This window comes from Gadus macrocephalus, chromosome 20 (assembly GCF_031168955.1).
Source record: "Gadus macrocephalus chromosome 20, ASM3116895v1".
Taxonomy (NCBI): domain Eukaryota; kingdom Metazoa; phylum Chordata; class Actinopteri; order Gadiformes; family Gadidae; genus Gadus; species Gadus macrocephalus.
Window position 1 is genome coordinate 22,744,456 of NC_082401.1, and position 63,013 is coordinate 22,807,468.

Sequence of the window (63,013 nt, forward strand, 5' to 3'; positions counted from 1 at the left end):
AATGAGTCCAGGGGCCCTATTTTAATGGTCAGAAACGCAAGAATGAAACGCGAAACGCAAGTAGCTTTGTGGGCGGATCTCTGCCGCTGTTGCTATTATACCAGTGGATAAATGACTTTTGCGCCCGACGCAAAACTAAAATGAGTTGGTCGGAAACCTGTTGGTGTGTTTTGGGCGTAACGAGAAACAAACCAATGAGATTTCCATCTCCAGTCCCCTTTAAGAGCCATGAGCGCATTTGAACTTGATGAGTTTATATTTTGACAGCTTTGTTTGCAGTCCCCGCTGAGACAGATGCATGACCACATGAATTTCAAACTTCAAATGGCTCAGTGCATGGCCAAAAAATAGGCCTAATTTACAAATGGAATAGCGTTTTCTTCTACAACATCTGAAACACAGAATCGTGTTTAGTTTGCGTGAGTTTAAACAGATGGGTGCACACACGCGCGCCATGGATCACCCGAATTCATTCATCATTTTAAACACTCACTCTCGGTAAAACTATGTTTTCTCACCCATCTTATACTCATCAATCCTAAAAGTTATGGGCTTGTACACGATGTCTGTGTCAAGAAACTATGTATTTGCTGTACGGTGTTTGCAGATGCAATGTTTTAAAAGTACAACTTCTTACCGCTGTAACAGCTGTTCTTTCCCAAATAATTTAACCGACGTTATTATTTTCCCTAAAACAAGATTTTGTTTTGGAAGGCTGGAATAAAGCCTACTTTGCTTGAGTTTACTACTGTTATTATTATTATTTTAACGCATGGCATAGCCTAATACAGTGGTCATTCATTCGTTTGTTTCCACAATCCAGATGCTATTTCTATGCAGTTTCACTTATATGAACAATCTTTGACACCATGATACGGCTCAATTAGGATAATTGTTTGCATGTTTTTGCTGTGCATAGCCTACGTGTGTGTAAGCTTATGTTGCAGTTCCGACCTGCCATGGCACGTCAAAATAGCAACACCAACTGCGCTATCCGCTAGGGCACTTAGACCAAGTATTTGCCGGTCAGTGGCGCATTTACTTTTTGGATGCTGCAGGGAAAAAAAATCCGCTTTACGCCGGGTGCAAACTAGCAAGGATAAATGCGTTGGTGTAGAAAGTCCATTGCGCTGGGTGCAAGATTGATTTACAAGGTAAAGAGGGGTTTAAAGAATGCTCTAGTCTAGAGAAGTGTCTTCCACCTGTGGTACACAACAAGGGCACTCCAGATTTTCTGCAAACGGCTTTGATCGGAAATTAACGGTACACCCAAAGTCCCAGGATACGAACCACCGCTCTAGAGGTGTTTAAAGCTTGTTATACGTTTTTGATTGATGTCTGCTGCATTTGCTAGATGGGTTGCTGTACGACATCTACGTGGTGTACCACTCTCAAGAGAAGAGTGAGGGGATCCTGAACCGCTTCCTCTCCCAGGCCCTGCCCCACGTCCTGGAGCAGAAGTGTGGCTACAGGGTCTTCACCCATGGCCCTAACGCCACACCCAGAGCAGGTCTCAAGATTAATATCCGCATCACATTATCTGCACACACATGTAACATGTTGATAAGGAACTCACATTGCACTACAGAAGGAACACAACGTAAACTTATAATGATATATATGAAATATATATATATATATAATGTATAAACTAATACCATATGAAGTGGGCACCTTTCTTATCCGTAAGGTGCAAATGGAAAATAAACCCCTTGATGAAAACATAACTACATAACTAGGACAGTATTGATGACACATATGTATATATTTGTGTGTTATATAGTAAGCAATGTTGTCTAATTGTCTTTGATTTGTTGTTTATTATACCATTTGTCCTTGCGTCCTTGCTATTCCTATTTGGTTTAAAGTATAAGGGTGCATTATAACCTGTTTACTGCTAGTACTGTTGCTACTTCTACCAGCTACTACTGTTGCTACTACTTTTAAATAACTTCAGGTGGAGGAGGTAGTTCTGCTACTAGTACTACTACTGGTACTAACTAGTTCCCCATCCTCCAGACCGGTTGGAGGTGGTGAAGGAGTACGTGAGGCTGTCCAGGAGGCTGATGGTGGTGCTCCCTCCGGGGTTAGAGATCCATGAGACCCTGGGCTCTTCCCCCAGCAGCCCTGTAGGGGATGATGTTGAGTGGCAGGTAGGTCCTTGCACACCCTATTACCTATACCACAACCAAATTATCAATACATCCAATAGAGGTAGCAGCAAAGGTGCCCAATGTGGTGCCCGATTCGGCCGCATATTTTGTCTAAACGAAAAAGCCAACTTTGATTCAAAACTCTGGCCTGTGTGTGTGTGTTGTCAGGTAGGGCTCCACGAGGCCTTGGCCCAGGATACGAGAGTGATCCTGGTCCAGCTGGGTGAGGTGGGACCCCAGGGCTACACCCATCTCTCCCCCACCCTGCAGAACTTTATCCACACTCGTTCCCCCCTCTGCTGGTTGGAGGACTCACCAGGCGCCGCAGACTGGAACTCGCGTTTCTGGAAGAGGGTGCGCTACGAGATGCCCATCGTGTCCACCAAACCCTCTTCTCTTTCTGTTTTGTGAGAGGTTCTTGGGTAATGAAGTTTACCATGATGTTAATAATGTTGAGTATCAGTATCACTATTAATTATTCAAACCGAAAACTGGAGAACGCAGACACAGGAGATTTAATGAAGAAAGCCCTGATTTATTAATAAACGGGGAGGCAGGAAGATGGGTAGGGTTCTTCAATGGAGGGCATTCATAACATAGGTCAGTAAGAACCTCAAAAAGTTTCAAGAAAAACCATGGAGACGTATTTAAATTCCAAACGATGCGCAACCATTTGCTCACTTTGTTTACAGAGGTCTAGAGTCACAAGTGAGCAAATGATTTAAAAAAAAATTATAGGCCAACGTATTTAACGAGGAACCAGTGATTAAATTGAGGAACTGAAAATCCCTGCTCACTGGTTGGAAATGTTACATACGATTGGTGTTATACAACTGTTTAAGCGACCTTGAGTGTGATAAAGGTGCTGTATAAAATAAACATATTTTTATTATTAACTTGCTGTCCCTTTTTTCCGACAATGAATGGTGCTGAATATGTGGATATGGTGCTCTGTGAAATGGTTCAATATTTGTAGTCAGGGTGTCACGGTTAGCGGGTGGCAGGCAGGTAGGACCCAATCGCAGACAGTTTGGGCAAAAGGATAATTTATTAACTCAAAAGGCAAGGAACACGGGTGACACGGGTGACGCGGGTAACACAGGGAACACCGGGAACACAGGAACACACAGGACACAACTCACCACGAACTACAATGATCCGACCAGGAACAAAGGAAAGACAAGGGCTTAAATACCAAACACACACAGGGCACGCAACGAGTAACAGCTGGAACACATTAGGGGAGGGAGCAGTAATCACACAGGAGGGAAACCCACGAAAACAGGACAAGGAAACAGACAGACCATGACAGTACCCCCCCCTCAAGGCTCGACTACCAGGCGACCCACGACATGCAAAAAAAAGAAAGTCGAAAGTAGGGTGGGTAGAGGGGAGCCAGGAGGAGGGAACAAAAAAAAATGGACTGGGGAAAGCGGCGGTGGGCTGGAGACTGCTGGGCTCGGGCGCGGGCTCGGGCGCGGGCTCGGCGTTAATTGGGAACTCGGGACTGGACTCCGGGGCTGGGACCCGGTCTGCTTCAGGGGACACAGGGAACTTGGGGAACTCCGGGGCTGGGACCCGGACTGCTTCAGGGGACACAGGGAACTTGGGGAACTCCGGGGCTGGGACCCGGACTGCTTCAGGGGAAACAGGGAAACCTGGGAATTCCGGGGACTGCTTCAGGGGAAATGGGAGACTCAGGGAACTCCAGGGCTTGGACCCGGACTGCTTCAGGGGCTACGGGGAACTTGGGGAACTCCGGGGCTGGGACCCGGACTGCTTCAGGGGACACAGGGAACTCTGGGAATTCCAGGGCTGGGACCCGGACTGCTTCAGGGGAAAAGGGGGACTTGGGTATGAAGGTATTATTGTAGCAAAACTCTTTAGCACCTGTTACTGCAGAATTTGAATGCGTACACTAAAGTCACAGTAAATTTGAAGTCGTATATATTTATTTTGCATGTGTACTCTAAAGTCACAAATGTGTAACAGTACATTTGTAGTCGTAAATATTTTTTAGACCATTGTAATCACAAAATAGGGTCTACGAGCACGCAAATCTGTGTTACAGGTGCACAAATCCTTTTGCTACAATTATTGCAGCGCAGTTGGTGCAAAAACACATTCGCACACCCGTGTTTCATAATCTGAGAACATGCCCAAAAGGTGTGCATTCGTAAACCCAAATTTGAACTAATGCATCAGAAGATGGACACATCTGTGACGAATTTCCTCACAAATAAAATGATAAAGAACGCTATGTTAATTCAGCATTTTAATGAGCGAGCACAAATCCATTTTAGAACTGCTCGAATCTGCTCCTGCAAGTCTCAGCTTTGCAGGTAGTTTTGCAACACGTCCAGGTGGTACACGTGCAGCAAAAGTATTCGTATCCGTAGATGCCAGAGCGTCGGTGGGCGGGACAAAATAGTTCCGCCCATAATTTCCAAATCCAATGAAAATCGCCGGCAGGGATGCATTTCTCAAACTACACTGGGACCCACCGCGTGCCAGCCATGGAGCTATAAAGATCGCAGCATACTCTTTGCGCGGGATACGTTTCTTTCTGGAGAAGTGAAGAGGGCGTCCTACTGAACGGAGGTGGGTATCCTACATTATGTTAAATGAAGTGACTTAGTTTAAGTGAATTCCCCCCAAAGTATTTCATTAACATGCCGCAAATGTCCTTCAATGTATTTTAATGGTCGCCATAACATAAGTTCAGAAAAGTTAATGTAATACTTTGGGGGCAATTCACTTGAACTAAGTCATTTCATTTAAACATAATGTAGGATACCTGCGAGAGTATGCTGCGATCTTTATAGCTCCATGGCTGGCACGCGGTGGGTCCCAGTGTAAATTGAGAAATACATCCCTGCCGGCGATTTTCATTGGATTAGGAAATTATGGGCTGAACTATTTTGTCCCGCCCACGGACGCTCTGGCATCTACGGATCCGAATACTTTTGCTACACATTTACCCACCTAGACGTGTTGCAAAACTACCTGCAAAAAAACCCACAGCTGAGACTTGCAGGAGCAGATCGAGCAGTTGTAAAATGAATTTGTGCTCGCTCATTAAAATGCTGAATTAACATAGCGTTCTTTATCATTTTATTTGTGAGAAAATTTTTCACAGATGTGCAACTTCTGTGCAACCTTTTGGGCATGTTCTCAGATTATGAAACACGGGTGTGCGAATGTGTTTTGCACCAACTGCAATCCAATAATTGTAGCAAAAGGATTTGTGCACCTGTAACACAGATGTGCGTACTCGTAGACCCTATTTTGTGTTTACAATGGTATAAAAAATATTTACGACTACAAATGTACTGTTACACATTTGTGACTTTAGAGTACACATGCAAAATAAATATATACGACTTCAAATTTACTGTGACTTTAGTGTACGCATTCAAATTCTGCAGTTATAGGTGCTAAAGACTTTTGCTACAATAATACCTTCATACTTGGGGGACAAGCAAAGGCCTGCAGCGGCGAAGATGAGGTAGAGGGCGTGCCCCTTCTGGAAGTTCTGGAATGCTTGGAAGGCGGAACCCCTCGGTAAGGCAAGGCAGAGGGCAGGCCCCTTCTGGAAGGTTTAGAAGGCGGCACCCCTCTGGAAGGCAAGGTAGAGGGCAGGCCCCTTCTGGAAGATCTTGAAGAGGGGCACCCTCGGGAAGGAGTAGGGTTCAGGAACCGGACAGGGCTCGGGGACCGGAGTCAGCTCAGGGGCTGGAGAGAAATGTTGAACCGGATGGCACTCCACACTCACCACCCCCATCTGATAGTCCGTAAGGCACCGTCCAACCCGGGCCTTGAAGCGACAGGGCTGCACGTACGCCCCAACACAGCCTCCAGAGCGTCCGCTGGGTCCAATGATGGTCGGATCATTCTGTCACGGTTAGCGGGTGGCAGGCAGGCAGGTAGGACCCAATCGCAGTCAGTTCGGGTAAAAAGATAATTTATTAACTCAAAAGGCAAGGAACACGGGTGATGCGGGTAACACAGGGAACACAGGTAAGGCGTCGATTACGGGGGACATGTCCCCCCCACTATTTGAAATACGAATTTTGTCCCCACCAGTTTTAAAAATGTGCAAACCAATTGCGACTGAAAAAATCCCCACATACTCAACCGAAATCGTCGAGTCTAAAATCATGCGATAGGCGCGCTCGAAGACATCATTTATTAGATAGGCCTACCTAATAAACCGTTGGAACACACAAGACCGGTGTTGTGTCGAGATCGGTTTCCCCGTCGAGATGTGTTTCCCCTAGTCCCCGCCCCCGTCCGAAATTACCCGAAGAGCGAAGGAAGCGCGCGTACACAAAAAGCTCGCCCACGAGCTGCTGTGCTCGTACCACAGAGGCACTTTGGAGAGAGCTAAGGTTCAAAACTGACTTTCTTTAGCGAGTTTTATCTGAAGATGTTGTATTGTAGATTTCTATCAATAAAAAATATTATTTTTGTGAGAGACTTTTCATTTTGAATGTTATGGACTTTTGGAAGGAAGTGTGCTCATTCATAATACTGTCAGATACTGTTCCCCCTCTGTTCCATAGGAAAGGAGGCTCACACATCTTTGAAATTCATACTGCTGACTTATTTCCCCACAACAGATAAGTGCTGTGATTTTCAGGCTGATATCACTAAATTTGACCATTTAGAACAGGGGGAACGCATCCTGACAGCTTGGAATATTACTGTCAGATACCGTTCCCCCTCTGTTCCATAGGAAAGGAGGCTCACACATCTTTGAAATTTATACTGCTGACTTATTTCCCCACAACAGATAAGTGCTGTGATTTTCAGGCTGATATCACTCAATTTTCCCCCTGTTCTAAATGGTCAAATTTAGAAAAAAAAAATTGCATATCAGACCACACTCAAGCTTATGGTTATTGTCCCCACCACTTCTAAAAACAAACTGACGCCCTTGCAGGTAACACACAGGACACTACTCACCACGAACTACAATGATCCGACCAGGAACAAAGGAAAGACAAGGGTTTAAATACCAAACACACACAGGGCACGCAACGAGTAACAGCTGAAACAAGACAGATACCAAAGTAAAACAGGAAACACACCAAAACAAGACAAGGAAACAGACAGACCATGACAGAGGGCCTACTATTGATTCATTAGTATATATATTTTGAACTACTATTGGCTGTGTGTCGGTTACAGCAGATGGTTTTATATTGGCCTATGTTGGTTTTATTAATGAGATCTGACCCTCACCTTGGCAGGAGGGGCTTGGAAGTTGGTCCAAGGTGGATGCACAAAATTACAGAGGCTTCAGGATGGAGCTGGTGTTGGCCTGAGATGAATTCTCAGCTGCCAGCAGGTTTAGCAATGCCAACTAGTACTACCACTATATTACTACCATAGTACTATTTTCCTACTTAAGATCGTGGAAGACATTCTTTCTTGTCAAAAACAAAGTACATCATTTTTGGGTCATTGGCACCTGCTGTTCTAGTACCAGACGCTGATTTTCTTAACTCTCACTGCCCCTTAGTGGTCATATATATTTAATGCAAGCAATAGAAACAGAAATACATGTGAGAGGCTGCTCACTGCTGAGTGGAGCTTGGCCTATTCCAGCTCCACCTCTCGGTCCAGCCGCATCCCGGTGAACTTCCAGGCCCTCACCCAACTTGCTCCTACAATTTGGTAGAACTGGTTGATCAGTACTGGAAACCTGCTTGGTTCTACTACCTATATAGTCATAATATAACCCTAACCATAACCGTAGCTCCCTAAACCTTACCATAACCGTAACCTTAACCATATAGCCATAACCATAACTATAACATCTAAACCCAACCATAAACCCTCAACCTTATCATACCATAACTCGGTTGATTGACTAGCATAAAACCCAATCAGTTGGACTAGGTCGAGAGGGGTGGAGCTCGACATGGTCAGGCTGGCTCTACAATGAGCAACGCTAGAGACATGTAGCCTACCTAGCATGACATTTTAAATGAAGCCTCGTTTTCCATTAAATATTCTTTATAAATGTTCACGAATTTATTTATGGTTAGTATTCTGACTTAGGGGAGAGGGTGAATATGGCTAGAAAGAAATAATCCTAAACTAAATCCCCCAAAAAAAAATTTTATAAAGGACATCAAGGCAAATAAGACCTTATACCATGAGCATTTTCGATTTGAGAAATCCTGTAAACACTGTTGGGTGAGGCCAGGTGAAGGGAAACTCCACAAGAAACACAAGGCAATGCAAACCAAGAGATAATGGGAGTGGGGGAAAACATTTTCAACACTCCATTGGAGCCGCCACAAATAGGATACAATACGAGCGATATTGAGATAGGCAGAGAGAGGGAGAGCGAGAGAGAAAAAGAGAGGGGCAGAGAGAGAGAGAGAGACTACTTTGGATAGTCCTCCAGCCTCCAGTAAAAGGTTGAAATGGCTGAGCTGACAGAACAGGCTGTGGGAAACAGACATGAGTGATTTGAGTTGAAGGTCGGGAAATGTTTGTTCTTCCTGAGGAAGAAGTGAATTGCCTTTAGATGGTGGCTGAACGTCAACTTTTTTGGCTGACATTTAATGAAAGGCATCTTCAGGACAACACAAAAGGACAAAAAAACACACTCACAGCCTCAGACACAAAGACACCCCCCCCCCCCCTGAACACACACACACACACACACACACACACACACACACAAACACAAAGACACACACACACACACAACCATTGGAAAACTACAACACTCCCAGCAGAGAACAATTTAATTTGATACAACTTGGATGAGGAATCCCATTGAGCACGTGTATTAGGGTTAGGGAATCGGGGAAAGAGAGTATCTTCATGGAACAATGTTGTTCATCTGGTTGTCAAGCCAAACATAACAGAACATTGTTTCCCGCTCCTTAAGGGAAGAAAGAGTACTTTGGTTGCATCTTCTGGCCAGCCATCAACTCCCATCCAATGCCATGCTTCTCAAACCCCAAGAGTAAGGCAACCCATTAGCAGTCAAATTGTTGGGACTTCTGAAATCTCTCCTTCCTACTACTTATCTAAGATTGAAAAGGTTGAGGTTTTGACTGACTTTAAAAAAGCACAACTCAACTATGTGGTGGTTGCATGGTTGCTTTGTTCAGCTACATTGGGTTAACTTAAATAAATGCAGTCCTTCTATTATAACTCTAAAACGTATACCACAGCCTGATTGTTACTTGATCCGGATTGGTCAATAACGTCCAAGGGTGAGAAATTATGAAAATTGGATTAATTGAAAGAACGTGACTATATCTTTGCTTGACAACACAAAAAAGCATAGGCTCAATAATATGAATAAAGTCAGTAGCATCTTTGCAAGAACTACAAAACCGTACATTGGAAACTTTAATTATTTCATTCATGTTCTACAAAATACACTTTCAACCTTCAACACGTGAAGCATAGCATTGAGGCAATATGACCAACTATAAATAAATCAGGCTGGCCTTATAGGCAAATATAATCTTAAGCCTCCATATTATTCAATATATAATATGTATGAAACTTAATACAGCTCTCATAAAGGGAATACATCATTACATGTCTTACTTTGACACAACCTAATAGAGTGATTTTTTGTCCATTATAACACCGACATTACTGGAATACCAGTGGGACAATTGCAGCATTTTAGTTCTTCAGGTCAAAACAGCAGTCAATATGATAGCTGCTTAAAAAATAGATATATATTTAAATACACTTATTATTCACAAAACGCTGGAAGTAACATTGATCATGATGTTTTGTCAGAAATGAACAGGGTGTTTACATATGGCCACTGAATAACATATGGGTTTGTTTCCGCTGTTAATATATAATTAGCTTTTATGTTTATGTGCAATTTGGTTAATTTGAAAAGAGATTGTCTTTGGAGTTTGGGTTAAGTGCTGATGAATGAAATCTCCATGTGGTATATTTAGATTAACCATGACAACAAAGGTTTTACCTGATGTTCAGTTTGAATTTTCCCCATGGCCTTGCCCTTCACAATTAGTATAGATATTGTGATAAGATGGAGTGTACATTATTTTTTGATATGTTCATTATTCATTAATCCCTATTGCAGAGTAGATGCTTGAGATGATTCAAAGGGACATGCAGCTAATGTAGAAGCACATAACTACATGGTGTTCTGACGATGGTTGCTTGCTGTCAGACCATGGAACGGCCGTATTGCATTTCTTGGGCACAAAAGGTAGATAGACAGCTTTTAGGACGCTAGGCCCAGCAGGAATCCACCGACGAAACCGCTGGTGACAACAATGTTTTTCTTCACAAAATCTGTGGACTGTGGACAGAAAAAAAGACGTGTTGACAACTTAATACTGTTTATAGGTGTCTCAGAATACAAGTAATCACAATCCAAGGTGAATCTCAATGATGCAGAAGCTGGGGTGGTATGCCAAAAAAGTTTACATTTTTGATGCACAATTATTCAATTAGCATGACCAAATCTGGCTGTAGGGCAGATACAAAAAAATACCTTCTCCATAAATGTGTTAAGTTCTGGCACAGCTTTGTCTGTATTCTTCTTTAACTGTCTTTTGGCTTTGTCGACATCCTTCTCTACTCGCTTCCAGTCTACTTGAATGTATCCCGTATTATTGGCAATCTGTAGAAGGCAGACATAAATGTGATTGGGAATAATAACAGTGAGGAAATAAATATTTGTAAAGTACGTGTTTAAGTCTTGTGGCTGAATACCTGCAACAAAAGAAGACCTCCTCCTACGGCCGTAGCAGCAACCTTTCCAACCTTCTGACAGAGATATCCTGCACACCTAATACAACAAAATAATGTATTATGCAGGTTAATATTCATCGAGCTGCACCCAGTGTGTGGTAACAATTGATCAAATCATGGAAAAACGATGCTTTTACATGTGTGCATTTACCATCCACTAGCTCCACCTAAGGCAATCTGAGTGGCAACTGAATATTTCGCGGCGATAGGGCCGCTGTTTTTTCCGAACACACGGTTCCACCATCGTTGACGCTTGGCATACTCTGTCAGATCTACGACCTTGTCGTAAATTTCTTCTTCAAGATCTAAAAATAAAAAGTAGTCATACAAAAGGGGTTATAAGCAGCACCACACTAATTTGGGGCCCATTTGTGTAGTCAATAGCAGATATCATCAGCACATTATCATACAATTGTCCCGTTATCCGAAGAAATTGATTGAGATACAATGCACAGGTGTACAGCTGTTCCATGTCAGTATGTGAGTGTCAAATATTTGGGTCTCTTGTTGAATCATACTAGTCTCCTCATGTATCATGTCCATGTTCCATAACCATATTCAGAAGGGAAGAATTGGGGAGAGCAAAGAAACTGTAGGCCAGTCCCGAATGACTTTGCCCGGAACATTTAGTTGTTTTCCAATAATCAACAAGAGTATTAGTGTAGTATATGTGTGTAGGCTATATTATCTATCCAAGTCTCTCTGCTGTATTCTGGATTATAGATACTATGATAATTTAGTAGTAATAAGTCTGCCTCACATGCATCAAATAGGAAGTAGCATTTTTTTTGACTGCGCCAGACTCTGCTGAGATCTGTTGGGCATGCTTCCAGTTCCTTCCCATTCGGAAACAGCCACATATAGTAAACAATATATATGTAGTAATAATATAATAATATGAGGAATAATAATAATATCTGTGTTTTTCACAGCATCGAATGTGTTGGGCCGGTCAAGGCAAAATAACAGGGCCTATTTAATTGTGTATTCCAGCCTGTTTGTTCCACACAGCTTCAGAGTTCTCTGCGGTTGTATTTTATATGAGCCCTAAACTTCCCTTTGAACGGCCCGATCAGATTAATATGGTTTTGGATGACATCAGTAAAGAATAATGACGAAACATCATAGCTATTGTGTAATCTTTTTCTGTGTGGGAGCAATAGTGGACTACCTCTTGGCTACTCCGAGGCCTAACTAGTTGACAATAACTAGGACGAAATTGTAACTACTGCCCGGGAAGCGATGGTCAAATGCACGAGGACCGCGATAGGAGAGCCCAAGTGATTCAAATATCACAAATGTTTCAACAAATCAGTAATCTACTTTTCCTAAGGTTAGTGAACTGTTACCGCAAACGCCCTGTGCGATATAGAATAAGTTATTATTAGGTTCATATACTTGCCCTTCTCGCGGCTCGCCATTTTGGTATTCAGTGATCCTTGGTGATGTGACAGCGCAGTGTCCTCTGTTGCCCCCTCTGGTACCGGAGGACTGCACAACGCAAGGCGTCATTTGCATGTATTTTGCCAGTCAAATACCAAAAGGGCTACATGATCATGCCTTCAGCATTTATAAGGGAGCATTCAAACATTATTTGTCCATGTATTTAAAGTGGGTTTGTATTATAAAGTGAGAGATATTGACCAGCAGATATATATAGATATGAGAGAGAGAGAGAGAGAGAGAGAGAGAGAGAGAGAGAGAGAGAGAGAGAGAGAGAGAGAGAGAGAGAGAGAGAGAGAGAGAGACGTATTAGATGGCTATTATACATCTGCGGTTAGAAAGTGTTTCGATCGTCGACAACACGTAATATTGTTAACACTTTAAAGTTAATATTGAATTGGGACGCTGAAATTGCAAATATAGCAGCAATGACAGGTCCTCCTAGCCGCCCGTAAAACTCTAAATGGCACTGGACAGTTATCTCGACCAATGGGTAACTTTGAAGCACACTTACGTAATCATAATACAGCACAAGAAACCAATCGACGGGTGTGAGGCGAGTCTTCCTCGGTACTGCTCTGAGTGTGTACGTACGCGTGCTTGTAAGTGTGCGTGAGTCACTCGAGACAAGCCTGTCACGTGACAACACATGAACGTCGACCATTGGGTGTGGGAGAAGGAGGGCGTGCCGAAGGTGGCGGCGTGCGTTTGCCTGTGTGACACAATTACAACAACTTTGAGCTGGTGGTTGGGGAAGTTTGCGATTTTTTATCAAATAGCATCATTTAGTAAAACCCAGATTGCATCAACTTCATGCATATTCTAAGATTGGAATACACGGCCTATTTTGGTGTACGATGAGGTGTGTGGAATATAACTTTAAAGGGTCGTTTCCTTGAGGATTTTGCAACAATTACGCTACGCCCCATTTGCTTCTGGATAAGGTTTCGCACCTTCGTTATTGCATTTTGGCCGAGTTGGTCGGCGGATTGTCCGTTTCCTTTCCATGAAATCGTGCGGAGTGTCGCTCAGCGCCGCTGCCTCTGCTGCTGCTCGGAGTCTCGGCGCTGCTGGTGATGAGGAAAAGAAAATGGCGTCTGGAAAAGCGAATGAAATCGAGGAGGACTTTCCAAAGCTAACAACGCAAGAGAGAGAAAGCTTGGCCGCAATTGACAGGCAAGTAAAACATAACGTGAAAAGACCCAATAGGTTATTTTTCACCCTTTCGTTTTTTCTCGAGCACTTGGGAAAACAACACCAATAGCGCTAAGTAATACGGAACCGCCTCTGTTGTCTGTTCTCTACTTGCAGTTCACTGTTTGGATTTCAGGGGCTTCATGAAGATGGCGCCAGAACGAAGGCCTTGTTGTTAAAGGTATGCACAGAATAGGATAAGAGTCTCTCTCCGTTATCTCCATCGAATTGTGCATATCCTACCTGGAACAAGTGGCACAGATCTCAACCCAATGCTAGCTAGTGGGTTGGACCCGACATGCACCAACACTTATAACACAACTTTAATGCTGAATCAGACTGATCTCTGTTGCCGTGAAACTGTTTGGTTTCATGGCCTATACTATGAATTAATACGTTTGGTTTGGTCAAGAAAACTCCAGGTAATACTGGGCGATGTGAACAATGCATATTCGCCACAGAATTATTATGGACTGGTGTACATTTCAATAAGCCGTACTACTAGACGGTATTGGTATCATGTAAAGCACATTAAATCAGCAGATGTATGGATCTGCCAGTTCAACCAATAAGTACAGTAATAATAGTCTTAAAACATTGTACCAACGTGTGTGTCCGCTACTATGAAGTACACTTCTATATTGCGTGTAGTGACAGACGCTTTCATACAAATATCACGAGGAGAAGCTCTGCTTGTTGCAGCTGCTACAAAGTCGTTTATTTGAACGGTTCACGATCTGTTCAAAAGTAAACGAACTGCATGTTCTTGAACCGGTCACCGTACAGGATTGAGACGATAAACTGAGTCGATTTGTCTTCTTCCATTTTGAAAGGAGAGAAATTATATTGCCGTAGAAGTGTTTGTATTTGGCCAAGCCATCTGTCCCATCCACTCCTGCAACAATACGATGGCCAGAGTTTAAGCTGTGCGTCAGCCCACCATGTAGCATGTGGCAACTGGCTAAAAAGCGCGTCCCTCGACCCGTAACTTGGCGATATATTTTCATCACCTGAACGCGAAACATGTCGACGATGCAATTAAACGCTTTTAGTTTGGGTTACAAAATAATGGCTGCTTGGCTCGGCCCAAGATGGCGGGGTGGGAGGAAAATACTCTGCAAACGTTAGCTAGCTAGCATCATCATCAGCTAAGCTAATAAGCCTGCGCACAGTTCGACATTTCTATTTAGGCGACTCGTTTTGGTGTTGCGACAAGCTGCGCCAAATGAGACGTGTACATGTGATAGTAGCCTAGTAGTTCTTGCAAAAATAAGCACACACTTCAAGAAGTCAATGCAATCTTATTTACCATTAGGCTACCCATGTATAGAAATCTGTATTTCATCAACATGTGGCTTTACGTTTTCTTCGTGTTATATTTCATTGTAGGAACGTATTTACAGAGCAATGCTAAACGATTACAATTATTAGTATTGTATATTATATAGGTGGTTTGTCCCTATGTGTGTACTAGTGTTTTTCTTTGCGAGTGATGTGTGACATATTGCGTTCAGACCCTCGAGGACGTTTAGTGGTTGGAGCCGTCTCTGTATTGACAAGTAGATAAACGTTATATGGTTTATATTCAGTAAAGCAGCTTGTCCGTATTCGTGTAACATCTAAAGTTGTGCGGCAATACGTTCCATTTTAAGGGAGACTGGTTCAATTTTGTATTACGTGTGATCGACCACAAGGCAAATGTTACACATAGCCTAGGTGCCAAACACTACTTCATAGTCGGTAGCTGTTGCACAGTTGCTTGATGTGTGCACGTTTCGCTGAATTACATTCTCATGATCTAAAATGTCTCTTAAACGTTGGACTCTGCCATTACCTAGATCTGGCAGTTTCCATACCGTGGGGAGGTACTTACTTTTAGAGGGCTCATTTTGCATGTTTTGACATCTACAATGCCTGAATAGTTGGCAACATTATGTCTATAAACTGAAATGGCTACAAACAATAACCTTGTTATTGGCCTATTACATTCTACTGACTTTTTTTTCTTGTAACTCTGTACTGGGTTTAATGAGGTTAAATGACTAAATACCAATGATCTTCTTACCAGACACTCTTATCAACAAAACCTCACCAACCTCAACATGATTGTAAGGCGCCTTTGTAGGTTCTATATTTGGTAATATAACGACATGTTGCATCTCTTTGCGGCCAACTTAAGGTGATAAAGTAACAATAGTTTATACAACGCTATAGATTCTATTAGGGTCTTATTTGTTGCATACATCTCTCAAACATTGTGGAACGTCTAACATAATAAATTAAGTTGATACTTCAGTTGCTAGGAGCATGCACCCTACCCTTCTTCTGACTGGCTTCTGTTGGCTCTGCAGTTCTATCTAGTCTATAATGTACTCTTGATAAAACATGCTCCACACACACATGCCCAAGTCTATACGAAAAGTATTCCTTGCAATATGTGTGAACTGTTGGATGGTCACTCCTATGATTTGTAGTATTCCAATGATTTCCATTTTTTTCTTCTCTTCATGGTTGATTTTAAGGCTGTAAGCTGCTATGATGCTATCATCCTGAAAGCCGAGGGGAAAGTGGACCCTGAAATGTTCTGTCAGCTAGGCCATTTCAACCTTTTACTGGAGGACTATCCAAAAGGTGATTATTTTCTCTCGCTCTTTATCAAAATGCAGTGTATATTCCTATGACTAACCTCTATTTGACAAATCAATGTTTATTATTACGGGTAGGCCTACACAACCTTTTTATTTGGTGTTTTTCACGTTATTTTTTTCCAGCATTATCTGCATACCAGAGGTACTACAGTTTACAGACCGACTACTGGAAGGTAAGCCTGTGTTCTACTGGCCTTTGAAGTAGAGGGAATTCATTGATTTTCATCATGCATAACTATTTGTTGGTAACTGTAATGTCTGGGCTGTTAATACTTGTGGCTCGGTTTGGCTAAATATTGGACTGGTCTCTGTGAATTGAGGCTCTCTGTATTTCAGTTTGAAAGGTTTTTGTAATAAGTTTGGGTAACGTAACATTCACATTTGAACCGATATTGGGATTTTGAATTCGGTAATGGTACCTTTTTATTTGTTTATGTACTTTACTGTTTCAGTTGTAAAAAATAAGCCAAAACCTCTACATTTCAACCTTGTTATTGGCATACAAAATGACCCCCCCCCCCTCACACCCCTCTCCTCTCCCATACCTAACCCTACAAGCCCCGTCCATCACCATAACGGGAAAAACGCTGTAGTGCGTGTGACTCTGAAGCACAAAATCGAGTAGGCTTAGCAGCGAGTGCCTCTGGAAGGGTAACTGTCTCCTGCGCTAGGGTGAAGGGTGTGACCACTGGGGCTCAGACGGTCACACAAGGGCAGGTTCAGAGGGGAACTGACCTGTCGAGGAAAGACCCTGGCTATGCTAGAATTTCCGTTCATGAATTCAAACTCTCCCTTGGAGCCAGAATTTGTAAAATGTAGGTAATGTTTGTAATTCAATGTTTTGCCATTTCAATGTGGACTTTTTTTATTTTGGGGTGTTTGACCCCATGTTCTGATATATAACCTGTTAACTTGGGTTTGTAGTTGGACTGGATGTATATTTATTTTATATTGAGCTTGGATATAGATGTGTGAAAAGGATGGATTGCCCTTCAACAATTTTTTACATTTAACAGGAGGGACCAGATATGATTGCAGTCCTTCATCCATGGTGGTTTGCCCTCTCTCTTTGTGGGGTCGGGTTTGTTTGGCTGAGTTTTTGACACGATGCTGCAGTTTGACTGTGAAACTTCCTGACAGGGCTTCACTGGGATTCAGGGCTGCAGAGGGGCTGTGTATTAGCCATCACCCATGCGTGCTGAGTAACCATGACAAGAGTGGATACATTGATTTCGGTAGATCTCTAGCAAGGAGATATTGCCAAAGGGGGAAAAGAAACGTTGCCAGGAGAAGGAGTCCTCTGATCCGTGATTAAGCAAAACGGTCAAATTGCCTTCCACTCGTATTAAGACATGTGCATCTTCTTCGTCTGCACACTCTTTTCTATACGTCCACTGCCATTTAAAGTATCTCACACCTGTGATCTTAAGTGCATAACAATTTGCCAAGTATTTTGTGTGTATTTATCTATGCAGCGGGTATGTACATACAGGACTTCAAAACCAGAATGTTTGAACTTGAACTGGATGTTGATTTTGAGTTGATGGGGAATGGATAGGGGGTCTAAACAACAATTCCGCTACTCCTGTTTAAAGTTTATTTATATTAGGGATGCACCGATTGTGAAATTCTGGGCCGATACAGATACGATATTCAAAATAACAATTTGGCCGATAGCCGATGCCGATGTTTATTTGTTATTTATTCCCCCTTTTGTGCCAGGGAAACTAACCCTAACCCCCCACGCACACACGCAGATACGCACCTCGTATACACGCACACACTTTTGTGTGAAATCAATCTGTTTATTTCAACTGCGCCATCAACATTCGACATCAAAATTATTTCAATGTAGGCTTAGGCAGATAGGCCTACATGCGCCGAAAACAGATCGCTATTTATTTTACTGAACATAGCCTCCTGCATGACGGTGAACTAGACACGTCTTTAGCATATGGAAACTGGCCAAAAAAATAACTTTTTACAGTTTATTTGTTACCAGAATTCGTAGTGTTGATCAGCTGAGAAATAGTCCGCCAAAGACGTTGACGTCATTTAGCAACCGAGGACGCTTGCGGAGTGATGCCACAGCAAAAAAAAAGCTGCCCGGGTGCATGTGGTTTGTTTACAAATAAAAGTGAAAGAAAATGTTGGTCGTGTGGGAGTATTTCACTGTCTCGGAGAAAGATCAGCGATTTGCAGTTTGTAAGACATGTTCCAGTGACATTTCAAGAGAAGGAAGCATTAAACATGTAAACATCGGCCACTGCCATCTGTGAATGTCATCTTATTTTCCGATGGCATTCAACAACGTGAATATCGGCCGTTACAGATGTTTGTCCGATACATCGGTGTATCCCTAATTTATTTGTATTAATTTATATAGTGGTTTGTTATCGCATGTATGGCATTCAAAGCTCTCAACATGAGGGAGTGTGGAGCTGATAAATCATCCCCTACCATTGGAGATGTGAGGAATGAAACTTGTGGGATTTTAAAGGCTGTGCTCTTGCACAGCAGTCACTAAGGGGTGGGAAAAATAATAGATTCTGCGATGCATCGCGATTCTCTCTAGAACGATTCCGTCTCGATGCAGATAAATTAATAAGCAGAATAAAAAAATATATATATATTTTTTACTTGTTCGCCTGCTGCAACATTCTGTTCGCCAGAGAGGGATCATTTTAGTAATTTTAAAATTATTTAATTTATCTTCAGTGTGTATTGTCCAATCTGATTTGTCTTGAAACGATTGCGATTCAGCCTTCGCATGCATGCAAACTCGCAGCCAGACACAAGAACTCCTAATTCAAGAGCAGCTTTTTCTTTAATGACATGGAAAAGAAAGATTAGAAAGAAAAGAAGACTGAAACTTATTTTTTTACATACATATTGTGTTGTAATGCAAGCTGCATTGATTATTGCATTGTTCATAGAAAGTCACTTGTGACGAAAGCTTTTTCTCTAATAAAATATTAGATAAGTTAATTCATCTGTTGATGTCTTTAATGATCATCAATAAAAGTAGGAAGTGATTAGCAAACTGAGTAGCAAACTCGGATATATATATTTTTGAAATTCACGCATGGAAATGTACATACTTTTTTTTTTTTGCTGCATCGATAATCGTTTTGGAATCGAATCGTGAGGTGCCAAGAGATTGCCACCCCTAGCAGTCACCATCCAGGGGCAGAGAGGTTTTTGTATAGGCCAGAGTGTTAAGCCACCCTATTGGCCCTCAAACACCTCTACCAGCACCATCTGGTCTAACCTCTATAGATTTAAGGCCTAGAGACTGTAAAAGTGGTCAGTAATTGAATATTTCCCACATAGTTTAGTTATGCTTGCATAACATGAGGCAGACTATTTCATAATTCTCATTTTCAACAATATTTCGATATCATTAGCAACAGACTGAGCTTGGCTTATTATACAAAGAAGTTGCATTCAATTGTAGCTTAGGCTACTACGAGATAGAAGATAACAGCCCTTTAACGCAAATCGGATCAAGCATCAATTTCAACAAAGTTTGCTGCATTGCAAAAATAAAGCATTTCAGAATCATAATGTTGAAAATATATTAACCTTTTATTTTTATTTTTTTGAAAAGTTTTGGGTGGGCCTGTCAGACCCACCCATAACGCCGTGCCTGCTCCCAAGATTTGTGTTTTTCTGAGAAAGCCAAGCACTGCCCACACCAAATATTGGGTGATTGTGCTGTGACTCCTTGCTTAATGATTCTCTGTACTTTCTACGCTTTAGATCTAGAAGTCTTTATTATAAGTTTGCCATTAAGCTTGGACAGTATCTCATTTTTCACAGTCACTTCCCCAGCGTATTCTTGAAGTATTATGGAAATTCTTTTTTATAATACAAGTAACCGTAAAGGCTGAGCTGCTGACATTTTAGCACGCATGGCACTGTCTAGCTTACAATGCTGTTGGTCTCATATGCATTGAGACTGCCGTTAACCATAGAATAATGAAGTTATAGGAAATGAGTGCCAATCTTCCATAGATTATTGCTGGAGGACCGTAGGACATTTCCTGCTGCCCGGATACGGACACATCAGTGGGCTGAATGGAGACAATGTGCAGGGAGGAGTTGCAGATTATGGCTGCAACACATACCAAAAAACTCAGTCATAGGATGAGTTGAAAGCTAGAATTTTATTAGCACCTTCTAGCAAAGTACGTTACCACACATGCCCTAGGTGACTGCCACGCTCCACCTGGGCGACTTTTCTCGGCTCCTCCAAACATAAAAGACGCAGGTGGTGTTGAATCCGTTTTTTGTCAAAATTGTGTTGATGAACAAGGCAAGGGTGCTCTGCTGCCATGCAGGAGGTCTCCCGAATGTGTTGAGATGGCTGGTTTAACCTGTGCACACTGATTGCTCAATGTGCAACAAGTGCAGCCTCACCCAGCCCCAGAGTCCAATCAGACTTCACCAGGTGAGGCTGCCTAAACCACCTAAACCATCATCAACACTCACTCCCACACACCTGAAGCTGAACGAAATTCTATCTGTGAGTGCGATTCCATTAGTTAATATCAAGAGAATATCTGATGAGTCAATCGAGTATTTGTGCAAAGTTCAATGTAGAAAAGACGTACTTTCTTATTAGTTTCTATGAAGTTAGTTAGCTAAAGTTTCTGAAAAGGTAGCTAGCGTTAGTATTAGTAAGGGCTTGGAAGCCTATACAGGTCTGGGTGATCAAACCATTGTAATCATCACTTCTGGTGTCACAAAATCAGTGTCCAGTATAATTAGCAAAAACCTTTTATTTATTTATTTATTTTTAGCGTGTGTGCGCCTGCAAAAAACAAACGATTGCAGTATATTTTTATGTTTCCATGAAATAAGGCTGGGAGATATGGCAAAAAATATAGATCTCTATGCAACTTAATGTTGGCCGTTTCTATGTTTCATTACGGTAATTGTCGGCTTCATTGTAAGCTGAAGGTTAGCTTGTTGGTCACTACTAAAGAAACCAGAATTGGCAATAGTATAGTAATAGTAGCAATTGTTTTTTTAAAAGCTTATGTCGTAGAAGCACCATATGTTGAGTTTTATTTTAAAAGATGACAACGCTGTCTCATATACCTGCATGTAGCGTTGTAATGGCCACAGGTAGTGGAGATATGCAAGTGGACTTGTTTAGGTCCCATTCTGTGTCACATGGCAGGGGAGGGGGCACAATCCTGACCTTGCGGCTTTGGGGGAGACTTGTCAAAGTGGAAAATAATAAAACCTTGAATTTGCATGCCGCATGACATTATATGCCAATTGATGAAAGTCAATGCACCGTGATCAACCGAATCAGGAACTAGTCAATCAGTCTCTCTCTTTCTTTCGCTTATCATTTGTTTCTGCGAATCCTGTTGCTGGAAGTTGAGATCTGGACGTGCCTAATTGGCTACAAACAGCGAACACAAACTCAGCAGTACTAGTGAAAAATAAAACTGAAGGTAGCAATCCAACAAGTGATTATGACTTTACTAATGAGCGTTAGTAGCATCCACACCGGCAGAACCCCCCTTCTAGTAATAACTTGTTGCTAATGTGTTTCAAAAACATGCATAGCAACACTTGTTATTAAAGTTATTGTGGTGCCAATCACACAGGTCTTCTCTAATAGGTTAAATATTGTTTCTGTTCTTCGCCGGTTGAGCACATGCACGCTATCCTTGCGGTAAACCGCCTCTGACCTGAGCTGCATCCTTTTGATGCTCATCACGTTTTTTAGACCTTAAAAAAAACTTTGTTGCTGGGTGCGGAGCATCACTGCTCGTCAACTGAGGAGAAGAGCGATCTGAGCGATCTATCCATTAAATCAGTGTTGGTTCATGTTTATGAGACAACCTGCCAACGTCTGTTCAATATTGGCGTTGCTGACTCTTCGGAGTCAAAGTCACCCTTTAAGTTGTTCAACCCTTGCAATCCTAGTTCAATGCATTCAATGTGTCAATTTTTTTTACTTTGTGCACAACCACTGTCATGAATTTAACTGTTCTGCTCATAACACATTTTTATACGTTTTTCTCTTGCAGAATGCAGCCTTTTTATATGGCCTTGGAATGGTTTACTTCCATTACAATGCATTTCAATGGTGAGTACATTTATCTGAAACATTATGTTTTATCACTTTATTTGTGCCCATTAGACTGAATGGGTATTGCTTGGACTTGACACTTTTATTTCTATTTTATTTCCTGGTCTTTTTCTTTAATTGCGTCTCCTGAAGTACACGTCACGTCATGCATTACGTTCTTCCTGAGATGCCTATTATGATTTGGATTCCTGAAGCTGTGATAAAGTTTGAGTATGAAAATAACATTTCCTTCCTAGATGGATAACTGAAGAGAAGATCAATGTCATTGCTCATTGCGCATCCTTGACGGCATCGATTTGCTAACATAGTCGTCCAAAAGTCAAGCACATTGGCAAATCACTGCTAAAACCCCCCCAGAAAAAACACTCAAACGCACACCCTCCAACTGAGACACTCGCACAACCCTGCAGATAGCACTGGGTTCAGTCATGTCCTCGTTTGAACTCTTCCTCTGGTATGAGGGGGTTGTTGTGTTGAAGTCATTCAGGGTGTGTTGTTCTGTGAGTTTATCAAAAATCCTGGCAATATTGCCTGGTTTTTGACTGCAATACGCAGGCCGTAGATGGAGATCCTGCCTGGCGGTGTGCATATCACGGCAGCGATAACTCTTGTCTCTGGCAAGAAAAAACTCTGTCTCTAGGCCTTTTTATGAAGTTCTTGATCCCAGCCTATTATGGTTAAGCAGTCTAGATGTGTCCTGCTGTGGTCCCTGGGGAAAACGGGAGTTTGGACTATCCCAAACCGTGTTTTAAATGCGTTTTGCCATGCTGTCTTGTTGTGGTGCAAGATTTCTGCAGCTTTTGTTGCCGTTGACCGCTCTAGGTGCCCTGTCTCCCTGTCTAGGACAGAGCAGTGCCCCTCAGCTGAGGCCCAGGCAGGATGGAGAAGGTAGGCCCCGCCCCTACCTACCTTGGCTTAGTTTCTCTAGAGGAATACGCTTTGGGAATGAGTGCTCCTATTGTGGCTGGAAACCACTGCAATATGCAGCGAGACTCGCCTGCCTACGGCATAGCAATGTATCCATTCTTTTCAAATATACATTGCAATCATTGCCTTTTCCCAAAAAGGAAAAACTTCAAAGATCAACAAATATAAAGTTGTCATAGCATTGACTTTGCAAGTTACAAAATTACATTTTGATTTGCAAATGGAAATATGCTGCACAAATAATTTTTGATTTCACATTGAGCGACTTTGGCTTCCTCCACCCACTTCCCTTCTCTATGTCGCCTCCCCCCCCCCCCCCAACCACCCAAACAACCAAACAACCAAAGCTTCCAACCCTCTGCCTCCTCCTTTTGTCCCCTTAACCCTGCCCTTCATGGCTGTTGCTGCGCTAAGCTCGCATGTCCTCCTCTGTCTGGACTGGAAAGTTTTGTGCTCAGAGAAGGGGCGGTGGGGAAAGCGCAGAGGCGGGCCGGGAAGCAGGTCATCTTGGATTCTCTAGGGCAACTTACGTCACCCAGAGCGATGCGGGCGGCAGGGAGGAATGCTGAGCTGTCAGACGTTGACTGTTCACGGGGGGGTGCAGCTCAGCTGCTCTGGCTTTAGTTCTGGGCCAGAAAACTCCTTGCACAGCACTGGCTGTCCAGAGATGTTGCCAATCACGAATCTCTCTGCGTCGTGAGGTACCTTTCTGCGTGATTGCATGGCCCCGAAAGACAACAACGGAGCAAGCATTTTACATTTGTGCATCTCGGACTGCAGTATGAGCATGGTTAGGCCTTGATCCCATTAAGACATTTGGCTCTTTTCAGGGGTGGGTCATCATGTATCCACTCTCAAAAGCAAGTTGCCTAGAAAGCGGAGCCGGGTAGTCCTTCTGGTCCGGTCTTTCGGTAAACACTTGTTCTGTCTGGATGTTTCCCCAAGGACAAGAAAATTGCGTCTGGAACGTGCATTATGCTTGCTGTCGTAGTCCATCTTATCAACAGCAGAGGCACTGGAGTCCCAATGCAGCTACTCTACATTCTGCTGGACAGGAAGAGAATGAAACTGGGTAGAAAATCCAATAGAAAGGGGTTGGAGGGAGGGACCCGATGAGCAGCGAGCAGGGAAGCCGGGGGCACTGCAGACCGGCTGAGGGGGAATTCTGACACTGTTTGGCCGTGGCCACAGAGGGCCCTTTTCTTTGCTTCCTCTGGGTGTTTTGCTGATGCACTCACTGGAAATAACCGTTCCTGGTACTGTACCACACCAAAGTAATCAAATAATAATAATAATAAGGTCTTATTAGAATTTGTGCCTTGTTCAAGTTAGCTCTTTGGCTCTGCTAGTTTTTGGTGTCCAATGACAACCAAAAACTAGTTGTTGTAAATTGTATTTGCTATGTACTTTCCCTGCACACAAATCAACTGGGTATCCAAACTTGCAAGTTGCAAATTAAGCTATTGTGGGAGGCAATACCTTTTAGGAGACGATGTGAGTGATGCCTTACATTTTCATTGTCCTCAATTTGCATTTGCAGGATAGATGAGGTCTTTGCATTCTATATAATTGTAATGGGTTTTTCTCACTGCCCCCCCTCTCCCTTGCCTCCTCTCAATCCCAACGTGTATTAACTTCCAATACCTGTTGCAAGCTAGAGAGAATCATCCAATACAGGCTTAAACATGTGTTTGTGGTAGACTTTTATTTTAAAGTCTTACATTTTTAAAATAGATTGCCATTGTAAGCTCCTTAAACCACAAGTCAAGGCAATTGTACAATTGCCACAAGCCTTAATGCATTAACATTTTTAAATGAACAGCCTTAATTTATCTCCAGCTTTCAGGTTTGAAACTATCACTGTTTCGGTTGTTGCCCACATGAGCATTGGACGCGTTTCAGTGGTTACAAGAGTTTCATATTTGTCCAACACACGCTCAAATGTGCTGATTGTTCCACATCATGGCGTTTGTTCACAGCAAGCAGTGTTGGTGGCAAACGTGTAAATGTATTTCATGGTTTTCTGTGGTTAGATTGAATTGCCCCAGGCCACTAGATGAATAATGACTTTATTTTCATGTGCTCTTAAACATGGTTTGTGTTGGTAACCGCAGCTCCAATTCATTTGTGTCCACTATCTTGTGACCACGGCCGCTGTAATTCAACCAGAAAACTGAAAATACTCTGGGATTATACAGAGAAGGTCTGCAGAAGTGATCACTGGCCAATAATAATGCTTGTACATTCAAGATAATTGACTGTACAAGCATTCACCTGGGAAGATTTATTATTATCACATGACTTTCTGTATTTATATCTACTTATATCTATTTATATCTACTATTGCTCTTTCTCCACTCAATGCTTCTTCTCACTATTAACTTCTGCTTTCCTTGTTTGATTCTACCATGTTTGAAATGGTTGGTCAGTCATTGTCTTTTTAACTGTAATTCAGAATTCTCTCTCGTCTGTCTCTCCATTGCAGGGCAATCAAGTCCTTCCAAGAGGTCCTGTACATAGACCCTGGTTTCTCCAGGTCCAAGGAAATCCATCTAAGACTGGGCCTCATGTTCAAAGTCAACACAGACTATGAGTCGAGCCTGAAGGTATGTCTTGTATTATACAGGTATTCTGTACATTGAATTCCGTACTCCCAGGTTCTAGGTGAGCTTGGCCAACAGTCCTACGCTCCATATATAAACAGTCCTTGATTGGTATATGTATATGGAGGTCTTAATTTCCATTCAGAACGTGCAAGTTTACTTGCCTCACCTCAAGGAGCTGTTGTCAAGCTAGGTTGGGTCTCTATTCTCCTCCCTCCTATTGTCTCACAAGATAAGGACTTCCCACATGGCCGAATGATATCACCTGCATGTTCTACCCTGGCCTGAATCCTGAAAAGACGTGACTCCAGGCGTCTCCATGCGAAACAAAGGTTGCTGGATCACCTGTGTCTGGTCTTCATTGCAGGCCTAAGCCAGCTCTGTTGTCCACCTGTAAGCCATACATGAGCGGGTGGTAACGGAGAGCCCTCAGACTGAAGCCTATGGATCCATTGTAGTCTGAGTCCTGGTTGCTGTTTAAGAAGAGACTGCTACCTGATCCTGGGCTTTGGTTCCCAAGACATGATTCACTGGCCATTGTTGCAGTGTCTAGGCTAAAGCAAGGTGTGCTGCATGTCCGCAGTTTGACATACACCTCCTGTTCAGTTGTTGGTCCCGCCAAGCCCTGCACACACGCTATCACCCTAGTAATCTTCAGAAAATTTGAATATAATGAGGGGCGTATTAGGTTTAAACAGCAGAGAATGTCAAGTAGGGGGAGGTGGTGAGAATTGTTGGAGGAAGGAGAAGGAACTTTGCTTAGCTTTTCAACTGATTTCTAGGGCTTGCCCGAGTACCATTTTTCAGGCTTCGAATACTCGTTGGTTTTTCCGAGCGAATATTCGAATACTCGTTCCAGAAAAACACACCATCAAAAAAAACATTAATAATCCCTATACTACCTGGAACCGATTTTGACAGTATCTGCATATTTGTTGAAGATTTAATAGCTTTTGAACGTTAATTAGTAGGCCTAAGTAGGTTGGAGTTCCTTAGTTTTTCCCCGTGGAAGCGAACGGCTGTTGTTCCGTTCCAAATCAGCTGTCCTCTGCCATCTCAGCCCTTACGGGAGCTTTTCAATTCATCCTGGAACGTGCATCTTTTCAGGGAATTTGTACAATAAATCCATAAGAAATACAGAATATTGATTGTCTTATGTGTCCATATTATATCCATTATATTGACCGGGTATTCCCAAGACGCTCGCGCTCTGCAGCAAGCCAGTCACAGTTGATTGGCGCGGCGCTGTACAGCGAACGTAAACAAACAACTAAGCTAAGGTTAGCATTTCGCTAAGCATTACTTTTCCTCCTGAGATCCCGCTAATGTTGTTATAAAGTAAAGGGAAACAAGATATCTATTCTTGCTCCACCTCTCTCGCTTCTCTGCTTGGTGACGCTTATAGTTTTCCTCCCTCGCTCTGGTAACGTCATGTACGTGAAAAAAAACAACGAAGCTCAGAATACTGATTTAAGCTTTGAATACTAATTTTCCGAACGAGTATTAGAATAATTCGGGCCAGCCCTACTAATTTCTCCGCACAGGATGTACCTGTTGAGAAGAGGGACATTACGGGATGGCATTTTAAAAGAAGTACAATACAGACAATACATTTAAATATTTATAGTTTTCTTTTATCACAGACACGTATATTGGTAGATGTTATTTTCTTTACCATGACATGTTTCGACGTATATACTTCCGTCTTCATCAGAAGGTCACACGAGTGTATTAGCGTGACACGTTCTTATCAGCTGATGTTAACGGAGATCCGTTTTCTGGCTGGTGAACCACACCTCCTGCTGTCAGTCTGCCACCCCCCAGGACGGCACTCCAGGTATGGGAGAGCATATATGCTCCCTGATCTCTGTTCATTTTCTTCGGGCTCTGCTTTCTTATTTCAATCGCCTCCGTTATCCAACGGTGGTATCGGTTGTTTTCCTGCTTAATGACTCTGGCATTGTCCCAATCCATGATGTGGTTCTCTCTTTTGCAGTGGTCCGTGATAAAAGAAAACTATAAATATTTATCTCAAGTGTAGACACAATGAATGCATTATAACTAGACAATACATTTGCGTGGGGATAACATTTGAATGTAACTCTTATTGTATAGTAATTATAGGGATTTGCAATGTGTGACACCATATATACATGAATACACGCATAATCCCCTGTGTGTGTGTGTGTGTGTGTGTGTGTGTGTGTGTGTGTGTGTGTGTGTGTGTGTGTGTGTGTGTGTGTGTGTGTGTGTGTGTGTGTGTGTGTGTGTGTGTGTGTGTGTGTGTGTGGCGTGCACCGGCTCTCCCGAGCTGCAGTCTTAAGAACAGCTTTCATCTCTCAAATGAGGGGAGATGGAGGGAGTTCAGGCGTAGCAAGAGAGAGAGAGCACAAGAGAGTTGGAGGAAGTGAGGGAGGGAAAGGGAGAGAGGGAGAGAAGCTGCTGTGCGCCTGCCTGTTCCTGCTTTGAGGTATTGTGTGTCATCTCTCGGCACTCTCCACTGCAGCCGTCTGCTGAATAGTAATCAGTGACACCAAGAGAGGAGGGGGAGAGGGCGCTAGCACGAGGGAGGCGAGACAGACGGAGAGGAGGTGGAATGCTAAGCTGCCAATCCTGCTGCATTATCCGGCCGCTGGTACAGAGAGTGGGAAGGGGAACGAAGGAAAGGAAGGGTAGCAGAAGAGACAGGAAAGAGAAAGCTAATGGAAGATGCAGTTCTGTAGTAGCAGTGTGATTGCCATCTCACGAGGTAAGGTGTGTGTGTGTGTGTGTGTGTGTGTTAAATGTGCGTATCCTTGACTCTGTTTTTTGCTTGTGGAGGTATCTGTGGTGGTATATCTGATCTATAGTGGCTTCTGGCAGTTCTTTGAAGACTCACCCAGGTGTGTGCCTGTGCACATGCAAGCATACCGACCTGTGGTAGACTGATGGGCACAGTTGAAGAGCCCACTGGTGCACTCTTGATCTTAATCTGTCAGACGGGGACTACGAATGCTGTCCCTTCTGGGAGGCTGGCAGCTCCTCTTTAGTTTTGTGTGTGCGTGTCCTTTTGTGTTGAAAAGAAATTAGAAGTCTCTTCTACCCGGCCTAGATTGCAGGCATTTATATTGGCCTAATGAGTTCAGCAAATGAGCTCAAGAATGTAACGGCAAAAAAAACGTATCAACCAATGCTGTGTGTGTGTGTTTTAATGACCTAGATACATGGAATAGGCAGCACCAATTGTGAGACGCTGTTGGACTTCATTACAACGCTGTGCACTCTGGACCTGCTATGTTCCATGTCACCTTGACGCATGACTTCCCCTTGGTATAATACCGGGTTCAGGCACCAGGTCGCAATCACAGTCAATCCACTGCTACGGTGGCACAGGTGCAGCCGTGGTAGGCAAGAAGCATCTCTAGTGGCAACAGCGTGTCTTTGATCTCAAAGCACCAGTCCCTACTCCCTACACTGCTTTAGTATGCAAAGAACCAGCGGGTTTCCTGCCTGGAGAATACATTCGCCCTTGGTAAACAGTTCAGGTACAGATATCACTAACTAACTTTGGCAGACATTGTCTGGTATATCAGAGCTATAGAGGCAATGCAGGAGGAAATGTACTTCCCCTGCAAATCGGGCTACTCTTCCCACTGCGAATAATGGCTTGGTTGCTCATCATCGCTTAGGAACCTAGCTAAATCATGGGCAGACATCTGCCAACCCCAGCAACCCTGTTGTCATGCCTGCCGACGAGAGAGAGCCTCTATTCATGTCCTCCACATCGAGGCATCATACGAAGGGGGGGGAAGACGAGCATGAGCAGTGCATCAACGCCCGTCTAAACCCATCTCCCCCGTTGTCCTCGTGTTACAGTCAACGAGGTCATCAACACGGGGGTATAGTACGGCGCACAACGCCGGGGGAGAACAGTGAATGTATTCCTCTGGCATGCTCAGAAAGCATTGCTGCTGATCGCACTGTTATCAGAGTTGTAACTTCACGTGTGTTTAATAATTTAGTCCTGGATTCAATAATGCTCTCGTCTCTGTTTTTGGGCCATGTATGCTGCACTGTATACATTCAAATGTTGCCCCGCTGACCGAAAGCTACTTCTTGTCTCTCCCTGTCTCTGCAGCATTTTCAGCTGGCTTTGATCGACTCCAACCTCTGCACTTTGTCCAAAGCTGAAAGTAAGTGGTTTATACTACAATTACAACTGGCCCCCGGGGAAGGAGCCCTTGCACCCTATGGCTCCTGTATTTTTAGACTTCTTCAGCAGCATGTCACTGGCAGCCTTACAGTCAGGGCGATGTAGCCAAATGTATTTCCGCTGCGGTTTCTCCTACTCTGCTGCCATTTCCCCGCTGCCTCTGCCCAAGTCTGGGGTTGCCTAGGAGACAACACAAGGGGAGAGGGAGAGCGGGATGTGCTTGTATGCAAGTCGCACATACAGACTGCTCACAGCACACACACACACATGCACGCACACAGGGAAAGCGAACCTCCTCCCCCTCCCATCTGTGGCCATGCTCCAGCCACTTGTGTAGTTAAATAGGAAGTGGTGTTTGTGTGTCTAAACAAATTGAATGAAATCCTAATTATGTTTCATATTTGGTTTTTTTCACAGTCCAATTCCACATTGCTCATCTGTATGAAATTCAGGTAAGTGTGCGTGTGTGTGTAATCTGCTTACAATTTAGTGCAGTAATATACCATTACATTGCTGCTCGTGCTGCAGCATCCTGCTTTAGTAAAGTACCAAGGGAAGTCTGCTACATTACATGCTGCATCAGGCGAAGCCTTCCCTTGTAGTGATTCCTGAACTTGTGCAAGTAGACATCAAAATGATGTCACCCTGTAAATCTTGTTTTGCTGCTAGAACTAGTTCATAGCAGGGTTTTCTTTGAGCAACCATAAGGCTTGGTATGGCCCTTTTAATGCATTCCTCTCTTTGATTGGCTTTAAGGTTGCTTCGTCACCCCAGTCTGTTCTGCTTCTTGCTTCTCTTGTGCGGCCGTGCTGCTAATATGTTACATCCAGGCACCCATAGCCTCGCCCAGGCTCCCATTGGTTGTACAAAATAGGGGAGGCAATATAAGCAGTTGGGAATCATTTGTCGTTTTTGTTTAATGGGACAGCGATTACTACGCTAGTTTGTCATGCCTTGTCATTGCCATGCACACACGTGCACACACACACTGCGGATGTTGACCCAGCAGCAGTAAATAATCAGTCACTACTAAGACAGATGGGTCTGTGACTTAACTGCCATTTCTTCTTCTATTTTGATAGACTTTAACAGGTCAGACGATCCGTTCATCTTAATAGTGTAATCTTTTTAAAATCCATTATCTTGTTTCACTCACTAGAAGTTGTGTTTCCCTCTTAAGTTTGTCCTTAATTGTTACGTTAATAACGAAGCAATTCATTTCTTGCACAAACATTGAGTCTAGCCTCCTTCCTTCCTCCTGGTTGCCAAGGCCAAACCCATCTCGTATCTATTAGGTTCCAACCAGGAAGGAACTGCAAAGTGCCCCTATCTGTCTTTTATTGCCTCAAGTGTCACTGTTTACCCTGAGGTGTCTCTTTAGTGCTGACAGGAAGTCCCCCACCAGACTGCCTCTCTTTTGTAGGTGTGTGTGTGTGTGTATGTATGTGTGTGTTTGTGTGGGTGTGTGTGTGTGTGGTTGTCCGTCTGTGTGTGCATGGGTTTCTGTCTGAGTATGAGTTTTTTTTTTTTTTTTTGTGTGGGGTGGTCACAGGTTGCCTTTTGAGAAGGCTGTTAGAACTGATAACAGGGAAACACGCAGACACACAGACGCACACACCAGACACAAGGGCAATGAGGTCGCTGGGTAAAAACAAACAGTGGGGTTCTCAGGTTTCTCAAATGCATGTGCCAATACAACCTTGCATATAAACTAAAGCCACACACCATTGCACTCAAACTGAACATACACACTTAAGGTGGCCAGACATGTTGAGTCTGGCCTGTCCATTTTCACACTGACCCTCCCCCATGTGTGTGTGTCTGTGTTTGGGTCTTGCCATTGCCCTGGTGTGAGTCTCTTTGTGTCTGTCTGGAGGCAGTGAGAGATAGAGAGAGACCATAAAACGAGCCCTGAGCTTGTCTGGTTGATACAACCTTTGTCGTCTCTCCTCCCTCACCTTGTTCTGCCCTGCAGAAGAAATACAGAACAGCAAAGGAAGCCTATGAAAGTCTACTGCAGACTGAACGTCTCCCTGCACAGGTGAAGGCCACTACACTGCAACAACTTGGTGAGTTTTCCCCCTTTCGTTTTCCTCTCCAACACACACACGACACGGAGCACCGTGTCATTCATATCAAACATTACTAATATTAGTTTTGTCTGTATTTACTTGCCAAGCTGTTGAATACCGACTGTCTTCGGTTTGATTTTGTTTTTGGCCGGTCGTGACCGGCAGCTGTGTTTGATTACCGTGTTGCCTACAGCTTTATTTATCTGTGTTGGTATTATTTTTAGCAGCGGAGTCATTTGAGAACGTAATACTGAGGTAAAACAGAGTTGCATCATGCCGTGTGCTGTGGGAATAGGATACCATGCCGCTAATTGGAGGATATTCCCCGATCAACTCAGATTCCCACAGTTGGCCGATCACTTTTACTCGTAAGATATGTGGCCCATGTGGTTTGATTTTATTCAGGCCATTCATTTTTCATGATATTATTCTCCCTCCTACATGAAGTGAGTTTATTTTAATGCAGTTTTCTTAATTTTATTATATTATGTTATACTGAAATCAAACGGTTTTTATTGATTGAAATTAGTCATTTCAGACACAAATGCTGCAGAGAAATATCCAATTTCAAAATACCAAAATTCTTCTAATTATATGGGCGCCCATGGCTTTTTTTTTTTTTTTTTTTTTAAATTATGTTTTTTAGTATACTTGAACTGTTCTGGATGTTTTTGTGTTCATGGTTGTTGTAAATTCAGTGACATCGTGGATGGATGAGGTATTAAGCCAAGCAATTGGCGCGTAATCCTCCTCACAGTATTTCAAACTCTTTCTTATGTAGATAGAAAGAGTTGATAGAAGGAGTGTAGTTTCAGTTGGTTCTCTGTGGCGGTGTCCCTGAAGGTCTGATAGCCCCTCCCCGTAGAGCTGTAGGGCGGTAGGGCTGTCCTGTACCGTGGGTCACTGTGTTTACTGCCTGGCTCGTAAAGGCAACCAAAGGGTCTCATCATCTTTAACTACTTGCCTTGGGCCATTGAATCCCTCCGGCATGCAACTCGCAGAACGGATCCTCAGCTACGCTTCTGCTCGTTAGGCCATCCCTTCTTCCTCTGGCGTGGCCTTCTTTTCCCTTTGTGCGTGTGTGGCTTGTGTAGGGACACCTGTTGGAGCTGGAAGGCAAAATAAATATGAGCTACTGATTCCTTGGCATGTAGCATGTCCTCGGTATGCAAACAGTTTTGCAGTAACCATAACATTTATTTCCCTCGCCCCTTTGTCCTAGCTAATTTGAGAGGGACAATAATTATTTGTCCAGACACGGGAATGCAATTTTCCTTTCCATCCCCACTGTAGTCGATTCCAGAACCCCCTTCCAGAACCCCCCTCCCCCAACAACCACAAACACCCACCTATCATAAAACAATTCCCATTCTGTTTTGCTTGGGTTGTCATGGGATTCGCCACAGGTGTTGAGGAGAAGTAATGGGAGGGTTCATGTGCAATTTGTATTCGTCTGTACCTCCCAAGAGCTTGCTTGCTTGCAGCAGAAATCGTGTGTGTGTGTGTTTGTGTGTGTGTGTCCCATTTGTTTCGGTTTATGATGGGCATTTACATATCAGACGGGAGAAGCGAATCCCGGCCTTTAGTGTGGGGGTAGTCCAGCTGACTCAGGGCAGAGCACCCTCTACCATGGAGGAACAGTAACCTTTTGCACACCACTTTGAAGTCCCAGTTTCTCCACTCCTAATTGGGGGCAACACGGCCTAGCATTCCTGCAACCAAGCCACTGTGTATAACCCCGAGCACGTCAGCGCGTGCCTCAGAGCTCACCCCGACACCCTGTGTCCTCTGTCCATGTAGGCTGGATGCATCACACCGTGGAGCAGCTCGGGGACAAAAGCAACAAGGACAGCTACGCCATCCAATGTCTGCAGAAGTCTTTAGAGGCCGACCCCAACTCGGGCCAGTCCTGGTACTTCCTCGGCAGGTGAGATGATCGACGACACTCCGACGTCTGCCCCTTTCGCACCGCAGCGCCATTGTCTCTCTTCGGAGGGCTGTGTTTGCATGCACCCAACAGTTGAGGTGTTTGGATGCAGTGGCGGAGTCTGCGCTGCGTTTGGGTTCGTGCTTCGCTGTACGAAGACTGTTGACTGTTTATCACAGTGAATCCGCTCATCGCCCTGGGCACTGTAAGGCTTGTTCCCAAGGGGGCTGGACCATGTTGCAAAGGCTCAACATGCGTCAATGGCTTCAAAGGCCGTCTGGTCACTCGCTTATTGCCCGGCTAGGACACATCCTGGACAGTAAACCCTCTCTATGTCCAAATGGCCACCGGGTTGTCTGCGGTGTAAGCTATGATGCTGCTGGTTTGAGTCGTTGTGCCGTTGAAAAGCTAGTTGAATATTATTGTGTATTTTTGGGGACTTTTGATCTCGTCCATATTTTGTGTTAATCATTATGTGCTCTCATGTTCCTTCCTCTCTGTCCCAGGTGCTACTCTAGTATTGGGAAGGTCCAGGATGCCTTCATCTCCTACCGCCAGTCCATTGACAAGTCAGAGGCCAGCGCGGATACCTGGTGCTCCATAGGGTAAGCGGTGAATAGTGGCAATGTGCCTTTACAGCAGCCCATATGCATGACTCTGGGCTGTACCACGGATCACGGGTGTGCTGCCTCACAACGTGGGCATAACAGGAGTTATTATATAAAGAAATACATATGACGGAGAAACTTGCCCTGTGACTTTTGAAAAATGTCAATGGCATCCTGTCGGACAATGTAGAACAGCCCTGAAACACAAAATGCATGTATATGGGCTACGAGTTAAATGACTTGGTGCTGGTGCACTTCTCAGTCTGTCCTAGCGCTTGCAGCAGATGATGGCTCCCCCTCTTCACGGTGAAGGAGAAGCGCTCCACTCTAATCCGCCCCTGTAACGCTCTCTCCCAGGGTGCTCTACCAGCAGCAGAACCAGCCCATGGACGCGCTGCAGGCCTACATCTGTGCTGTGCAACTGGACCACAGCCACGCGGCCGCCTGGATGGACCTGGGCACGCTGTACGAGTCTTGCGGCCAGTCGCACGACGCCATCAAGTGCTACATCAACGCCACGCGCAGCAAGGCCTGCCTCAACACCGCCGCGCTCACGCAGCGCATTAAGCTGCTGCAGGTAGGGTCCCCCCGGTACACCCCCCTCCCCCGCGAGGCGTCCACGGTTGTGTTGGCCGCTGTTTAATGTCGTCAACCTTGTCGGTGTGCACGGTTTTGTGCTGTTGGTATTGGCAAGCGATGACGGCCATTGGCTTATTATTCTCAATTGTTTATCATGCAAAATTATTTTATTTTTTTTGTGTGTTTTCTTTTCTTGTCCACGGTGATATGAATAGTGATTCATATTGGTGTGTTTTGAACACTCCGTTTTATTTTCACCTGTAACTCGTAAGGCATAACCTCATGCCATTGACCATGTTTGACCGGACTCCTTTTTGGTTTTGAGTTTTTTTGAATGTGCCATCTCTTCAACAGGGTTAACATTTCCATGCACTTTATGCAGTAACCACTATACACTCCAGCGTCTATAGCTGCTCAGCGGTACCTCTCTCACTCCACTCTCCTAGGCTCAGTTGTGTAACCTACAGCCAGGTAGTCTGCAGAGTAAGAGTAAAATGCTTCCTAGTATTGAGGAGGCGTGGAGCCTGCCCATCCCCGCTGAGCTCACGTCCCGCCAGGGGGCCTTGAACACTGCACAGACGCAGCAGGTGAGACCCAGAGCACAGGCTCTCGCGAGCAAGGCAGCACAGCCGTCTTCTCCACCACCACCTCCACTATTACAGCTGACGCCCTGCTCCAACACTTTACCCCAAATTTCATTCATTGGATAACGAGAGGAAGTGTTTTGTCATTTGGCACTCAGTGTATCCAACACGTGATTCGCCCTCCAAAAGATTCTCGTTTCTAATTAAGTTGGAACAGGGCCCACACTGTAATGGTATTATTAGTAGGGTGGTGGTTGACCTTAGTAATAGCTCGCTCTGCTACTTCTTATCAAGATTAAAATTAATCATCCAACCCCTCACCACACCATCATTTCCCGCATTCTTAAGTTTGATGAAGAATCACAGTTCTTTTAGTGCTGCTATTCCATTTTTATTTCTTCCCTTTGGCTGGGTTAAAGGAACAGTTCGCCCAAAAATGTGAATCAGCCATTATCCAGACTTCAGTATTGCAATAGTTATCGTGGGACTGATAGTGTTAACTAGCCCTTCTTGGTAGCAATCACAAGGCAATGCTATTGCGTGGAGCCGTTTACATCAGTACTAAAATACACGTAAAGGAGTTAAATATTGTAGGATAGCAATCGTTCTGCTGCCTGAGCTGTTGCCATCATTTTATTTGTATTTTGAACTGGGGCGAATGGGACTAAAATGCCCTTGCTTTTTGTTGCAAAATAAGGAAATAGACAGGGGTTCAGTCGACCTTGACAGAGCAGACAATGGCAGGACTTTCTTCTCTGGGTGAACTGTTCCTTTGGGGTGCTTGTCTTCTACTTCCTCTTACCCTGCTAACCTGAATATGCATGCGCTGTAGAGTTGAATACGACCAAACTAAGCATGTTTTCATTTGTTCTGTGAGTGATGGGAATAACAACTCTTGTGCATAAGGCTAAAGCATAGCAGTTTACCTGATGTACCCTCAGCAGTCTTTTCACTCTCTGGCTGAGATGCATGCAATGTTTTAGCCTGTTGGGCTTAATCATATGACTCTGTCCAAATATTTAGTTTGTGAACACCGTTTGGCAATCAGCCATTAGAAGTACCTCATCTGTTATCGTGATTATCTGTACTGAGAAGAACTTACAATTACATCCAGCATTTGAAGCTTCAGAAATATGCAAATTATGCGCAACAATTGTTTCCCCAACACTCTGAAAAAGATTCCTGAAGTGCATGTAGTGACTTATTTTCAGTATCACGTTGCTAAACACTGCTTCAACACAGGGACACTTGGGGTCGTCCCCATCTTGCGGTCGCCCTATCATATTGTGGTTGTGTTGGGTCCTCAGGCGTGTAAGACAGAGGGAGGCCAAGCCTCCAGCAGCCAGGTGGACTCACAAGCCAGCCTCGCCAAGAGGAAACGTACCGCAAGCCCAGCTAAGGTATTCCGTCATATTGTTCTAGTTTTAGCAAGGGCTTCACACTCAATCCATGGAAATTGCGATTTTGTCCTGCAGTAAACTAGTCGTGGAAGGTTGCAATTGATCCTTGGAATTTGATGCATTAATACATGCATTTGATCTTCTACGCCTTTTGCATTTATATCAAATAACAAGCCTTTTTCTGAGAAATCACAACCTCTAAGCTTGTATCGTAAAGCATTGTGTCACCCTTGTTTTAGTTTTGAATAATCCTGGAGCTCCAGTCATGTTCAGTTTATCTTATCTCTTCGTCTTAATGCAGGGTGCTGCTGCTGCTGCAGATTCATGGGCTTCCAGCCCGGTCCACCAGCAGATTCCCAGCTGGTATCTTAAACCACAGAAGCTTCAGGTGGGTCAGGCACACCACATCACATCTGTTACCAAGTCTACAATCCTGAGTACTCGTAAATGGTTGAGTATGAGTTCCGTATCTAATATTAATGTTCTCATGTTGTCCAACCAGCTGCTGGATCAGCTGAGGTCCAACCGGGCCAGTCTCAAACCTCCACAGATGCAGATGCTGGAACAGCTGGAGAACCAATTCTCCCTCATGCAGCAACATCAGCAGCAGGTACACGCACGCACACTCTCGCACACTCTCGCACACGCACGCACACTCTCGCACACGCACACGCACGCACACTCTCGCACACGCACACGCACGCACACTCTCGCACAAGCACACGCCCGCACACACGCCCGCAAAGACACAGCAACATCAGCAGGAGGTACACGCACGCACACTCTCGCACACGCCCGCACTCTCAAACGCCCACTCTCGTACAAACACACACACCTCCGGACACACACACCCCCGCACATGCACCCCCACCCACACATACACACATCCCTGCACACGTACGGTAACAGCAGAGACCCTAAATTATGCAGCGAGCTAATGACAGTGCTTTAATTATCCCATTTTGCATAAATGATATAAACCCAGTTAGCCTCCCATCAGTATCATTAATTGACGCCGCTGGTTGGGTCCCTCCCCGCCTGGCTTTCTCCCCGCACCAGATGCGTCAGCAGGCAACAACCGCAGCAGACGGTCAGAACCGGCCCACCCTCCCAAACGGCCCCCTCGCCGAGACCCCCCGACCCCTCGCCGGCCTCTCCCGCTACCCCTCCCTCAACCCCTCGGCTCCCCAGCGCACGGCCAACGGTTCGTGTGCCGCGAGCCCCGCGGGGCCCCCGGGCCCCCCCAACGCCGCTCCCCTGGGCAACGATCACACCCTGGGCCCCGGAGGAGGCGGAGGCGCGAGCAACGGAAACGTGCCTTACCTGCAGCAGAACTCTCTACCTCACAACTGCACAGACACCAGTCACACAAGCACCAGCAGCGCCGCCAGTAGTCCCAGTCACGCAGACGACGCCTGGAGGAGCCAGCCACGCAACAACACCTCTCAGGTAGCCCTCCCCTGCCACCGCACCATGTCTATAGCCACAGCTCAGTGTAGTGAGATGTGTGGGAGGAATCCTCTAGGGCCAGTACTTGTAAATTGTGGAGGGATCTCGGGGGGGGGGGGGGGGGGGGTTTGGTTGAGATGTTGCGGCGTGTTTTTGCTCAGGTTGTGCTCCCGTCTTTCTTTTCCCAGGGGCTTCTTAAAGGTCCAGGTTCACATTCGGCGGGTCCCAATGGAGAGCCGCTCTCTTCCTCCTCCTCCCCCCACGCCTCGCTGCCCTCCTCCGGCCACGGTGCAGCCAATCAGGTTGGACCTTCCTCCGGGCCCTGCACTGCCTCCTCCTCTGCCTCCTCGCTGTCCCCCACCTCCCCCCAGACCACGCCCAACCACCTGTCCTCGCCCCCCCACGCCGCCACTACCTCAGGGGCTCACACCAAAGACGCCGCGCCTTCAGGAAGCAGCAACGGCACCGCCCCGCCGACGGGGGCCGAGACCACCGTCGCGCCCCCCGCGGGGACGCCGCCGGGCTCCGACGCCGCCCCCGCGCAGGGATTGACTAATCACGTCCAGCCTCGGGGGACGAACCCGTCGACCGGCCTATCGCAGCCGGGCTCTCCTGCCGCCGCTCTCAGTTCCGACAATCCACAGCTCTCCGCCTTGCTCAAGGGGAAGGCTAACTCTGGCCGCAACGACGACAACAACAACTGCAGTAACCCCGCCGCGACGCCGGAGAGGGTCAACAACGTCCTCCCGGGCCTCCACGCCAAGCCATCGGCCGAGCACTCGGCCGCCTCTTCCTCGCCGCAGTCAGCCACGTCCTCCGCCAAACCCTGCTCTGCACACCCCCGCGCCACCAACAGCCTCTCCTGCCTTAACAGCCCGTCCAATGACCAGCCGCCCAAGCTCAACGGCAAGGGCCCCGGCGACTCCAGGAGCCCAGTGAAGGTGGAACCTTTAGCCACGGCCTCCTCAGGCCTGGCTCCCTTATCCTCGGTTTCAATCTACCCCAGTTCCAGCGAGGTGCTGAAAGCGTGCAGGTAAGTCCTTTGCTGCCCGTCCCCCTTAATACCCCCCTGTGGTTGAGTCTGTACTTTCCCCCATCAGACTTAAGATACACATCTAAAGTGTGATGGCAAATGAGCTGAAATCTGGGTAAGGGGGCGTTTCAGTGTCTTTTGCTTTGTGTTCATTTCGACCATCTTCATGTTGCTGTAAACGAGGAAATGCCAGCCCTGTAGCAATACACTGATTATAATTCACTTCTGAAAGCTTCATCCATTCGGACCAGTGAGTTTCTCAGGGTAGGATATCTCCGTAACAGAAAGGGACACAAGGTCTCACGCCGCCCGACGCGGTGGTTGGTCCGTTGTCCACTCAGAAGTTGTGCTCTAACATTGGCCTACTGGATCCCAGACCATGTGTGCACTCCCCCGTTGCTCGCGTCTTCAACGCTGCCTTGCCAATATTGTACAGGTCACAACGATGCACCTTGGGAATGTTGTGCAACCTTCTCGAGACTCCCAATCATCTATGACGGCAGGTTCAATTTAGGTGGCTAATCGGCTAATATTGGGCTCTTTTTCCTATGGTTATGACGCTGGTTACCGAATGGTTATAATTAATGAATGCCGTCCTACTTTGAGTAGTAGCTAGCAAGGGTGTACACCATGCAATGTCATAGTCTGCCTTCAACCACTTTGCTTGACTTTACTTGCAACATGAATGCGCTACCCTAAGGGATCTGCACTGCCTTGAAAGGTAGCACAGTTTAGCTGGCGAAGTTAAACTAAATGGATGTTTTGTCCTCCGAATCCCTGAGCTCCAAGCTCAACATCCAAGGACGTCCCAGCCTTCATAAGTGCTGAAGGTTACGACACAAGCCTTCTGCATGGAAACGTCCCACCTTGTCTGCATATGGAGATAAACTTTCCGAAAAAAAAACGCTTTTGGAAACATTGGTTTAATCTTTTGGTGAAAAATAATGATTTGTATTCTATAATACATAATGCAATGATTAGATGCTGCCTAAGGTAACTAGTGTATAGAGTTTTGTTGGATGTTGCACTATTCCAGGCAAACCCTGTTACTGCCATTCACAGTCAGAGGGTTGACCCAGGGCTCCAGAGTGCAACCTATTAGGTCGCATATGCGACCTAATTTCTTAAGGCGCGAGTTCAAATTGAATGAGGTCGCTGCGGTGCTACTTGCAGGAGGACGATTGAATGGTTTTTTTGCGTTTTTTTTTTTTTTCTTTCTCTCCCCACGCCCGCGGTTGTGGTTGATAATAAAATCGTACTTTCTGGCTCATTCCTGCGAGTCCACTACTCTCTCTCGCTCCCTGTCTCTGTCTGCCTGTCTGTCTGCACCTTTTACAGTCTATAGTCTGCACACTATACGTGCACAGACTTGCTGCGCACGCAGCACGCACGAAAAAGTAAACAAAGCAGATACAATATGAAGCGGTCGATAGTCGATTATTTTAAGAAAAAAAATGTGCCAGAGGAAACGAATGAGGCTGTTGTTTAGTGGTGCAACGGTTCACGGGTTTCCCGTGATCCGTATGGATCAACCCTCACGGTTCGGGACGCAAGTGATCCGCGGATCGGCTGATAAAAAAAGAAGTTGTTTTTTAACCGGAAACCGGAACCGGACATATTTATGCTTGGTTGTAGTCTTTTCGCTCTGTTCTCCGTATCAACAGTAGGGCTAGAACCGAGCGAAATGACCCTTACAATGAGCAATGAGTCTTCCAACCGAAATCAATGAATTTACAAAATGCCAAATAAAACACGACAAACGGTATTTCGCTACCATACTTGATGAAAAAGAAGAAGATGAGGATGTCTGCATTGTCTTGGGAGAGTGTAGACTCTAAACTCTCCCCAGGCAATGCAGACATCCTGAATTTAAAGTTGTAAATCCAGGGTTAGGGATTATTTACTATCCATGTTAAAAAGAAGGAATAATGCCTCAGATTGCAATTTTTTTTAAATATTCACTATGCTTAAAGGAAGCAGGATTATTGCCTAATTGTTCACTTTAATTTCACTTTATTTACACATTTGAAGATTTTATTTAAAGTCACATTTGTCTCGTTATCTTTTTTGCTGTTGATGATCCGACCCGTGACTCAAAAACCGTGACACGATCCGAACCGTGAGTTTTGTGATCCGTTGCTCCCTTACTGTTGGTGGTGGTGGTGGGTAAGGGTGAGCAGAGGAAGCGACAAGAATCTCAGATTCTTCTTCTGAAGACGACAGTGACAGGTTGGCGAAAAAGGCAGGGGGCAGTGGGGAGAAAAAGTACAGTTTTCAACAACAGTGGCTGGTGCAGTTCCCGTGGTTACGATATGGGGGACAAGCCATGGTGTGTGTGTACTGCAGGACATGCGGCCCGTCCGTTGCAGGCAGGACACATTTTGTAAATGGATCTACACAATTCAAAGTTCAGTCATTAATATTACACAACGAAAGCCAAAAGCACAAGACGTGCAGCGACCGCTGCATCACACGAAGCTCCCAGCCCCTCCCCGCCTCATTTAATAGGATAGATGAGAGCAATCGCTCGGCGGAGAATGAAGAAATGATCATCAAGTTTACCGCCTACAACATCGCTGAAGAGGAACACCCGTTCACAAAAAAAATATATATGGTGCTACCTAATTAGTTTTGGTCCTACTAAATGAAAAGCTAGGTGGCACCAGTGTTACCTGTGAAAGGGTTAGTCTGGAGCCCTGGGTGCCCATGGGTCAGATGGACACACAGGTCTGTTCTTCTCACAGAACACACAGGCCATTATGGCAGCCAGTGGCCATTCATACTCAGAAGCGATTACCTTATCAAACGTATGCATTCGTGGCTTATTGAAACTTTTCTATAATGGATGGTATCAATTCAGCGCTTGAATGTAAACATAAATCAATCTGCAAATTCTAAACGGTCTGATGTCCTTGATAAATGTGTGTGGTTTGAATTCCACACGGTAGACACACGGTTGATGTGAAGATACAATATGAAGTATACTATATAAACCTATCAGAATGCACCTTCACGGTAAAACCTAGAAGTGCCTTCTCCTTTGTGTTAATCAAAGCCTGTAGCACACATAACCTAGCATGTTGACCTGGGGTCACGGCCGCAGTGTGACCCCAGTACACTGGTGGGTTTCTCAAGCCGTCTCCTCTCGGCGGCCCACAGGAACCTGGGGAAGAACGGCCTGTCCACCAGCAGCATCCTGCTGGACAAGTGTCCGCCCCCGCGCCCCCCCCCCTCGCCCTCCCCCGTGCTTCCCAAGGACAAGCTCAACCCGCCAACACCCAGCATCTACGTGAGTACAGCGGACACCGCCGTAGAAGGACCGAGCTACGGATGAGCTGGGAGGGAGGGTGGCTGCTTGGGAACATGGTTGAAAAAAAAAATATATATATATCTCTATCTCTCTCTATATATACCGTATATATCTATATCTATATCTATATCTCGCTCTTGCTCTATCCTTTTTCAGGTTGGAAAACATTGGTTCAGACCCATGCCACATATGTTTTGGATACGTTCCTCACAATTGTTAGTACTTTGAGGACTCTGTTACCGGAGATGTCCATCCTTGGTCCATGCATGCCTGGATTGGGAGGAGCTAACCTGTGTGCGTCTAACCCCGTGTGTCCCGCAGCTGGAGAACAAGAGGGACGCCTTCTTCCCTCCTCTGCATCAGTTCTGCACCAACGCCGCCAACCCTGTCACCGTCATCAGAGGCCTGGCAGGGGCTCTCAAACTTGGTACGTGGCCCCATACTGTGCAGTTGTGTGTGTGTGTGTGTGTGTCTGCATTCTGGACTGTTGCTTGAACTGTGTGTGTGTGTGTGTGTTCGTCTGATCCACCCTCACGTGGCTGTGGGTGTGTCACTGTGTTCATTGGAGGACGTGTGCACGGTGATGGGATTTAAAGGGTGCCACAACAGCACCACCTGCAAGTAGAAAGTGACACTGCACTCAGTAGCTCGGCTGGCATCCGTTCGCTCTGGCCCTGCCAAGCACGTCAACCCGCTCTGCTTGTCCCGATCTCATGTCCTCTGGACATTGCTTTCATTGTCAATATAATGGATAAAAATGTATTGTTGCACCGGTGCTATGCATTTATTTAGTCTACAGCTAAACATGATCATATATATTTCATGTAAATTGCATTTTTCTTTTTTTTGTAGCCATTTACTATTATTAATTACTTGTGAATTTATTGATTTTTATATGATTTGATATGTGCTTCAGTGGTGGGTTTGGTGCATCAATTATGAGTGCAATGGTGTCAAATAAGCATCAGTCCCTGCGTACACAGCAAACACAGAGACTCTTTTCTCCGTCTCTGCAGGAGGACTTAGTGGGTTTTTAGGGCGTACAGCTAGTATGAGTACCATGGCTGGGGGCAGTGTTTGTGCCCATCGCTTGGCTGTGGGGAGCAGGGCTTTCACTGCTCTTAATGCAATGCTGCGTACTGCACTTGTAGTCTTAGTGGCTGGATCTCTATGTTTTACAGTTTGAGTCCATCTCATCAGCCACGTTTGCCAACATTTACCACCCAATTGAATAAGCAAGAAACATCTTCACAGGCAAATGCTTTCAATGATTCAAAATTCATCGTTATATTTTAAGAAATGCATCTCTGGTTGTTATTTGTAAGCACAATTTGAATACCCCCAAATGGTCATCACGACTCTTCCTGTACCTCATCCAATCTCGTCCGCTCCCTGATTGGTTCGTCGCCTGTTCCCCTACAGACCTGGGCCTGTTCTCCACCAAGACGCTGGTGGACGCCAACCCGGACCACCTGGTGGAGGTGAGGACCCAGCTGGCTCAGCCCACCGACGAGAACTGGGACCCCAGCGCCAGCCGGAAGATGTGGCGCTGCGAGAGCAGCCGCTCCCACACCACCATCGTCAAATACGCGCAATACCAGGCCTCCTCCTTCCAGGAGTCGCTACGGGTCAGTGGCCCGCCCCGAGCACCCACCCAGAATCACCTGCTCATTACATCAGGCATTCTTTCCATCTAAAACCTAACACTTAATGTAAAACGTGTATTTATTGCATAAATTACCTTTTAACCTTAAGCCTTTCCCACGTTTTGAATGCAAAAAATATATTTTCGTGTTGCCACCGTTCAGGAGGAGAGTGAGAAGAAGAAGGAGTTGGAGGCAGAAGCGGCCTCTCCGGAGAAGTAAGTTCATGTCTGCAACACCAGTTCTCTCCATCACCGCCTCTCTGGATATTTAATGGAACACCGCTTTCACTCTAAAATGAGGTGTTCTAGGGTTTGTTTCCCCTTTAATTCTGTGTCCCGTGTTCCCTTCAGTGCTGCACGCAGACGAAAAGGGCCTTTCAAGCACCTCAAGTTCGGCACCAACATCGACCTTTCAGACGAGAAGAAGTAAGTGCCCCCTCCCAGGACCCCCCCCCCCCCCCCCGTCTCCATTCACCCACACACCTGCCGTCCCGTTGCCTAGTGCCTGCAGCGCGAGCCCTGTAAACCCGTCATTCACACGGCAATAAGCAGACACTTTAATCCAAAGCAACTTACAACGGTCATACCTACTCAAACCAACGGTGACGTCGTCTATGCGAGGCGGGAGCCAGAGAAGTTGGGGTTAGGTTTCGTTCTCGGGGACACCTCGACACACAGCTAGGAGGAGTCGCGGAGCTACGCACCCCCTCCTGAGCTAAGCCCGCCCCCGTCTTTCCTCAGGTGGAAGCTGCAGCTCCAGGAGCTGGCCAAGCTGCCGGCCTTCGCCCGCGTGGTGTCTGCAGGCAACCTGCTCAGCCACGTGGGGCACACCATCCTGGGCATGAACACGGTGCAGCTCTACATGAAGGTCCCCGGGAGCAGGACGCCAGGTACACCCGAGGACCCTCACCGCCGCCTCTCCGAATCGCCCCCCCCCCCCCCCGTGCCTCCTCGTCCTGGTCGCTTCGGCTTATGTTTTTTGTAACCGCTAGTGTCTTCTTGGTCACCAAAGGTCACCAAGAGAACAACAACTTCTGTTCGGTCAACGTCAACATCGGGCCCGGAGACTGCGAGTGGTTTGCCGTGCCTGAGCCATACTGGGGAACCATCAATGACTTCTGTGAAAAGTAAGTCACAATACTGTTCTTGTACACAAATGGCAACCAGAGATGTTGTTTGTGGTATAAACCACGAAAAAGGTCAACGTCAACGTTGCTTTATAAATCAAACACAAATGTTTTAGCTCGTTGATCACCCGTTAACTGTTTGAATGCTGTGATTCAAGATGATTGACCTGCTTGTGGGCGTGTCCCTCCTCTGCAGAAACAACATCAACTTCCTGATGGGCTCGTGGTGGCCCAACCTGGAGGACCTGTACGAGGCCAACGTGCCCGTGTACCGCTTCATCCAGCGGCCCGGGGACCTGGTGTGGCTCAACACGGGCACCGTGCACTGGGTCCAGGCCATCGGCTGGTGCAACAACATCGCCTGGAACGTCGGCCCCCTTACAGGTAGGCGTCAGTCAGACCTGCCATGGTACTGTGCTGTTGAAGGGGTTGGCAGGGGCTTTGATTGCAACGAGCCGCGTTTCCACCAGAATTACCCAGGGTGTTTTAGTCCCAGGTACTACATATCTGCGTCGCCGCTGTGGTGTGAAGACCGGCCATGGTTAGGCAAAGGAAGGTCCTTTTAAGATCAGGCACATAATTAATAAAGGCCATGATAAAGCTAGAAATACTGAGAGAAACAAAACCTTTGGAATGTCCTCACCCCCCCCCCCCCCCTCCACCACCCCCAACCATAGGACCTAAAGACATTTGAATATTGAGCCATAATAGCACTCTATAACTAAATGTATGGTTCATATTGTTGTAATAGCCAATTTGAGACAGTGAGTTGAATCTTTTACTGGATCCCACATTACTTTTGAATGGCCTCGGACCATCTCGAACCCTAGACTGCTTAGTCTGAGCTATTGACTAATTGCCAATGACAATGTATTGGGAAGTCAACATTGACGAACCAGTGTGTTAATAGATGTAGAAAGATGTAAATATAAGTAGCTCATCTAGCATGCCAGTTGGCAGCAAGTTGAATGTTGAATGATGTACGCCAAATAATGGATTTGCATGACTGGACAATTGGTACATGGTCAAAACCTTCTGGCCTCGTAAAGTGACGTAGACCATGAATGAATGGGATTCACCAAACTCCAACGTGGCGTGTATCACAATGAGGGTACTTTGGCTCCCCAGCACACCAGTACAAGCTGGCGGTGGAGCGCTACGAGTGGAACAAACTGCAGAGCGTCAAGTCCATCGTCCCCATGATCCACCTCTCCTGGAACATGGCCCGGAACATCAAAGTGTCGGACCACAAGCTCTTTGAGATGATCAAGTGAGCACACACTCCCATCCCCAGCGTCATGTTGTGTGTGTGTGTGTGTGTGTGTGTGTATGCGTGTACCTTGCATTTGGGGGCTTTCACTTGTGATTTGATTACAAGTCAAATCACTTGATTCGAGGTGAAACGTGGAATCAAATAAAGTTTATAAAATGTGTGTGTGTTAGGTACTGTTTGCTGCGGACGCTGAAACAGGTTCAGATGCTCCGGGAGCGGCTGCAGTCTGCGGGGAAGGAGATGGTTTGGCACGGCCGGTCCAGGGACGAGCCGGCCCACTACTGCAGCATCTGTGAGGTAGGCACGCATTCTCAAGGTCACCGCTGGCTCCCTCGACAGCTCGATGAACCCCTCTGCCCGCACCCCAAGTGTCCTGAGCACAGAGCTGGCCGTCTGTAACCCACCCCCTATTTATATTTAATGTTAACTTGAAATGTTTTTATTTAATTCGTTTGCCACAATCAAACGAAACGTGCGTTATTGTTTTATGGTAAATGGACTTCATTTATAGAGCGCTTCTTTTTTTAACCAGTGGCCACCAAAAGCACTTTACAGTATTGCCTAACAATCACCATTCATGCACACGAAATCACACTGACGGCGGCTTCAGCTATGCAAGGCGACAGCCACTTGCATACGACGACCTCCCTATGTGATGTCTGCATGTAATGTACTTTGTGTCAATGTCTCTCAGTTAAGGCAAAAAGCTAATTTGTGGCCCAGGGTGGACCTCACAGCTGTGTTCTGCTCCATTCAGGTGGAAGTGTTTGACCTGCTGTTTGTGACGAGCGAGAGCAACAGCAAGAAGACGTACGTGGTGCACTGCCAGGACTGCGCTCGCAGGGGCAGCGCCAACCTGGACAACTTTGTGGTGCTGGAGCAGTACAAGACAGAGGACCTCATGCAGGTCTACGACCAGTTCACACTGGTAAGCAAACACCACTCCTCCATGTTCGCAGGATCGTTTGGTTAGTTTCAGACCAAAGGTTATTAACCGTGCGTGATGTCGTTGTCCGCAGCGCTTTTGGTTGAGATTGAATTGAATATATGTTGAGGGAGATGGTAATGGTTTGTTTTCTGTCCCCCTCTAGGCCAGTCCTCTGCCTTCGTCCTCCTGATGAACACAGTATTGTTCTGCGGACCACTAGAGCTCTGATGGACGGGGCGGAGCACTCTGGAAACCATTTGTTTTGTTTCTGATATTCAGGAAGTTAGCTGGCAGTGCTCCCCACTGCGCTCTGTAGCTATCCCAAAAGGCAGCTGTGTGAAAGCTGTGTGTCTATGCAACCTGCCCCGAGCGGTCTGCCTCCCCCCAGTGGACTGGAGGGCCAAGACTGTTCTCCGTCACCATGACCAGACTGTTCTACTGCTGGCCCAGCTGGACTTCAAGAAAACGAACAAAACAAAAACGACTATTAATAGAAGAATGGTTTTGTATATATTGTGTTACAACTGGCAAACAACATCACATAAAGACTACTGACACGCTAATCGCCCCCCCCTTTATTTTGTAATCCGTTAGTGGCTTTACACACGAGTTTATTCCCTCGCCCCCGTCAACCGTAACTGGCATAGCTGCTCTTTTATGTTAGATGGCTAGATGTCTCCTTGGACAGGAAACGAAGAAAAACTGTTTTGTAATGTGAAGAGTAGAGTGACATGTTGTTTGCAACATTTTCCTCCTGTTTTTAATGGACTTAACGTTTCCACTTATTTTCGTTTGTTGGAACCGTTTCTTTTGTCGCTGGCTTTGCTTTTCTATGGTTTAAAAAGGGTAATTAGTTGGAAAGAAACTACAGCCAAGTCATAGTGAAAAGTGGGTTGCACATAGACAAAGGAATAGACTTTTTTCTAATTTTGATGTAAATTTACACTATTTATAAATGCATATTTATTGCTTGAAAATATTTGTTGATGGAATGCTGTAATTTTTTTTTCCAGAGAACCTGCCATTCAATTTTGAAAGATCCTTGTCACTTTGGCCGTGGCATCTTGTACGTTTTCTATATCAACTGCTTAGTAAGCATTGTACAGAGACCCTCCTTGAAATGGTTTTATTGTTTGAAGGATGTTTTATGCGTCAATAAACAAAAAAATCTTTATTTAAATTTCTGGGATTCTTTGCTGATAATTATTACATCTCATTCATCATAGCTGGATTCTCAAATGCCAGGTTATTTATTGCATTGCATTGCATTTATTTATTGCATTTAATACCGTTCCTTTCATTGTTTCACACATTCAAAGGAATGCAGATCTTTGAGAAATTGCTCTTGTACACAAATGGTAACCAGAGTTGTTTTTTGTGATATAAACATAAGCATGGTTCCCGCGGGTCCTTAAAAAGTCTTAATTTTTTTTGTGTAAAATTAAGGCCATAAATTGTCTTAAATTTACTGTAAATTTGCTCTAGGTATTAAATTTTGCAGAGGGTTTTTTAAGACTAGGGGAAATTGTCGCGCACCACAAATCACCTAGTGCGTCTTTTAATTACGGCATTTTCAGGAGTTTTACGTTACGTTAACGTTGACATCGACATCAGTCATCGGGGGGCCGGTTGCATCTGCAGCCTGCACCGGCTTCTGTAGGCTAACTTGCTGGCGCTACTTTTAGCTAGTGACGGTTGACATCATTAGGCCAACTTGCGCTACTTTCAGGATAGGACGGTGCAAATTCAATGAGAAATGGTTTGAGGAGGATACGTTTCGGGGGTGGTTGGAGAAGGCAGGTGACTACGAGGCAAGGTGTTGTTTATCCCGAAAGGCATTCATACTAGGGACCATGGGAGCAAAAGCTCTTGAGTCCCACATGTGTGTGTGTGTGTGTGTGTGTGTGTGTTCACTGTCAGCCGTGTTTACATGGACATATCTGATCCGCATAGATGTGGAAGAACAGCTCAATCGGAATAGAAAAGGATCATATAATACGCCTCAATCGGAATACAATTATCTGTTCGTAATATAATTCTATTCGGCTACAGAAGAGGTGGTGTAGTCTGCTATAATTGACATGCATACACTTATTCCGATAGTTTGGGGTTTAACTTAGGAAAGCTGCAGTAGTTCGCATTTGGTCCACTCCGCACTCCAAACTTGACCGCTGTCAAGGACGGTGGATTTATTGCCTGATTCATGTCTTTGTTATCACTCCGTTGTAGTTACAGTAGTCCGGTAACATATCAACCCCAGCGTGTCCGGTTGCTAAGCGACGGGTCATGGGTGACACGGGTGGGTTAATGTGTTCGCGTATCGTCGTGTCCGCGCTTCCGAGATAACTTTGCAAGAGTACTACTACTGCTAGTACTACGGCTACGGTTGATGTGTATAAGTGACTCAATTATACACACCTTTTCTATCAAATAATTTTTCAGACATTTTTTGGGTCTTAATTTATGTATGTGTTGGTCTTAAAAAGTCTTAAATTTGACTTTAAAAATTGTGCAAGAACCATGATAAGGTACAAATCAATAAACCTTTGATTCATAAATCAGGCACACATTTAAAAATGTCACCTTTTAGTGGGACCGCAAGAGCGATCACAAACGTACATTTGTACTAAATTAATACAGTTTGGGCATTGTCTTGGATTACGCATTTTAAAATGAAAGATATTGTTTTTTCCACAGAAAAAAACGACATGTTTTTTTTCATGACGACCAATAAAAAACAACAGTTTACCCCTTATGTTTTTTTTCATGACGACCAATAAAAAACAACAGTGTTACCCATTATGTTTTTTTTCATGACGACCAATAAAAAACAACAGTGTTACCCCTTATGTTTTTTTTCATGAAGACCAATAAAAAACAACAGTGTTACCCCTTATGTTTTTTTTCATGAAGACCAATAAAAAACAACAGTGTTACCCCTTATGTTTTTTTTCATGACGACCAATAAAAAACAACAGTGTTACTTACCCCTTATGTTTTTTTTCATGACGACCAATAAAAAACAACAGTTTACCCTTTATTGTTTTTTTCATGACGACCAATAAAAAACAACAGTGTTACCCCTTATGTTTTTTTTCATGACGACCAATAAAAAACAACAGTGTTACCCTTTATGTTTTTTTTCATGACGACCAATAAAAAACAACAGTGTTACCCCTTATTTTTTTTTTCATGACGACCAATAAAAAACGACAGTGTTACCCCTTATGTTTTTTTTCATGACGACCAATAAAAAACAACAGTGTTACCCCTTGTTTTTTTTTCATGACGACCAATAAAAAATGACAGTGTTACCCCTTATGTTTTTTTTCATGACGACCAATTAAAAACAACAGTGTTACCCCTTATGTTTTTTTTTGTTTTGTTTTTTTTCATGTTGACCAAAAAATATCGACAGTGGTCAACGTTTTTGCGGGGATCCGAACCTGAGCTGTTTGGAGTGTTAACCTCCGAACTAACCAATGAGCCATCAAGACACCGAATAAATTCTACACGATGGTTATACTTGACTTTATAATTCGCATGACATAGAGAAGAGTCTTCCAACAGAAGACATCAACCGGACATGAACCCCGGTCTCCAGGGGGTTAGCTCACAGCTCTCTCCACTTCCTACTGAGATATGTATATTACTTAGGTCTAAGGTTATATATGACAGTGCAATAGACATGATAGCATTACGTTTACAATTTTTTTCATGAAGACCAATAAAAAACAACAGTGTTACCCCTTATGGTTTTTTTCATGACGACCAATAAAAAACGACAGTGTTACCCCTTATGTTTTTTTTCATGACGACCAATAAAAAACAACAGTGTTACCCCTTATGTTTTCTTTCATGAAGACCAATAAAAAACAACAGTGTTACCCCTTATGTTTCTTTTCATGAAGACCAATAAAAAACAACAGTGTTACCCCTTATGTTTTTTTTCATGACGACCAATAAAAAACAACAGTGTTACCCCTTATGTTTTTTTTCATGACGACCAATAAAAAACAACAGTGTTACCCCTTGTTTTTTTTCATGACGACCAATAAAAAACAACAGTGTTACCCCTTATGTTTTTTTTCATGACGACCAATTAAAAACAACAGTGTTACCCCTTATGTTTTTTTTTTTTTTTTTTCATGTTGACCAAAGAATATCGACAGTGGTCAACGTTTTTGCGGGGATCCGAACCTGAGCTGTTTAGAGTGTTAACCTCCGAACTAACCAATGAGCCATCAAGACACCGAATAAATTCTACACGATGGTTATACTTGACTTTATAATTCGCATGACATAGAGAAGAGTCTTCCAACAGAAGACATCAACCGGACATGAACCCCGGTCTCCAGGGGGTTAGCTCACAGCTCTCTCCACTTCCTACTGAGATATGTAAATTACTTAGGTCTAAGGTTATATATGACAGTGCAATAGACATGATAGCATTACGTTTAAAATGAAAGATATTGTTTTTTCCACAGAAAAAAACGACAGTGTTACCCCTTATGTTTTTTTTCATGACGACCAATAAAAAACAACAGTGTTACCCCTTATGTTTTTTTTCATGACGACCAATAAAAAACAACAGTGTTACCCTTTATGTTTTCTTTCATGACGACCAATAAAAAACAACAGTGTTACCCCTTATGTTTTTTTTCATGACGACCAATAAAAAACAACAGTGTTACCCCTTATGTTTTTTTTCATGACGACCAATAAAAAACAACAGTGTTACCCTTTATGTTTTTTTTCATGACGACCAATAAAAAACGACAGTGTTACCCCTTATGTTTTTTTTCATGACCAATAAAAAACAACAGTGTTACCCCTTATGTTTTTTTTCATGAAGACCAATAAAAAACAACAGTGTTACCCCTTAAGTTTTTTTTCATGACGACCAATAAAAAACAACTTATGTTTTTTTTCATGACGACCAATAAAAAACAACAGTGATACCCCTTATTTTTTTTTTCATGACGACCAATAAAAAACGACAGTGTTACCCCTTATGTTTTTTTTCATGACGAACAATAAAAAACAACAGTGTTACCCCTTGTTTTTTTTCATGACGACCAATAAAAAATGACAGTGTTACCCCTTATGTTTTTTTTCATGACGAACAATAAAAAACGCCAGTGTTACCCCTTATGTTTTTTTTCATGACGACCAATAAAAAACAACAGTGTTACCCCTTATGTTTTTTTTCATGACGACCAATAAAAAACAACAGTGTTACCCCTTATGTTTTTTTTCATGACGACCAATAAAAAACAACAGTGTTACCCCTTATGTTTCTTTTCATGAAGACCAATAAAAAACAACAGTGTTACCCCCTATGTTTTTTTTCATGACGACCAATAAAAAACAACAGTGTTACCCCTTATGTTTTTTTTCATGAAGACCAACAAAAAACAACAGTGTTACCCCTTATGTTTTTTTTCATGACGACCAATAAAAAACAACAGCGTTACCCCTTATGTTTTTTTTCATGACGACCAATAAAAAACAACAGTGTTACCCCTTATGTTTTTTTTCATGACGACCAATAAAAAACAACAGTGTTACCCCTTATGTTTTTTTTCATGAAGACCAATAAAAAACAACCGTGTTACCCTTTATGTTTTTTTTCATGACGACCAATAAAAAACAGTGTTACCCCTTATGTTTTCTTTCATGACGACCAATAAAAAACAACAGTGTTACCCCTTATGTTTTTTTTCATGACGACCAATAAAAAACAACAGTGTTACCCCTTATGTTTTCTTTCATGACGACCAATAAAAAACAACTTATGTTTTTTTTCATGACGACAAATAAAAAACAACAGTGTTACCCCTTATGTTTTTTTTCCTGACGACAAATAAAAAACGACAGTGTTACCCCTTGTTTTTTTTCATGACGACCAATAAAAAACGACAGTGTTACCCCTTATGTTTTTTTTCATGACGACCAATAAAAAACAACAGTGTTACCCCTTATGTTTTTTTTCATGACGACCAATAAAAAACAACAGTGTTACCCTTTATGTTTTTTTTCATGACGACCAATAAAAAACAACAGTGTTACCCCTTATTTTTTTTTTCATGACGACCAATAAAAAACGACAGTGTTACCCCTTATGTTTTTTTTCATGACGACCAATAAAAAACAACAGTGTTACCCCTTGTTTTTTTTTCATGACGACCAATAAAAAATGACAGTGTTACCCCTTATGTTTTTTTTCATGAGGACCAATAAAAAACAACGGTGTTACCCCTTTTTTTTTTTTTCATGACGACCAATAAAAAACAACAGTGTTACCCCTTATGTTTTTTTTCATGACGAACAATAAAAAACGACAGTGTTACCCCTTATGTTTTTTTTCATGACGACCAATAAAAAACAACAGTGTTACCCCTTATGTTTTTTTTCATGAAGACCAATAAAAAACAACAGTGTTACCCCTTAAGTTTTTTTTCATGACGACCAATAAAAAACAACTTATGTTTTTTTTCATGACGACCAATAAAAAACAACAGTGTTACCCCTTGTTTTTTTTCATGACGACCAATAAAAAATGACAGTGTTACCCCTTATGTTTTTTTTCATGACGACCAATAAAAAACAACAGTGTTACCCCTTATGTTTTTTTTCATGACGAACAATAAAAAACGACAGTGTTACCCCTTATGTTTTTTTTCATGACGACCAATAAAAAACAACAGTGTTACCCCTTATGTTTTTTTTCATGAAGACCAATAAAAAACAACAGTGTTACCCCTTAAGTTTTTTTTCATGACGACCAATAAAAAACAACTTATGTTTTTTTTCATGACGACCAATAAAAAACCACAGTGTTACCCCTTATTTTTTTTTTCATGACGACCAATAAAAAACGACAGTGTTACCCCTTATGTTTTTTTTCATGACGACCAATAAAAAACAACAGTGTTACCCCTTGTTTTTTTTCATGACGACCAATAAAAAATGACAGTGTTACCCCTTATGGTTTTTTTCATGAAGACCAATAAAAAACAACGGTGTTACCCCTTTTTTTTTTTTTCATGACGACCAATAAAAAATGACAGTGTTACCCCTTATGTTTTTTTTCATGACGACCAATAAAAAACAACAGTGTTACCCCTTATGTTTTTTTTCATGACGACCAATAAAAAACAACAGTGTTACCCCTTATGTTTCTTTTCATGAAGACCAATAAAAAACAACAGTGTTACCCCTTATTTTTTTTTTCATGACGACCAATAAAAAACGACAGTGTTACCCCTTATGTTTTTTTTCATGACGAACAATAAAAAACAACAGTGTTACCCCTTGTTTTTTTTCATGACGACCAATAAAAAATGACAGTGTTACCCCTTATGTTTTTTTTCATGAAGACCAATAAAAAACAACGGTGTTACCCCTTTTTTTTTTTTTCATGACGACCAATAAAAAACAACAGTGTTACCCCTTATGTTTTTTTTCATGACGACCAATAAAAAACAACAGTGTTACCCCTTATGTTTCTTTTCATGAAGACCAATAAAAAACAACAGTGTTACCCCTTATGTTTTTTTTCATGACGACCAATAAAAAACAACAGTGTTACCCCTTATGTTTTTTTTCATGACGACCAATAAAAAACAACAGTGTTACCCCTTATGTTTTTTTTCATGACGACCAATAAAAAACGACAGTGTTACCCCTTAAGTTTCTTTTCATGACGACCAATAAAAAACAACAGTGTTACCCCTTATGTTTTCTTTCATGACGACCAATAAAAAACGACAGTGTTACCCCTTTTGTTTTTTTTCATGACGACCAATAAAAAACGACAGTGTTACCCCTTATGTTTTCTTTCATGACGACCAATAAAAAACAACAGTGTTACCCCTTATGTTTTTTTTCATGAAGACCAATAAAAAACAACCGTGTTACCCTTTATGTTTTTTTTCATGACGACCAATAAAAAACAGTGTTACCCCTTATGTTTTCTTTCATGACGACCAATAAAAAACAACAGTGTTACCCCTTATGTTTTTTTTCATGACGACCAATAAAAAACAACAGTGTTACCCCTTATGTTTTCTTTCATGACGACCAATAAAAAACAACTTATGTTTTTTTTCATGACGACAAATAAAAAACAACAGTGTTACCCCTTATGTTTTTTTTCCTGACGACAAATAAAAAACGACAGTGTTACCCCTTGTTTTTTTTCATGACGACCAATAAAAAACGACAGTGTTACCCCTTATGTTTTTTTTCATGACGACCAATAAAAAACAACAGTGTTACCCCTTGTTTTTTTTTCATGACGACCAATAAAAAATGACAGTGTTACCCCTTATGTTTTTTTTCATGAAGACCAATAAAAAACAACGGTGTTACCCCTTTTTTTTTTTTTCATGACGACCAATAAAAAACAACAGTGTTACCCCTTATGTTTTTTTTCATGACGAACAATAAAAAACGACAGTGTTACCCCTTATGTTTTTTTTCATGACGACCAATAAAAAACAACAGTGTTACCCCTTATGTTTTTTTTCATGAAGACCAATAAAAAACAACAGTGTTACCCCTTAAGTTTTTTTTCATGACGACCAATAAAAAACAACTTATGTTTTTTTTCATGACGACCAATAAAAAACAACAGTGTTACCCCTTATTTTTTTTTTCATGACGACCAATAAAAAACGACAGTGTTACCCCTTATGTTTTTTTTCATGACGACCAATAAAAAACAACAGTGTTACCCCTTGTTTTTTTTCATGACGACCAATAAAAAATGACAGTGTTACCCCTTATGTTTTTTTTCATGAAGACCAATAAAAAACAACGGTGTTACCCCTTTTTTTTTTTTTCATGACGACCAATAAAAAATGACAGTGTTACCCCTTATGTTTTTTTTCATGACGACCAATAAAAAACAACAGTGTTACCCCTTATGTTTTTTTTCATGACGACCAATAAAAAACAACAGTGTTACCCCTTATGTTTCTTTTCATGAAGACCAATAAAAAACAACAGTGTTACCCCTTATGTTTTTTTTCATGACGACCAATAAAAAACAACGGTGTTACCCCTTTTTTTTTTTTTCATGACGACCAATAAAAAACAACAGTGTTACCCTTTATGTTTTTTTTCATGACGACCAATAAAAAACAACAGTGTTACCCCTTATGTTTTTTTTCATGACGACCAATAAAAAACAACAGTGTTACCCCTTATGTTTTTTTTCATGACGACCAATAAAAAACAACAGTGTTACCCCTTATGTTTTTTTTCATGACGACCAATAAAAAACAACAGTGTTACCCCTTATGTTTTTTTTCATGACGACCAATAAAAAACGACAGTGTTACCCCTTAAGTTTCTTTTCATGACGACCAATAAAAAACAACAGTGTTACCCCTTATGTTTTCTTTCATGACGACCAATAAAAAACGACAGTGTTACCCCTTTTGTTTTTTTTCATGACGACCAATAAAAAACGACAGTGTTACCCCTTATGTTTTTTTTCATGACGACCAAAGAAATAGACAGTGTTACCCCTGTCAACGTTTTTGCGGGGATCCGAACCTGAGCTGTATAGAGTGTTAACCTCCGAACTAACCAATGCGCCATCAAGACACCGAATAAATTCTACACGATGGTTATACTTGACTTTATAATTCGCATGAAATAGAGAAGAGAGTCTTCCAAGAGAAGACATCAACCGGACATGAATCCCGGTCTCCAGGGGGTTAGCTCACAGCTCTCTCCACTTCCTACTGAGATATGTAAATGACTTAGGTCTGAGGTTATATATGACAGTGCAATAGACATGATAGCATTACGTTTAAATAGACTGTCCCCCATCACAACAGTGCAGCTACTGCTATGTGGTAAATCGAACCGTTTTCTTTTGAGCTTCCCTGTGATAGCGAAAGTGGCGGGGGGTCACTTTCACGTCACAGCTGTAGTTACAATCGGCTTACGACCGGTTTGATGTGGAGCCTTCAGGGGTGCCCATTAGGGCTGTCAATTTACCCCTGAAATCTCCCAGTATCTATTCCACCGCTACCATGTGACCGTCAGATCCCTAGCCTGTAACAAAGACATCATCCCTCATTAAATGTTCCTAGGGTGCATCAGTCGCTTCGATCTGGCGGCGTACTGTGTCTAGTCAGGTTTTTCTACGTACTTTTTCAATTTGATTCCAGAGTTGGGTGAATGAATGGAAATAAACGAGTTTGGGAATAAATAATCAAATGGAGCAGCATAGCCAAAGAGATCAAAAGCCCTACTGATGTTTGCACGCTTTATCAAGTTGGCTTTTCTTTTCTCTCTGGGGAACAGACTTTTCTATCTGGGATTTTCTGTGGTAATTAAACTTCCGTTCATTGCATGGCTCTTTTATGATTGTTATTGTCTTTTTGTTTGTTTTTACCCTAAGTACAACCGTTAGTATTTTTATAACAAGCATGTGTAATGGTACACTGGTTCACTGGGGAATGGGGAACTCCATCAAACAACGGTTTAGAAAAGAGGAACGGTTCAAGTTCGTTCCCTTAACCCCATGGACCTGTTCTTGGAAGACTTAATGATAAATGAGGTGACAATGAATGGATTGTGTCTTTCAGATTTGAATTAAAGAGTTGAATGGGGAATTTAATTTTCTTTTCATTCTATTTGGCAATACAAGTGGACTATTATTTTCATGGTGCTCTAAAAAGCCAAATAGCTGCAAATAGATAAACCCGCCCCTGTCCTCAAAAAAGATTGAAGCTTCGACATCTTTTATAGCGTGCAGTGTTCCTAGGATTGTAAGTGCTCTGGGAGCTGTGATGGCCGACACCCATATCTATGAATGGCTCTTGGAATCCCAGTCCAGGCTCACATGGTTCTGCGGGTAGGCATACATCAAACTTCTCTCACATCAAGGCCCCATACAAGCACCTATACTTCTTGTGATACCCGTATTTATATCAGTTGTAATAATTGTAATCAAATGTATTTCTCTCTTGGATCCTAAGGAAACAATACAGTTGACGTAGACTGCTATTCATCATCTTCTTACTATGTTCCCTGGCAACCAGCTGTCTAAATTGGCCTTACCCTACAACACATGTTAAAACGATGAATGAACGTGCAGGGGAAAAAAACAGCAAAGCTTTATTTATTTTTCCTACTGATTGTGACACGAAGGGGGTGTGCTGGCATAGGAACCATGTCTTTGGGTTGTATTCTGGCTATTGGATGTGGAGGAAGAAAAACACGTTATTTTTGGCATACAGCAGATTTGTGACAGTTGGTGAGGGGCCCCTGTGTGGCATGATTACAAGACAGCCCACCGTGGCCGGCCAGGCCTTCACTGAGCATGTGAAATTTATCTGCGTACATACTCAGCTTGTAACATGGCCAGGGGATGTCTTTTGTCTCCAGATGACAGATTACCATTTACCACTTGACATCAGGCCTGTAAATGAGGTAAGCTCAGATGGTTCCTTAATGTGGGAGAATGTCAGAAGTCGGTAGTTCATTATCCCCACGACAGGTCAGTGGGTTGTTTCAGGGCTGTCACCTGCAGCAACTTCACAATACATTTTTGTTCTTTTTTTTGGTCATAAGTGCTATGCACCTTTGTTGGAATATCTTAAAAAAAAATGCAATTTAGTTTCTTGTCACAATTTCTAAGAAATTAAAAGAGCCGAATGAAAGTCTTTCTTTTTGACACTTTCAAATAGTTTGAAGGGAAAAGCACCGTAAGTACTACTTTTAAGACATCTCATTACTCTAACTTAGATGATATCTGTGTCAAACAGGGGGTTTATCATTTCTTATTATATAACTGCCCCCCCCCCCCGAATACACACACACACACACACACACACACACACACACACACACACACACACACACACACACACACACACACACACACACACACACACACACACACACACACACACACACACACAGACAGACAGACAGACAGACACAACCAGGCACAGGCAAACCACACACAGCTGTAGCATAGTCAAGGCTTTTATAGACACTGGTCGGAGCAGCCCCGCTTTGACGGGAAACGTGCTGAACTCAGGATGCAGAGAATCAGTTGCCATGGAAACGCTTCCTCTTTGTGCTGACCTTTGAGGTAACCCTGAGCAGCTCACACAGCCACCACGTCGTGACTTTGAACATCCTCAACAAGCAGCAGTTTGTTTCCATTGCGTCCGACTGTATGTGGTGTAAAAAAAACTGTTCCGAGCAATCACCTTTTTAGGACAAGCCATGTGTCATGTAGTGGGTGTGCTACAAACAACAAAAGCTAAAGCACACAATTGGATTAAGAATATACATTCATGGAAAAGAATATTAAAACATTTTACTTATAACATAGAATAGAATATGCCATGTAAAGCGTGTGCCTGAGGTTACCTACATTAAATACATTCTTAGCTGTAGTAATGAGGCATATTTTTACATCGTTTTTCTATTTGATGTACATTGAATTAACAAAGATGTATATGATGTTGGCAACCACAGATTTCCTCAAGTATGGCACAAATTACTGTGGGCCTGGCCTTCACAGACAAAAAGACTGAAGTATGTTAGAGCGAATACACTAACAGCCAGGAGATGGCACTCTTGTTACGAGTGACACCAGGAAAACATGTTCAGGACTTGAGCACGTGCGAAAGAACACCACCCACGCACTCAACACCCATGCATGCACACAATGCATGCATACCACTTAACACACGCACACCCACACACACACACACACACGCGAACGCACGCGCGCACGCACGCGCACGCACACACGCACACAGATGCAACCTGCCAATAATAATACAAAAAACACGTCCAAAATGTTCCTTAATCCTGAAGGTGTATTCCAGATGTCTTAGTCACACTTAGTGACTCAGCTTCTATTTGTTCCAGTTATATTTGCTTTGCTTTATACCAAATGACTCATACATAAATTGACACGGAATGCATGTATTTTAGTCCCGGAAAAGGATGTATAAGTAGGGGTGATGGTTATTTATTTATTTATTTATTTGTGTTTTATTTTGTGGTGTAGCGGGGTTTTGTGAGTCAAATGCTTTCACAAACAAATCAGGAAGTAATTAGCCAAAGAGCTAATAGTTTTGACAAGCTAGAATACGTATTTCATATTTAGGCAGATTTCTTCCCATTTTCTAAATATCTCCCATCATATAATTGATGTGCTGCTCTACTACATTTTTAACTAGATCAATAATAAGACTAGGCTAGATTTCTAAATGTCTGAGGTAAACATTGATAGAAATTCAATTATTTTATAGAATCTGCTCAAAAGAACGCCAGATAAAAGATCGATAGTCCTATAATTGTGTTATTGTTGGAGGGAGTCCTATGTAACATGGAAGCTACATCCGTTTAATTGTTGTGACTTTCAGGGCCATCGGAATATCTGGAAGCTAGTGCACGTCTAAACATTTCCAATAGTCTGCAGAACTTCGAAACGGAGCCCGGCAAGAACCACAGGTCGTCCCTCCTTGTGTGTTTTGCCGCCGTTCTTTATATACGGAGCAGGAATAGGCAGGGCAGGCGCCCCTGTGACTCACCCGGCCGGGACTCATCGCCGCTGCGGTCAGTCGCGTGCTCCTCATGGGGACCTTGGAAACGGCGGAGATTATAGATGCGACGTATTACCGCGAGACTTGAAACTTTAAACGGCTGGGAGTGGAACTAGGAAGTCTTTCGCCGGCCTTCTTCTATCCGTCACACAGACAAAGTAACCCTTTTGTTAGTTTATACAGTTTAAAATCATAGATTGTCCATCAAACAGTGATACACAGGGGGTTGACTTTTTACAAAATAAATAAGTGCATTGCTTACTTTGGAACAAGCCAAGGTCAACATGTGATTAAACAAAATATTAGTCCCCCGAGGTATGAGTAAAAGGAAATATCCAATTAAAGTGACGTTTAAAAGAAATGTAGGCCTACCGAATATTTTGCCACGGACGTTGATCATTGAGGGTTAGGGATATATTACTTTAAAGTGGTATAATCTTTCATTAGGCGATTTTTTTTAACAAAAGCCTTTTCTTTGGTGGCCTATTGATTTAGCCAATTTATTTGACAGAATCCATTAAGCTTCATTTATCATGCAAAAAATCGAATTGAATGGTAACAAAAACAAAGTAGTTCCCCCCCACACACACGATACACACTGCCACATTCAGGGTATATACCAGACATTATATGATAATTGAAAGAAAATTAAATGAATTGAAACATTCACTGCGGGTAGAGGGTAAATCATGTAATATAGAAGGAAAATTAAGGTTATAAAACGGCTCTATATTCATAAAAAATCTCATCTCAGTTCTTTATTGAGTATACTACATATTATACAATTCTGACAACATGGCCAATTCTGGCCATGTTGTCAGGGGCTTCTGTTGAACCAAAGTATTAAAGAAAATCCCAAATTAACCAAGATGACGATGTTCATGTTGAATGAGCAAGCCAGCATTATGTTGCAAAATATCTTTTACATGAAAAGTTGAGTGTTTTTCAAGTGCTCCCTGTCTCTTTGAATACCCATCAGCAAACTCAACACATATTAAAAAAGACATTCCCATTGGAACAACCTTGCTAGAATAGTATCTTGGCTTTGTGGTTAATGTTATGCCTGCCATCCAATTCAGAACAGTTGACTAGTTGCATGAACTCCAAAAATCGGATTTGTTACCATAACAAAGACATCATCTGAATAAACACAATGATTTTAATCGTACTCCCTGCACAGCTCCTACAAAATAATGGCCATGACATCCTTGAAATTTGGACAACTAAGTTGCATCAAAAGCCATTACCACACTATTTTAGGGCAGTTTCTATGTGTCTCTGTCAGTGAGGCATCAATGACCTCATGTTCTTCTGATGCCCAGATTCAGGCAAGATTGTGTACCAAAGAAGTCCAGCAGACTGTCCGGTTCCCGCCGATGTCGATGTGCGAGCGGGGGCTTGGATGGCGGCCACTTGATGGCAGTGTC

The 63,013-nt window shown here is 43.4% G+C and overlaps 3 protein-coding genes and 1 long non-coding RNA gene across 9 annotated transcripts in view; 3 read left to right on the forward strand and 1 right to left on the reverse strand.

The window, feature by feature from the left end:
* The window catches only part of LOC132449057 (interleukin-1 receptor-like 1), a 16,031-nt gene extending 12,982 nt beyond the window's left edge, over positions 1 to 3,049 (forward strand). For both annotated transcript variants that reach the window (XM_060040646.1, XM_060040645.1), the window contains exons 10-12: positions 1,355 to 1,510; positions 2,020 to 2,153; positions 2,322 to 3,049. In XM_060040646.1, the coding sequence (XP_059896629.1) occupies positions 1,355 to 1,510; positions 2,020 to 2,153; positions 2,322 to 2,564 (533 nt within the window). In that variant the 3' untranslated portion in view covers positions 2,565 to 3,049. The remainder of the gene's footprint in view (positions 1 to 1,354; positions 1,511 to 2,019; positions 2,154 to 2,321) is intronic.
* A 6,474-nt stretch (positions 3,050 to 9,523) lies between these two features.
* LOC132449026 (FUN14 domain-containing protein 1-like) lies at positions 9,524 to 13,023 on the reverse strand. The gene is made up of 6 exons (XM_060040608.1): positions 12,892 to 13,023; positions 12,337 to 12,425; positions 11,086 to 11,239; positions 10,896 to 10,971; positions 10,675 to 10,803; positions 9,524 to 10,479 (listed from the first exon to the last, which is right to left on the reverse strand). The coding sequence occupies exons 1-6, from the start codon at positions 12,897 to 12,899 to the stop codon at positions 10,402 to 10,404; spliced, it is 534 nt and encodes a 177-aa protein (XP_059896591.1). The 5' UTR covers positions 12,900 to 13,023; the 3' UTR covers positions 9,524 to 10,401.
* Positions 13,024 to 13,084: 61 nt separating this feature from the next.
* On the forward strand, positions 13,085 to 49,171 carry kdm6a (lysine (K)-specific demethylase 6A). 5 transcript variants are annotated; one of them, XM_060040603.1, is made up of 31 exons: positions 13,085 to 13,553; positions 13,689 to 13,752; positions 16,094 to 16,202; positions 16,343 to 16,392; positions 22,273 to 22,331; positions 23,178 to 23,222; positions 25,747 to 25,867; positions 29,982 to 30,036; positions 30,474 to 30,508; positions 32,032 to 32,125; positions 33,929 to 34,055; positions 34,562 to 34,660; positions 35,021 to 35,240; positions 35,689 to 35,829; positions 37,134 to 37,226; positions 37,528 to 37,614; positions 37,729 to 37,836; positions 38,286 to 38,675; positions 38,864 to 39,708; positions 42,868 to 42,997; positions 43,340 to 43,445; positions 44,441 to 44,646; positions 44,827 to 44,879; positions 45,015 to 45,089; positions 45,405 to 45,553; positions 45,676 to 45,790; positions 45,987 to 46,174; positions 46,919 to 47,060; positions 47,234 to 47,360; positions 47,821 to 47,991; positions 48,155 to 49,171. In XM_060040603.1, the coding sequence occupies exons 1-31, from the start codon at positions 13,384 to 13,386 to the stop codon at positions 48,179 to 48,181; spliced, it is 4,401 nt and encodes a 1,466-aa protein (XP_059896586.1). In that variant the 5' UTR covers positions 13,085 to 13,383; the 3' UTR covers positions 48,182 to 49,171. The 5 variants fall into 5 exon arrangements, with proteins under 5 accessions (XP_059896586.1, XP_059896587.1, XP_059896589.1 ...); XM_060040604.1 differs by having other exon boundaries at positions 38,298 to 38,675; XM_060040606.1 differs by lacking the exon at positions 35,689 to 35,829.
* Positions 49,172 to 51,705: 2,534 nt separating this feature from the next.
* Positions 51,706 to 56,068, forward strand: LOC132449175 (uncharacterized). Its single transcript, XR_009523527.1, has 2 exons — positions 51,706 to 51,827; positions 55,721 to 56,068. It is a non-coding gene; the product is annotated as an uncharacterized LOC132449175 (long non-coding RNA).
* Positions 56,069 to 63,013: the final 6,945 nt, after the last annotated feature.

What these genes read in the sequence shown, in the direction of transcription:
- LOC132449026 (XM_060040608.1), bottom strand. An exon ending in TTAGGTGGAGCTAGTGGATG is followed by an intron (nt 10,972 to 11,085) that starts GTAAATGCACAC and finishes TTGTTGTATTAG; the next exon opens with GTGTGCAGGATATCTCTGTC. An exon ending in TTAACACATTTATGGAGAAG is followed by an intron (nt 10,480 to 10,674) that starts GTATTTTTTTGT and finishes TTCTGTCCACAG; the next exon opens with TCCACAGATTTTGTGAAGAA.
- kdm6a (XM_060040603.1), top strand. Translation starts at nt 13,384, where the DNA reads ATGAAATCGTGCGGAGTGTCGCTCAGCGCCGCTGCCTCTGCTGCTGCT. An exon ending in ACTGGAGGACTATCCAAAAG is followed by an intron (nt 16,203 to 16,342) that starts GTGATTATTTTC and finishes ATTTTTTTCCAG; the next exon opens with CATTATCTGCATACCAGAGG. An exon ending in TGCAGCAACATCAGCAGCAG is followed by an intron (nt 37,837 to 38,285) that starts GTACACGCACGC and finishes TCCCCGCACCAG; the next exon opens with ATGCGTCAGCAGGCAACAAC.